This window comes from Pieris rapae, chromosome 3 (assembly GCF_905147795.1).
Source record: "Pieris rapae chromosome 3, ilPieRapa1.1, whole genome shotgun sequence".
Classification (NCBI taxonomy): Eukaryota; Metazoa; Arthropoda; class Insecta; order Lepidoptera; family Pieridae; genus Pieris; species Pieris rapae.
The window spans coordinates 4,951,804-5,023,892 of NC_059511.1; the positions used below are offsets into that span (position 1 = coordinate 4,951,804).

Here is a 72,089-nt window from a genome sequence, read left to right on the forward strand (position 1 = left end):
TAATAGGCAAGTAGGCCTCCTGTGCCTGACACACGTCGTCGACTTTTTGGGTCTAAGACATGTCGGATTCCTCACGATGTTTTCCTTCACCGTTCGAGCAAATGTTCAATGCGCACATAGATATAAAAGTCCATTGGTGCACAGCCAGAGATCGAACCTACGACCTCAGGTATGAGAGTCGCCCGCTGAAGCCACTAGGCCAACACAGCTCTGTGTCCTCAATACCTAAAAGTGTGCAAATGTGTATTATCTAGAAGGTATAAGAAAAAACATTATCAGCAAACATCGAGTATATTTTCCTTTTAACAAAATATCACTTAAACAGTATTTATCAAAACCGCTCGCGCTTTCATCAACCTGAAAATATATTAAATATTATTTTTCACGAATATGCCTTTATGGTTATAAAATCATTAAATCTGTTACAACTTAAAAAAAGAAACATTTTACACAGTAGCATTTATGTACTTATAGTTATTTTCTTTATTATTTTTGGGGGGGGGGGGCATAAAAGAAACAAAGGTAGAATATTTAAAAGGTGGGTCGAAAAAATCATGGTAGTGGCTGGAAAGACTATAACCTATATAAGATTGATATACAAAATGGAGAAATGGAGGACAAGTCTTTGGCCGTAGCCACACAGAATCGGTTATCATAGATTAAGAAAAACAATAATGTATACATTTTATATCCTCATATCTCTTTTCTATGAATAAATAAATAATTTAACCTCTTTGCACGGACTAGTAACGCAACGCTATATCGTGAGAATAAGGAATAAAAAAGTAACAACGACGAAAAAGAGAAATAATTTAAAAATCAAACAAATTTAAACCGATTAAAAAGAAAAGCGTCTTTAAAAACCGCTAACTGTGTTGGCAAAATAGTTGGGCTTCCTGAAACGTCGCATACTCTTGCCGTCATTTGTACGAACTTTTGGCAGGGCAACGTAGCTTGCTAGTGACGCCTAGTGACTCTACTACTAATATTTTTTTATTTTTGGTATAATTACATTAGTATGAATATGGTAGTGTAGGAATTCATACAATAGACGACATCATATTTGAACAAATTTCGGTAGTCAAGTAGTCCAGTATCACATTTTAATGAACTATTTTAAATGATGGTGACTGTCTAAATATAATAAATTGTTTCTATTTAGCTTAGCTTAGGTCTTGCTCACCTAACTTTTGTGAATTGAAACTATTGATGCTTCTTATCAATTATTATATAAAATCAATATGATACATCAAGAATATTTGAAGTTTGGATCTTTAATAAAATGTGTATACAGACGTCAAGAAATCCACCCACTTGACGGAATATCGTATATCAGAGGTTATTGGCCACTTTCAAAATGGGTCACCCGTACCCCAAAAACGTTTACAATCCAGAAATCAGCTCTTGACCGGTAACTGGGGTAAAGGGTTGAACAAGGCTTATCGTATAATTTTGTAGGATATTGTTTGAAGGATATTTACTTAGGCACATAGTTTTAGTTATACATTCTTTTCAACTGGGGCATTCAACCGAATTTAAGATATTTATTTCAATTTAATTATCTTGTAATACACTTATTTATTTTATTTTCCACATTGGTAAGTAAATTTGTAAGTTCAGACATACAGTATTTTAGTAGTATGCAATACTGAATAGTTTCCATAGTTATAAGGCGATAAAATATATCGTAAAACAATAAAATGTAACAGTGCATTAAATTTTGTAGAAACATTGTATATCTCACACTGCCAAAATATTAGTATGTATAACCAGAGTAGGTATTTGATATCTGTAGGTACTAGAGGTAATAGTGGTAAATTCCGCTATTTTATTGTATTATCATAATTTTACATTGGGATAGAATATAGCAATACACACATTTAATAATTAAAGTCGTTATTATTAAATTTTAAAGGATACTCGAGCCGTAAAAAATCCCGCCTAAATTTTCCTAAACCTTAAAGATCATATAAGTGTAACGACCTCAACAGACAGGTGATTAAAATTCCCTTCAACGAGGCCGCAAACATTACTTTTTCACGACAACATAAATTTTATCAAACGAAAATGTAATTAGAAATTTGATGTAGGCAATTAAAATGTACGCTGAAAAATCATTAGTAGATAATAGATATCACTGTCAATAAATAATAAGTAATCACACAAATTTATCAATTGTCACAATTGACATTTGTGTCAGTTGTCAAGATTTTAGCGGTAAACTTTTTGCCTTATTAGTTAATCGAAATATATTCATTTATTTACTTATGAACGTTGAAAGTTTTGAAATTTCCCCTAAGTTTACATATACTGTCAATTCACAAATCAACGAGATTAACGGGCATGAAACTTCGCCACTCCAATCGACCACCTACTTATTTAGGATAATGTAAGAAACTGCAAACAACCATTAAAACCTTACACATGACAAATGTTTATACATACTTTAGTTAAATTGAAATTATTTTTACGCTAAGTTCTCCCACTCTAACTGGACAAAGACAGAACCTATTATAAAATGCGACACCCAGAAGATTATCTTCGTATGCCTACACTTATGTATTGTCTATTGTATTTGAAACTTACGCAAAGATTATATTTAATCAGCCCATTTTATATTTAAATTAACAAATTCTGAATTGTTATTTTAACGATTAAATCTACAACAAAAAGAAAAAGTAGGTATTAATTGTAAAGGGATTTTATATTGTCTTTTTAACTAATGAAAACGTTACTGTTGACGCCTTAAATTTTAAAACTAAGTATGAAAACATATTTTTAACTAATTCAGGGTTTATATTATCTTTAGTAATGGTATCGGTAGAACAAGTGCTATCAGCGAAAAACCTGTGGATAAAAAAGAAATTTTCCCGATAATAAGTTACACCGTCGTAAAAATTTCACGTATAACAAGGTTCACTACGTTTCACGTTTTTTATGAACCTGTCTTGGAAAAGCCCGTTTAAAACTTAAGCGGTACGAATGCGACATTTTCATATTTTACCTAAATTTCTCGGGATGAGTAAATTCTTCTCAGAAATTGCGACATTTGAAACAACTACTGCTAGAGATCCGGAACGTTCAAAAATGCAAGAAATCAGCCTGCTTTAGTTTTGACATTGTTGAATTTTTCTTTTACTTCTAAAGTGCCTACTGTAGATATATAGAGAATAAAAATAGGTAAAAAAACTTTTTAAGTTATACAGTCGTAGGAATTATAAACATATGCATAGACTAGACTAATATAAAACCTTAAAAAGTTTTTTTACCTATTTTTCGTTTCTAGTTTTTAGTTTTTATTTCGCATTCTGTTTTATCCATTTAGTGCTTCATTATTGCAAGGTTTCTTGCCCGTTATTTATAGTATATTGTATTCTGCTTATTGAGCCCTTTCATTTGATACCCAATACCCATATTGATGGGATTAATAAAACAAATTATCCGCCATTTTGTAGCGGCGGCCATCTTGAATTTATAATGATAATGAATAAACATAACTGTATTGTCACCAAAATCCAAAGTGTATACAAAATTTCAGATTAATCAGTTGACAGGAAGAGGGTGAAATTTGAATTACTAAATTTGACCCAAGAAAAAAGAATAAAACAAACGGGGTGAGCTAAATAAAACCGTTTAAAAAAAGTGTGTGCGTACAAAGTACACATGTCAGAAGTGAAACTTCTTTGTAAAATAATTGTTACTAAGGTAAAAGTCACAATAGATATTCATATACCAGTATATGATCACTCCATGTATTTTTATATCTATATTCACTCTGTTTACACACTGTATACGTGCTAATGTCTCGATACGTGCTACTAACGAATACATCAACCAATTGCGAGTATTTATTCTCGATCTCCCATTTTCACTCTCTCAATCGCTCTCTCCCTTTCCTCGCCAAAAACGCTGCAAACCTTCGTGACGTTTCATGAGCAAAAATTTTACCCTCATTCGCCTAAACAAGTTTCACTACAAAAAAGTCGTACACGGTCGTGTCGCGGTCGTTTAGTAAAAAGATGACTGAAAAGTTCAATGAAGTCGGTTCAACAGGCATGCAGTGTCAACGCTTTAGTGAATTTCCATGTGTGACAGAATCGATGGGCTAGTGGAAAATTTTATCGTTCATCGTATTATTTAAATTAGTATGCATACGGTCATTAAGAACTTATATTGGGCAAATTGCGGAGCGATGGGGAATACGACAGATTAAGAATTTAGATAATCGTAATATCTTTCGACTGCAACAATTATTAACCAGACGATTAAGCATAGTCTAGTGTGTTTACTTTTAATAATAAGTAATGTCATGATACATGTATGAATAAAAAGTCGAAAAATCGATAACAGAAATTGAAGGTCGGTGCATTTTGCATGTATTATGTATACCTAAACCTTTAGAGTATAAGAATACCTACTCGTGACCAGCAAACTTTGAGAAATGTTATAGGATAAACCTAATTCCTTCATTATTTTCATGAATTGATTATAGGTATATATACTAGCTGCCCCCGCGAACTTCGTTTCTCCTTAATGCCTAGCCTACCCGTTTAGTTCATACCAACATGGAACATTTTGCAATTCCCTAGAGGGTTTCTGTGATTTTTCTCTATATAAAGCGTTCAAATTAGAAGTACTTAACTAACAAATAAAAATAAAGGGTTAACTGTAAAGAGAAGATGAAAATTAAGAATCGGTCGATCATTAGTCATGAAGTGCATGATGACAGGTGCTTAGAATTTTTTTACGATTTAAGAGTGACGGAGAGTTTTTTTCCAGTTCTTTTCGTCAGTTCCACGTTCTAGATTTGAGAACTGGCAGTAAATTTAGAACCATTATTTTATTTATTGACCGTCATAAGTAAGTGTACACCCTGGTGCAAGAACCTATATATAGGTTAATAATATAAAATATAGGTTCTTCACAGCACACAGATCCAAGGAGTAGATTTTAAGTTTATGACTAACAGACAGAAAGACGTTGCAAAGGACTATAATTTCGTGACGATTTAAAGTACTTGGAACTTCACAAATAAAGGACCAAGAAAATGATTGTTCCTTTTAAGTCTAGTCTTTGGCGTGTGCTGGTTTTATGCAGTGTTTTTAAAACTGAGAAGTAAAATTTGTAACTTGTGAATTTGAACATAAGTGCGGTTTTAAGAAAGATTATTTTGTATTTACGGAATCACATTAGGGCGAAATAATAAATCAACCATGAACATTACACTTTACTCTTAATTATCAAAATACATTTAAATACTAAAATAATAGTGTAAATAAATAATTTATACAAATAAAATACATTTCTGTTGATCGTACAAAACTATTGATCTATATCCATGTTGTAAAATTTTACGTTTTATATATGATAAATTAAATATTAAATGTCACATTACATGAAGCATAAGATGCCTAATCTCAATCTAATACGACAGTACCTAATTTACATGGAACAACAATACAATTTTTAATTTCGAGGTTTTCATTCGAGTAAATACTGTTACTCTAATCTCTATAGACTAACATAGCAATATCAATTAAGCAAAAGTAGCTTTATAATATTAATCAGTATTTCCATCTACACATTACTATGTTTTAGAAGGAAACAATGATTTCAGTTATATGGAATCAAATACGTGAAAAATTTAATAATCGATTGCCATGTCATAAAATAAGCCGACGATACAAAACTTCGCCAATTCAGAGGGTTTGAGTAGAGCTCAATTTTTATCTCTTAAATTTTTGTGCATAAAAGTAAATGTCATTTGACCGGTAACTGTCACGGTGACGTTTTAAAGACTTTCTAAATTCACAATGGCGGAAATATTTTAGTATTATATAGTCGGCTATTCTCGAATTCTACTTTTAGCTATGGTATTTAGTAAGCATGGTTTGCTACGAAAAGACCAGCCTCGGCGCCCACACCTGTGACGGATCCGGCGACGTATTTGCCCTGTGATGCTTGACCGTTAGCCTGAAAATTATAATTTTCTTAGGAAAACAGGATAAGGATTTATGTATCCTGCTTAAACAAAATAGTAGAACAACAAATTACTTTTTTGTTAGTTATTTAACTAGAAAAGAAATTCGAAAGTCTCATTAAAAGTTTCTTGGCGTGGACTAAGTATATTATTATAATTGGGATTATTACAGCCATATCGGTATAAACATTATTGAATTTAAAGTATAAACTTTATTTTAAATTCGAATGGCAACTAAAAATATAATCTGCGATGCGATCATTGACAATAGACTAGCTTTTCTGTTAGATTATATTATGTCACAAAATTCAAGGTAATGAATGAAACAGAGTTATAAGTTTGACATAATGAAACTTAAAATCCGGAACGAATACTGGATATGAACATAAGTACAGCAGTTTTTTTTCAGATCACGTCACAGACAAAAAAGGAAATATGCGAGCATTCTTTCGCATGTTTTACGACATACATAAACGTTTGGTTAATAAAATATACATCTAATCTAGTAAATATATACGATATTGAAATAATGTAAACTAGAATGTACGTCTCAGTGACGCAGGTCGACACGACAGAATTTCGTGATCAGTTTGGAAGTTTCCCAAAATTGTTTACTATCTAAAAATATTTTTATATTGTTATTTGTTAACGTACACAATATTCGGGATTTTTCAGTTGTAAATGAGTCAAAATACAGTAATTTCATTTAAACTTAATATACTTTTAATATATTAAGGTAGGTGGGTAAGTATTAGCAAAATACTACAGGCATATTTGTCAAATCTATGTGTACAAAAAATTAAATACAACTACATAACGGAATGAGGAAAAAAACAACAACATTCTTTTTATGTTTTTACTAACAACAAGCAGTACATAGTGGTTAGTGCAATAGACACAAATCTTACATAGTACAAGGGGCAGTTGAGTTAATAAAATCTTTATTCTCAAATACCTCTCATACAATGAAATAACCAAGTCATAAATAACATATTAGGTGTAAATGATTTTGTTTAAAAACTTAAATTATAACTTGGTTGATTATCATGCATACAACTAAGTTAAAACTGTAAGCTTAACATTAATAATAACATCTCATTACATGCAGTCAAAATAATAAATGCAATTAAGAAATATAAAATATTTGTGGCATAATTCGAGGACAATAAAAACTTCAAAAAAATAACAAGATAATATAAATATAAAGAATTAGTATGCGTGCGATTTAACAAAGTTAGATTTTGAGGCTGCTAGGGAAGGAATCGATCCGGCGACATATTGTCCTCTAACTGCAAGACCGTTGGCCTATTTTTATAGTAATGTTGGCAGTAAATGCATTTCCGGCGTGGCGTCGTCGATGCAATGTTGGAATGGGCGTGAGACAAAAAAGTTTTGTTAATAAACATCGAAAGCAAAGACAACACAATGGGTGCAATTCATGAAAAAATATATTTCGTTTTAGCTTGAAGGTAAAAATAATGAAATATATGAAAATACTGTAAAAAAAGAAATACTTTTTCATGAACAGGGAATTCATTAAATCGCTTACTTGAACAACATTCAAACGAATATATTATGAATTTGGTGGGAAACTGATTTCCATATTACGAATATTTTTCAAGTAAACAACCAAATATTATATTAATTCTACATACTACTCTAATGACATCTAGAGGTTAGGCACTACCATACTTACCTTATTTCTAATATTATAAGTTTATTGAGTGATATCCAAACTTTATCATATTTTTATACTTCATTAGATTTCAAATACGTAAGAACTATGATAAGTGACGTAAACACCATAATTATGTTATATAATTATTATCATAGATTACAATCTCCAAAGTGTGTAAGTAAAATATTAACCTACATATTATTTTATCCCTCTATCACTGAAATTACAGATCACATTTTTATTATTTGTGGCAAACTTTTTACCACCTCCAAACTGCACCTTCAATCAATCACACAAACGAGACATGGTCAAGTACAACTCTAACAACTTACTGTAACCCTGGTACATTACCTTAGCTCTCTTCAACAATTCCTGTTGTCCGGCTACTAGGTTCTCAGGCTTGCCCGCCCATGCGCGGAGCACTGAAGCCTGGAGGGCACGACCGTAGCTGAAGGTTAACGCCCATGGACGTTTCAGATCGACGGTGTTGATAGCGTTCAAGTTCACGGACGCCTCTTCTTCAGACTGGCCACCAGAGAGGAATGTGATTCCTGAAATTTTTCTCTACTATAAAATAAACTGCATAAATAAAAGTAGTTTCTTCAATGGCAATTTTATCAATCAATGTCCATTTGTTGTACAATGATACCTAAACAAGACCTATTTCTAGCAACTAACTCGAACTTAATTTTATGAAAGGTGTAAAAAATAATTTTAAAATTATTAGACTTTTGAAATTAATATGTTTTTTAAATGCAAGTGAATTTTTTAATTGTATTAGATTCTATAAAGTTTATATCCACCGGGAACAGCAGCAGGCACAGTTCTGAGTAGAGCAGTGACAGTGGCACGGCCAATGTCCATCGGAGTGTACTGCTTCTTGCAGCTCTGTCCAGCTGTCACCTAGAAAGAGAATAGTAATTTATAGGCAATTTAAAAAGATGCTGTTAAATAATTTGTAGGGATCAATAAAAATATATTTTTATATAACCTTGTTTGAATAATTGTATTCTTACCATGTTAGGCTTAAGGAGTGTTCCCTCAAGGAAGACATGGTGGTCGCTAAGAGCCTTGTACACAGCAGCCAACACCACCTCTGTTACCTTCTGGGCGCGGTCCAAGTCATGTTCGCCTTGTGAAATTTTTAACATTAACTCAAAATAAAAACGAGAGAAATCATAATCTTTCAGAACCTACACCTTTCATCTTTTTTAAACGCAAGGCGAGAAATCGAAAAGAAAACCTTGGAGTTGTATTTCAAACACTTTACTTGGTGCAAAGAAACTGATTTAATCTATTAAATGTAAAGTAATAAATCGTCTACTAGACCTACCATCGGGTAACACCTCTGGCTCCACAATAGGAACGATACGCTGGCTCTGACAGATGGAGGCATAACGTGCGAGGACATTCGCATTCTCCATGATTGCCTGGTAGGATGGTGAGTTACGCGCGATCTTCAGGACGCAACGCCACTTGGCAAAGTGGCATCCGTCCTTCTTGTATTGAGCGCAACGTTGGGCTAAGTCATCCAAACCTGGAAAAGGATGTAACATATTAATTAACGTTAATTGGTAATGTTAGTACAGATAAAACAATGAATTATAATATCAACATATAAATAATGAAGGATATAAAGTTATATTATATACAAGTATAAGTAGGTTGGGTTGTCAGAAAAATAAAAGGCACTATGTACTGTATTTCACTATAAGTGGTTTGCACTTAATACACAATCATTTAGCTAATTAAATACATACTACTTTATTTAAACAACATTTTAGTTTATACAATAAATGTTATTAATAAAAATATCTGTAATATTTTATCTCGTGTTTATTAATTGCTATCGTGGCGAGCCCCTTGCATCAAAATAACCTTTGATAAGATTTAATTTTAATAACACAACAAGTTCCACGTATTTTTCCTAAAGGTATGATGCAATATTAAACTGGTATAAATTCAGTAATACACGTCCGTTACATATTTTTTGTACTTAAACGCAATAACACTAACAACTTTCTACTACCAATAATTACCGAATACAACTCATACATAAATGTAAAGAAACAGATGAAACATACTTAGAAGAGAGTTCTAGAGATTTTGTATGTTTATTATTATATATTATCAATGACGGCTCAAGAGACTTTTTCAAGTAGAAAAAGGTCAAAATACGATACAATATGTGATATAGCGCTCTTTTATATTAAAACCATTAGAAAATACGAATTCAAGTCAAAGTACACAATGACATTTAAATGTTTCTCACCTTGGGTGGTGCACTCATCTTCAGATCCGAAAAGTGGCACGACACCTTTGTCGACCTTGATTCCGGGGATGATTCCCCGCTTTTCCAGCAGTTGGACCAAGGGTGTGCCATCATCGGCCTTCTGGTAGAGAGTCTCGTGAAAGAGGATCACTCCAGAGATGTTCTCAGAGAGGGCCTAAAAAATACATGTCAATACTTTACAATAAAGTTGAGGTTTGTTTGACACAACAAGGAATGGTTCTACCTACCTGCGCCTGTTTACCAGGAATAATATATAAAATATAATAAAATAGTCCTTTGGAAAAAATACTATGTAGGCGCGGTCTTAGGGAACACAGATAATCGTTATCATAAATAACTGCAACCAATAGCCACCTCCAAATATCGTATAAGGATCAAATTAGCGTACGTGATGTAAGTCATGTATTGAGTTAAAAGGGAAAGCTTATTCAATTTCCTGCTAATATGAGCAGTCAGGTGAAATCTATATTATCACCTATATGGTCCACTTTTTACTTATTTTACTTATTTATCATAATGTGTGTGAATAAGTATCTTTGATTGGAATTCACAGAAGGCTTGTTAAGAAAATTATTAGAATAATCGACAGAGAAATATTTGTGTACCATAGGACAACACAATATTTAATATCGTATTATATCGTTATTGATATTATATCGTATGACCCAGTTTCTTTCATAGACATATTTTAGATTTTGTATTTTAAAATTTGGTTACTCGATCCGAAATATATACACGTAAGTAAGATTCTTATGTGAATAAGTAAACATACCTTTATTATGTAGGTGTATTGAAATACAGATCCGCTTTTCAAATCAAAACAACTACTTTTTTAGCTCTATTTTTATCTTTTATTTTTATTAAAATAAAAACAAGGCGCACAAGCGAGAACCAGGTAGTAATATTATGCGCAGTTATTCAATATTACTATTACGATATAGAATTCCTTGGCACTAGATCTAGAAGCGATCACGTCAAATAGAATTCACATGTTTTACTAGTTGTTGGTGCCAATAGTTCAAAAAAACACGAGGGTAAATTTATTGGAGGATAAATTAACAATAAAATACAAATATAAAACAATAATAATCAATAAAATTGGTTATGATAACATGGTAGCTTCAAAGTCGCTGGTAAGCCAGATTGTAAAACAATTGTAACTAAATTGATAATGCTATATTATACAGCACATTTTGCAGATTATAGGTTTAAAAAGTTTTTTTTTTTACTCACTGGGTCAGTGCTGAAGAGCAGCTGACGGTATTTACGACGGTTCTCTTCAGTGTTTTCCACTCCAATGTCTTGGAGACGCTTGCCCATGGTTCCTACAAGACAAGGTCATCATGAATAATGAGATTTAATTTCTTCCTTTATAATCTAATAAATTAATTTTCAGTCATGATAAGATTAGTGAGGCGCTATATAATTATAATTAAACTAAGTCTTAAAAAAGAACTAAATGTTATATCAGCAGTATCATAATTATATAAGTGTAAATCCTATTTTTCTTCACAGTTAGTTAATAAAAGTGTGATTATTTACTAATAAGTACTATATCTCTAGATAAACCGAGGTAGAATAAAGTTACAGCAAAATTACCAGTAGATTCATCAGCAGCAAGAATACCCTTGCCAGGAGCCACAATAGCCTGTGCTATCTTCTTCAGCTCCTCCTGGATTTCAGGGGTTGGGTATTGGAAGTAGGTACTCATTGTGGCTGAAACAAATATAAACATAGATCAGCAAAGACGAAACAGATGATTCTATATATAGGTTTGCTTCATACTTCATACTTTAATTATTGTGAAGAACATGCAGGTGTATTGAGATGGTTTAAAACATTTTTGACAAAATGCATGTTACTTACATTATATATATATTCTCACAATTGTAATCATTTTTTTTTTATTTTAAAATTGTAAAATAAAAAACTTAAGATGTAAGTTTACGAAACAGTAGTTTATGAAACAGTCAATTATAAACATATATTATCAGTATTTGAATATCCAAGCAGCAAATTGTTTACAATTTTAATACATATTTAAATTAGACACACCTCCAGTATTACTAGTTATGAGACTGGTTTTGGACTTTGAGCTTTGCTAAAAATGGAATTAATGGAAATTCATAAATAGTAAAAGTAATTGATTTAATTGCCTAGAATCAAGTAAAACCAAAATTGATTATAAGTACAATAAAATACTAGTACATACTGTATGTCAAAGAAGCCATAAGATTAATCTTTGGAGAACTAATATAAACATATTTTTACAACCTTGGTATAGTTACTATTAAGCATTAGCTTTATTTATTGAATAAAAAAAATACATAGAAAAACATTTTGTTTCATTTTCTAATAAGAATGAGGCCCAGTAGCAATAGATATATATTGTAAATCGGCATACCTTTGGTACCAAAACCAGGCATCCATCCTGATTCTGGTGGTCCCTTTTTGCCTTTTTTACCTTTAGGTGGCATTTTGTTAAATATATATAAAAAATTAAATAAAAAAGGAAAGCTACTCGACTTTACATTATTAACTCACCAAAATAAACTAATCTTGAAGTTTATCTTGTCAGTTTACTTAAACTAGTAGTGTTTTCCAATTTCAAAAAATATCAAACAGGATATGGAAATATATGAAATACAATACATTACATACTTATTAGTAAAAACATTTCCTTTTGAAAAGAGTTTCAATACCACTGTACCAAAATTATGTCATTTGAAATGTATTATTTTAACATAATATAGCATTATGATAATTTGTATACATTACAGACACACAGCATGTAGAATTTAAGATACTTAAAGACAATACAAATTACAAATCTACATCAATTGAAAGTATGCAAGAGACAAGTGATAGGGTGACCCTGACCTTGAAAGGTCATTGAAAGTAAAACATCTTATTTCATCTTAGGTATGTGATAGCTTATAAATGTAATATATAAGCTATCACATACCATATAACGTTTATGAGTCTTAATTCAAAATTTTTGGGAAAATTTGACTATTAAAAAATATCATTGCATTAACAATTACTGGACAATTTCAACTGTAAATTAAAGAAAATGTGCCCGATGTAAAATGTAAATTTGTAAAATAAATAACATTATTAACTTGAAATATTATTAAGTATATCAATTGTATATGTTTCACTCTTTATAACTATGAGGAATAAATTGCCACAATATATTAATACAGTGAAAAATGTAATAAATTAAAATAATTATATAGGAGCTTAATAATATGAAAAGTTAAAATATGCAATTTATGATGACATGAATTTATAAAAAAAGAACCATTTCATTAAAATTACATCATAGTTATGTACCTACGTGATTGTTAATCATTTTTTTTACACTAACCCGAAACATATAAACTTTTATCATATGTAACATAAACAATTGAATTATTAATCTAGTATGTAAATTGGTATTTACTCACTTTTTGTTAATTTTTCTTGACCCTAGACTATATTACACTGTTCAACTGCCGCTGCACAACTGTCAAAATTTAGAATAGTGCGTTGAACACGAATAAAGGTCATTTGAAGGATATCAGTATTGACAGTATGAATTACAGCACCATCTATGAGTAATTATACGTACTACGAATTTAATATATTACTGTCATTCCGACCGTAGACAAGCCATAGTGATTACAAGATTTTTTTCAATTATAAACTTTATATCATAGTTTTATATACAGTAAGTATTTACAATATTCTTAACCCATGTTGTAATAATTAAAGATGTAATAATAGTATAAAGATGTAATAATGTAATAATTAGGCATGTAAAACGTGAGACGGGGCATGTACACAAGTAGCATTCCAAAACTGAGGTCGTCCCATCCTCCAAGGGGACTTGGACAAGGGGCTTGTCATCGTTTCTAGCGTGACTGTTGGCTTAAATATTGACGGAGGCAAGAATGCAGCGTTTGATGTCGATGAGTGCGGCGTACAGGAAAACGTCTTGCACTCTTTTGGCAATGGAGCCCAAAGTATTACTTTAATGCCAAAGTAATCATCTGAAATCTCAACATCTAGTATCCTCCTAGAGTATGGTACTCTAGGAGGTAGCGCATATGTATAAATATACCAGACATTATATTTTGATTTTAAATATTTTCTACATAAATTTATAGCGAGACTGAAATACTCGACCGAAGCGGGTCTAGAGATAACACCCACCTTCTGAAGAAACTTCATAACTTTTGATGTAATATTTATCGCTGTAAGTAAAAGATAATATATCTGGAAACGTTTCAGAAGCCTTTGTCAATAAGGTGTTTTAGGGTGGTCCAAGTACCAACACGCAATGCTTCACATCACGCAAAAAAATTTAAGCGTTAGTTAGCTTCTTATAGATTTCACATGAAAACCACTTCGACGTTACATGGGACTCTATTAAGTAAGGAATTTTATTTTTTTAGTATTGAAAAAACGACACAAGATGACGCTGCTTTGAAAAGCGTTTAACGTCCAAAATGTACACCGTCGTTATTTATAAACTGCTAATTAAAATCAATGGTTGGTTTAGTTAACGCTTATTAAAAAATAAGCGTTAGCGTTAGCTTAACTAGATTTTAGCTAATTTAGATTGCACACGAATTTTTATAACCGTTAACAATATGTATTGTGATTTTTGTATGACAAAATGTTCGTTCTTTAGTGTATGACTGGGCCTGTACACAAAACTTTAGAAACTTCTTGTAAAAATTGAATAGTTTTCTCTACGACGTTTCGCTGATCAAGTACAATTAAAAAATATTGCGCGCACTTCGCCGTATCTTTTAAAATAATTAAATAAGTTGCGCCTGATGATAAACTTGTACAATGAAGCAACACACAAGCACTTACGCGGTTTAGCTTATATAAATTGATTTTTTGCGATTGATTAAAAGGTAAAGTATTCTAGTAAACACGATGTCAGCTTGGTTTCCTTCTTTACATTAGATTTGTGTTTTTATTACCTAAACCAGTTATTACAAATGGTTATATACACTATTCAGCTTATGTGTATTTAATAAAGAGAAATATGAAAAAAAAAATCTTACATGATATTTCTTTCATATTTATTATTTATATCAAACGTTATATGCACTGCTTTGTGTTATTATGTTATATATCAGATAAGATCTCTATCTAAGAAGAAGAATCCAGTAATGACTACATAGTGAAAAAAATTACAACACTGTTATATAGAAAACTATTTATTAAAAATACACAGCAAAGACTTATACAATATACATGATAGTTTTCTCACGACTTTCAAACTTTTGGCAAAAAACAAATTGTGCTAATGATTGCAACAGTAAAGCAGAAGATATCTTAAAGTATGTAGTTTAAATAAATGTATGTAAAACGATAGGACAATGTAGTGGGCGCAGCCCTGCAGTCTTGTGGCTTATTGTATTTTGTACACTCTGGTGCAGGTGACATCCTTGGCAGTCATAACCTGAAGACAAATTAGGTATTTTTTAAATATATGTATTTGTAATATATACTAATATTTAGGTTATCTTGTGCTAAATTATTCAATAAATATATGGATTACAAAAAATCACTATCAGGATTGTGTTAGTAAACATAGTTGGTTATTCATATACCTATGCTAATTAGAAACACTTTGTGATAGCGTTCGTAGACTACACGATTTTAATATACACATTAAGTAACCTTTCCAAGGAGGTCAACTAAATCATACAGTTGTAAGCCAACTTACAGCTTTCATTTCTTCGGGCCCGAATTCCCTAAGGTAGGTGATCTCCACGCCATCTGCCGACTTTTGCACCTGTTTCAGGGTGTTGCCTTCGAAAGTACACGTTGTCTTAACCTGTAGTAAAGGTAAAAAGATTTAAATAATGCCAATAAGATATAATGCGCCATCTTGTGGATACGTACAGAATTAGTTTAATTTAAAAAACGCATAAAAAGATGACGTTGATGCGTCTTCTATAATCAAACTTTTGCATTCAGATACAGGATTAGTAGCTGTAAGACTACAGGATAATATACAAAATCTATCTTAATAAGTAATATAATATAAAATAAATATATATCTTAATAAGATATTATCAAGGGTTTTCCTTATAAATCGAAACAATGTGTGTTCCCTAAGATTTGAATTCAATAATGCTATCATAGCTTATTTAGGTTTAACTTAAGCGGCGTATCCCAAGTACTTTTTAAGTTATTCTGAAAACTGATAACAATAGCGTATTTCGTAGTATTTACATATACATGGTACGATTAACTGCTACCAAGAATAGTTCGCGTCAGCCTGTTACGTTATATGAATTAGCGAAATTGTATGAACGACGTGCTCATATTATATACTTTATATTTTTCCTTAAAATAAAGATTTACGTTTAACGACTGAATAAAACACGTCTACACATTTGTCTTGTTAAATCAGTCTCAATTCGTACACCACAGTTCAAACACTTAACAAAGCTAAAAAATAATGAAAAAAACCTTTTAGTATGGAATATCAAAAATCAAATAATTAAACACAGAGTAAATGACGGCAAATAAAACATTAAAACACATCGACAATAAGTACCTACATGAAGATAAACATATCTTTACAGCTCATCTATCATAAAGGCAACAAATAAATGTCATTGAAATATTGCACTTGCATATTTCAATAATAAAAAAGTTCAATTATGTCAATGTAACTAAATTATTCTAGGTAATAAAAAACGGCGTATTTTAAACGTTTTTTATAAAGTAGCCTAAAGGTAGTAACTACGTTCTTCTGTTTGTATATTGATTAAGTTTATATGGGAGATATGATGGTACGCATGCGTCGCACCTAGGTGTCCACAGGCATTGCCCGTTATCAAGTATTATCTTAGGTTTAATCTAAATACCCACTTCAAATGACTTTGAAGTAATGCTTTCTAGCCACTATTACGGCGGTATTTTTTTTATTAATACAAGTTTACTCATTGCTCGTTGTACTACAAATACAGCGAAGTGTTAAATCATTACACCTTCAGTTTTAGCATTAGAAAATGGTCGTCTGTACGGGTTGCATATTTGAATATGGAATTATTAACCCTTGTGCTGTAATAATGCTTTAACTGTATTTAAATAATATGAATAGAAAACGGATGCCATGACTCACAAGTCACTTACCTATTGCAGTGATTCTCAACCTTTTTTTTTGTTACGGCACATATTAAACGATTTAAAATTTGGCGGCACACAAAGAAAAAGATAAAAACTATTTACTTACTACAACACACTCCATAAATAGTGTATGACAAAAGTTTTTAATATACAGAATAAACTAATATTTGATTCAATAATAATAATAATTAAAAGTTTATTACGGGATGATTAAAAGCCAATATTTTTTTAAATTGATATAATTTAATAATACATATTAACATAATTATATCTTCGCAAAATTTGGCGGCACACTTTTGAAGTCTGGCGGCACCCAAAAGTGCCGCGGAACATAGGTTGAGAATCACTGACCTATTGTACCTTGCATTATTATAAAATTTAAATTGTCGTGGGAATTTAGCTTTTTTAATACGCTGAATTTTATTTCAGAAAATCTTTAGCGCTGTTATACATATTGCTGTAGTCTCGTTTTTAAAATCGCTCGACAATTAAATGATTTTCACCAGACCCTGTTACTTCCTTATAATAGCGATAGAGATCTCTTTAACATTTGAAGGGTACAGAGAAAAAGGATTAACAAAGAGGAGGAAGGAGGAAACTATGGCCGGTACAGAAATATCACTCGAGTCTTTCAATACTGTAAAAATGCTTTATATCATCTGTCATTGTGTTTTTATCGCAATAAGCAACATTTAACTACCTTAGCACCATCAGCGCGCTCCTCATCGAATTCTTCTCCAGGCTTGAACTTCATCTCCGTGGTCTTAAATGTGGATGAGGTCACCAGGACAAAGTTGTCACCATCCTTCTTTAATTCCACTGTTGGGGTGACAGCGTTCGCCGCTTTACGGGTGATCAAACCAACACCTGTAACAAAGAATTGAGTAAAACTTATAATCAAAGTAATGAACTATTGAAATCAACATCTATGTATAATAATTATAAGATAGTGTACTACTGCAATAGTCGTTATAAAAAAATAGAATAGTTTTTCTCAACCTGACTTATTAAATAATACATAATCCAGTTGCGCTACAAACCTATTTGGCCTCCCCCCCCCCCCCCCCAAAAAACTCGAAAATCGATGGCCCATATTGGAAAGTTTAACGAAATACACTTAACTGTTTGTAAATTAGCCCTGGAGATGATACTTTTATTATGTATATTATTTTCCGTGTAAATCAACTAGAATATACTTAGATATTGTTAACTTTTTTTTTCAAAGTAAGAAAATTTACGCACCAAGCCTTTTCATAAACTCGTCAAAGTTCTCAGATGAGATAAGTTTATATTTCTTGCCCAAAGTTACTGTTAAATTTTTGTTTCCGTCTAACGAAAGCATTTTAACGGGTTCAGTAAAGTAAGTTAAGATACAATGTGCATCGGGATAATGATTTGAGTTCTAAATAGCTTTCCGACGTATTATGTCATATTAGGCAATGTTCCTGACAGCAATTTTCGACAAGGCAGAAAAAAGTATGAAATGAGTTTTTATACACATTTTACTATCTGAGTAATATTATATTTTCTCTAGAAAATAAAGGATTTAAGTATTATTTACAATTTTTTATTATTATTTATAAAGTCAGTAGTTAGGTTAGTAGGTAGTATTATGACAGCAAGGTATAACGCCGACTAATTAATTCATTAAATTAGAAAATATAACTTTAATGAGGCACCAAAACTAAATATATACCTTTTATCTTAAATAAAATGTCCTCTATTTTACCTTTAAGTTGGGGCCGTCAGTGCAAGATATAAAAATACACAAGATATTTTTATCTATAAAAAACAAAATTTACAAGAATTTATAAAATGTCTACATGTAAAAACACATTCTTGTGAAGAATTTCCCGGATATTTTTAGGTTCCAATATCAGAGTGACATGATTGTTATGGTTTAATATACGAGAAGAAAAACCAAGTTTGTTCAGGCGTCTGCATTCAGGGAAGAAACAATAAAATTTTCTAACGAATTAGAATCTATTTGAAGTCTTAAAACTATTTCATGAAGTTTTTGTAATTTCACTATGCTATTATTTCAAAGTAATATCCCTCCTACATACTATGTACTCATACTTATATTGTGAAGTTCCGTTGGGACTAACTGCCGCATTCCTTAGGATGCAGTCTATACGTAGCACTATGACGTCCCAAGAGAGAATTGAATTAAGCATTTGTGGTGAATGCCTGAATGCGAATTGCTATACCGGTTCAAAAACCGGTAGTCTAAAGTCCTGAGGGACCAAGTGATGTGGAAATAATATTGCGGTGAGCGATTAAATTTTTTGCAGAGTTGAGATTGTTAGTCTTTATATTTCAGTTCAATAGAAATCTTGTTAATCGTTTATAGTAGTGGGTAATAACCTTAAATAGATCTAAAATATTTAACATACGTTTATTAAATAAGTTTATCGTTATACGTAGACTGTTTTTTCTTTAAATCTATGTTTTGCGATTTTCATTAGTGATTTTTTTTTAGTTTTATTACGGAAACGCTTTTTAGAAGCTTAACGAAAATATAGCAATATGCCGAATCATTTCACATATTATATTTCATAAAAATACAATAAGTCAAATTATTATGAAAAATTGTGCAAATGAACTAGGCAACTGAAGCTGGGAACAACTAAACATTCCGTGACGCAGTTTGTACAGCCTCACTGATGTGTCCCATGCCAGATGAATCAATATAAAAACGCAGCATCTGATTGGCTGAAATGTGGGCGCGGCGCGTTCCTATTGGCCAGACAAACGTGGTGCCACTTCAAGGTCAATAACCTATAAATTGGTATAATTTTTCAATTGAAAGTCCATTACTATTGAAGTTTTGTTATATAATAAATCTGCCTTTGAATATCTTGATATGACAGTTTCATAAAACACGCTTTTAATAAATTGAATAATAGCGGTTATTAGGGGTTTTATTACGATTGACTTGATGCGTATGCGGGATATGTGAATTGAACTTTATCAATGCATTGTAACAATTGCATGTTTTATAAATATTTAGTCGATATTCACAAGGCCAGAGAAAAATGTATAATACGTGTATTGATCATACATGTATCGACGTTAAGTTATGGCGTGATTGTATTAAAAGCTAGTAAGTATTGGGTTCATTCTAAACCCCTTAATGAGCAATGTTGGTCTAGTGACTAATCCCCTAGGTTCAAACCCTGTGCACCAATGGATTTCTGAGTGCACATTGAACACTCGTATGGTGAATGAAAATCGTTAAGAAAACGCCATGCAACGCAACGCAACTTAGCCTTAGGCCTAAAATGTCGATGGGCTACTTTCCTCGAAAAAAAAAAATTTTCCTCGAAACATACAGAATTCAGGCCAAACTAAAGGTTGAAGTGCTACGCATTTTTTGTAAACCTTTCTATTACCAACGGATGACAGCTTCATTTTGAGTTGTAATATTTCTTAAATTAATTTTTAATATATTCTTTCTACGCAGGCGGCTTGACATAATTTGTCCTAATATTAGTAACTAGCTTTTTTGGGTGATTTAATAAAAAACTATAATTAACGGATAAACTATAAACAAGTTGCAATTAGCAACAAAGTGTTATCTATAAATACATATTGGCCACGGTCGACTGTGACACTGAATTGTGGACATTGATCTTCGATGAAATAAACATGAATATTGAATTTAATTTAAATATAGACATCGAAAAATATATTACTTTTGCTGAGAGACCGGCGTTTCGATCGTTCTTTCTACAAGATTTTTTAAAATACAACCGCCAATTAATATCAAAATTCGAAAAAGAATCGATTTCATATCTTTCAAACAATTCTTATTCTTATTTTAGGTAACATTTGAGACAGAAAAAGAAATTTCTATTTGGAATGGAAATTAAATCTTTGAATTCCTATATCAACCTTTGCACTTGCATTGTGAGTCAGAGTCGTAGGCAGACCGGACACACATACATCCTACATTCTCAACAAACCGTCTTATTGACTGAATTGATGCTGATTGGCGTCCATTTGCGGACAATTGTGAAGGGAACCAATGGGGCACCAGTGCGTCGGGATATTCTCATGCTATTCTAATTAAATGGTGCGGGTTCTTCGAGCTTTTGATTCCACCCGCTTGTCAAGTGATGACTGATGAATTGACCGTTTAATATGAAGAATATTGTATGGTACAAGTGAATATAAAATCGATAATTACGTGTTAAATTTGTCTTAAAAAGTAGTGCCTTTACAATCATTGCTCAATTATACTTGTATAGAAATAACTTAAACACTGACACTTCCCAAAGAAAATGTTATTCATAGAACAACTACCCACAAACAATTACTAGGGCAAGTTCTGATAGTGACACTTTTGACTGAAACTTCGTATATTCAAGTAATATAATAAAAAGTTTAACCTAATAAAATAAGTTTTATATTAGTTCACGATTCGTTTGTTAAAATATCATTATAATACTTGTTTGTATCATGCGTTTTTGTTTGTTATATAAAGATTAGCTTCAACGACTATGTGATAAAGACGCCAACAGGTTACAAAGATTTGATGCACATGTGAGAATTCTTAAGTTTCAATCGTAAATCAACACGATATTGATATCAAGCGATTGGCTGATAATAAAATCTTGGCTGAACATTGCCTTTTGGACTGAAGTCCAAATTCCGAATGTTCCAAATCAGATCACAAATTTTTGATAGATGCATTTTTTTATTAGCAAACCGTGAATTTGTTTTAATATATTTAGAAATAACAATTCCAAGTTCTAATTTTTTGTCGCCTAAAAAGGTTTTTTCTCATTAAAACGTCTAAGGATGTCCGTTCGTTTTTTAGGGTCCGTTTATCACATGGGTTCTAAGAAATTAATTTATAATTTGCATACCTGTTTGAGACAGGTATGCAATTTATTTCTGCTTTGTTCGTTTTTGAGTGTACGATAAAATAAAGAAAAGCCGCTAAAGCCGCAGCGACTTTTCTTTATTCTTCTTCTTCTTCTTATCCTTCACGATTACGACTGACTTCAAGCGCATTTGACAGAAATATTGTCTGTCTTTGCGTATATATTAAGCCATTTATAAAAGAGTTTTGATTGATATTCTGGTCCCCCCCAAACGGCAGGCATCTACCTGAATGTGCCGACTAATACTTACCTTTATTTCATTTATATATTTTTTCAAACTTAAATTTCTTGCTTTAATATTTCATTAAAGATTTTTTTTGCTATTGTGATTAAACGGCCTATTAAATAACACGTTCAAGGTTTATAGTATGTATAAAAAATTACGTAAGAAATATTTTTAATTATTACGAATAAAATTGAGGCCGAAATATTCAAGCTATTGCCAAACGCCCTATTATATTTAAATTTTATTCAAGTAAATGGGTGGAAATCGCTGCTGCCGTATTTGTTGTTTACTAAAGTAGTCGCTCTCTATTTATCGCAGTGTAAACATATTTCAACAAAAAGAAACAAAATAGTACCTCACACTAGTATATTTTTTTATCAATTAGGGGTGTAGATAATAGGACTAAACTACAAATTGAATTTGTATCAAAATTTGCCCTCTCACGAATCACAGTCAAAAACAATCTCAATGTTGCATTTATAATGAAGAACTAATATAAAACGATATAGGTATCTTGTGGTACATTCAAAGCGATCTTTTAGAAATACAACAGCATCGAATTTCCTAGACAGATCACATTTTGTTTCCATCAGAGTTGTTTTGCATCTACTGAGTCATCTCCCGCGAGGTATTTAGCTCTTATCAAGGTTAACGTAAGGTTAGGTTAATCTAGTTATATATCATTTAAATTATAAGAATCAAGAGCTTTATAATTAATGTTTAGGGCGTATAAGCCGGTGGTTATGGAAAACCAGCAAAATAATATTTTAAATACTTTTACACAAATACATGCCAAACGTCGGGCTATGCCATATAACGAACATACATACTAAAATTTAGGATCAACACAAATTTATTATCTCGGAATTGAGAACATGTGAAAATATAATGTTTATTTGTTGATATGATTAGAAATAATTTCTGGGTGAGCAATATCAAAGCTGATAAGACTTGCAATTCACAGAAATGCCATCATCATGAAGAAATAAAAGATTCTTTCAGCTGCTATCGACATTAAAACAATGACGCAATACAAGTTTTTATCGTGTTCTTATGAATGCACATTATTTACCATCATAAGTGCGTAAGACGGTTATAAGATAACGATTTCATACTTTTTATAATCCTGTCCAGCTAAAGTTCATTAACTGTTCAAAGATATACGATCTAGTTTTCTACCTAGATCGTAGTCTGCGAATTTTGTACCTGGGAGGTAATCTAAAATGACTAATATATATAGAATAAGGTATAGTACCGTGTTTCGTGACGATTTTACAATTTATACCTTCATCTAAATTTTGCTTTTTACTTTCGGGATACGTTTTAAATCATAATTTCGAGTGAACATTAAAATATAAGCACTTACCTACCTTATCTATATTTGTGTAGTTTGTATGAATCATTAAAAAAAAGGATTTTTATGATTGCACATTCTAGATCGCTTAGGATTTGGATAGACTGAGTTAAAAAGTTAAAAATGTAACAGGTTAAAAAGTCCTATTTTTATTTATGTGTATATTGCAACGTTTTTGACTTTCAGTAATTTTATATCATTTTCCTTAACATTAATTGACTGCTGACATAACTATACCTACGAGGTTTAATCTTTTAAAAAATTAGTTCGAAAATAGACGCATATCAACTTTACAAAATCTTTATTCGATGTGTCAATTTGTTAATCATTAATAAATTAGAATTTACCTGGCATTCGAATTTACCCATTTTTACATCTAATCTTTACAATATACCTATTTGAATTATTCCTGTTAGACATTACAAATTAGAATAAACTACCGTAAATTTACAGTTGGATTGAATTTCTTAATTTCACTGTAACTACCTATGTACCAACGGGTTAGTAATTATGTATATATTTTTTACGAATATAAAGACCATAGGTATACTACCATCATAAATTACACCCACTTCATTAAATCTTATAAGAAGACAAAAATAAATATTAGTGTATTTTTTGCTTTCTATGAAACTAAAAGTAAATTTATCGTTTATTATTAGGAAAAACCTAAGTACCCCCACTTTCACTTCGAAACACGTTGCCATTCTGTAGTAGACGTGATAAAGACTTCCTATTTTAAATTTGATATTATTTTTTTACAAAATAAGCAAAGATTGCTACTTTACACATACAGTTGACACTACTTCCGAAAAAAACCCAAAAAAACATCGCGTGTAATAACGGGTAAAAGCCGGCCGGCGTCTATTTATGATCAATTATTACAAAATATACGTTAAAAAGGTGTCTAAATTACTCACCAATCGTCTTTAGAAAATCATCGAAGTTCTCTGAAGAGACCATTTTGTATTTCTTGTCTACAAACTCCATTTTAGATTTAAGTTAAAACTGTAGCTTCGACTATTGAACGACCTATACCAACGCTCGTTGAAACGAGAATGAAGAATATCTGCGAGACGCGATGAAATAAATTGCTGGAGACCGGAGTTACGATTGAGGGAATGAATTAGAATAAATCATGAACGAACGAATGAATTCTTTCTCTTGAACGAATATCATTTCATTCCGACAGAGTGGTTCAAAATTGCTTTAAAAAAAATCTGGAAAAAAATATAGCCTTCGCCAGTCAGCTGATAGCAAAAATTAAACGGTATTCACGAAGAAAAGGAAGCCAACGTAATGATCAAAAGACTCAAGCTGGTCAGTGTTCATCTAAATAGCAAAATCACGATTTTTATGTGTCCCAGGCTAACTTCAATTGTACTCAATGGTTTATAAAAAAATAATACTTTTTACTAATAAGTTACATTTTTTATATCCTGACCTCGTTAGGGACTTGAGAAAAAACACTTTTCGACAGGCGCGACCCACTAACGCCAGACAAATATATTATGTATGAAAATAGTCATGTGACAAAGGGTAACTTTATCGTTCTCATGTTTAGTTAACTTTTAGATCACAGCTTACTGCCTAAGCTTTAATTGATAACTCTAATCTGAGAATGACAGTGACAGATGCAAAGTGGAAATTGGCGGAAATTTGTAGTTATTTATTTATTTTGTAATAATAAAAATTGTATGTAAAAAATACGTAGAAAAATCGTTATTAATAGAAAATAAAGAAATATTGTACCAAATAATAACTTCGATATGAAATTTAATAATAACAACCAATATTTTTTTCTAAATACTTTTACGATATTATAAGTCATGCCATTGCTCAAGAACCATGAGATTTATTGAATTTTTTCTAGGTAGGAGTGCGGTGACGATTACACAACAAAATTTTAAGTGAAATATGTGTTGCATTAAATGTGTACAACAGTAAAAAGATGAATGGCAGTGATATTGATGAATATTTGCCATCGCTTCTAAATCCCCGTTCTATAAAGAAATCTAGTAATTTAAATCTTACTCAGGTTTGTTTACCAAAATACTTTCAATAATTGCCTAAGTGTTGTTGGTTGTAGAGATACATACCTAGTAATAACATTTTAATTTTACATACTATTGGCATGTATAGCACTGTAACTACATAAACATACTTACACATTTTTTAAAATAATAAATGTTTTATCCAGAAATAATGTATTTCAGGATTCTTTACTTAGTCGCTCTTCATTATCATTGAAAAAATGTAATATTGGAACCAAGCGTATAAAAAACTGTAACAAGGTAATGCCTATAATATATATTTTATTTAGTGTCTTTCCTATTGAAGTTATGTCTGATATGTTTTCTTATAGGGCTTCTGTGACTTATAACAAAACAAAGCTGTCACAAATAATTTAGTCTAATACTGAGCCTACTGTACAGTACTTTCTTAATAATATCTATTTTGGTTTATATTGTAGCTTGTTAAGATGTAATAACACTTATTTCAGTTTTTCGTGTTTTGCAGGACGAAGAAAATGTGATACTTAATTGCAATATAACAACTCAAAGTATCAGAAATAAACAAAATCTCAGTTTTTCTATTATAGAAGATTTAAACTGTACTAAAGATTCAACTATATTATCTAACTTAGTAATAAGTAAAACTGACTTTAAATATTCAATTTTTTCACACTCTTCAGCAACAGAATTAAGTTGCAATGACACATTATATGACATAACAAATAATTTACACACAACTGCTTTTAGTAAAGTTAAGAATATCAATAATAATTATTCTAAAATGACTACAAAAGATATCAAAGTTTTTAAATGTGAAAAAGAGATGGCCATAGACAAATCAAAACAATTAAAAAGGCCAGCAGTTTCTATCAACATAGAAAAGAAAAAAGCAAGGTTGTCACCTCAAGCCATAGGAGAAAATAAAATTCTTATTTTGAACACAAGTGATAGAAAAAAACTGTCAGATGTCATAGTTCAGCCAACAAATTATAAATTGATTAAAGAGAAAATCAAAGAGAGAAATAAACTTGTAGCTGCTACGAGGAACTCTCTTAAATCTTATGGACGAAGGAATGGGAATAATCTAAAACAACAGTGTATTAATTCATATTTTAGTTGTCGGTCAAAAGTCTCGGATGTGGTGTCTGATCAAAAGAATGGTACAAATTTAACAAGGCAGAAAATTGCACATAATGCGTCGCATGACATGAGTAAGAATTTGTGTATCACTGCGACGAGACAAGATGTTGCCCAGCCGACTAAAAAGAAGAATGAAATTGTCAAGACACCGAGGAAACTTTCACATAGGTCCATGTCTCCTCGAATGGAGACAAGAGAAGATCTCCAACCTCCTAAATTAAAGAATGAGAGAGTTGGGTCCTATTCACCGAGAAAAGTTGTTGAGTCCATACAGTTCAATTTACCAACAAAGTCAAGATCAAATAAAACATCAACAGTCACCAAAGTTATACCACACTATAAAATTGTAGCAGGTGAAATATTTTTGTTGATAGATATCATTCCATTTAAATGAGTTCAATTCCCGGTGGAACAATTATTTCCAATTGTTGGAAACACAAGATGTTTGGATTGTTAAGGGGCTTATTAAACTACCCTCTTACGATTTTTTGCCTCGGCTCAGTCTTTGCTCTGTATACTATATCTGACGTTAGTCTTGAGGACTCGCTATATATAGAATACTTTATATTTATATAGACGCCCAAGAATATTATACTCGTTTAATTAAAAAAAAATACAAAAAAAATACTGCTATATTGTATAATAAAACGTCACAAAATGACTGGTTTTAGCGCAATAGATATAAAATAATAGGATATATTATGACCATATTTTTAATAATTTTGCAGGAACACATTTTGCAGTCGACGCGTTTTGTTATGGCGAGATCGCAAATGTGAAACATTATTTTTTAACTCATTTTCATTCTGATCACTATTCGGGGTTAAAGAAAAGCTTCAACAAAATGCTGTTTTGTTCGAAAATTACAGGTAATATTTTTTAATAATATTCGTACGGTATTGAAAAAATATCTTTTTGTATTGAAAACTTAGCGCTATGCTCAAAGCTGGACCAATTCGTGTTTTTTTTTTATTTGTTCCTTGAACTCTGAGGAAAGTTTATTGGAGAGAAATATTGTGCGGGAATCCTTACAAAGCCAGTTTTCTTTGTCGTAGGCTAAGTGAAAAAATTGAGGCGAAACGAAGTACGCAAAAAAGACCATAATTTTGAAGGTTATGGCCTCAACTTAATAATATTATCCTAATTATAAGAAAAAAAACCTTTAAATGTGTGTTCAATTTATATATTGAAGGATATTATATATTTTTTTTATTGAATATAATAAGCTTCCGTCTGCGGTACTCGCGTGTCTATATTTAATATTACTATTAGTAGAAAATTAAATTACTCAATTACTTTTGTCAATATCCTACTTATAACGAATACTAACATTACGTATATGTAATATGTACTAACATTTAAAAAAATATATTTTGAATTTAAATAAAACTTGTGTAGTACAGGTTTGATTATTGTGAACTGTAAAATTTTAAGTATTAATTAAGTCCACCCAATCAATTATCGCGGGAAAAGTAGCCTATACCCGCCAATCTATAAGAAAATTCATCGTAATCCATTCAGCTACTTATCCATTTTGAATATATTAAAAGTAAATAATAAATGGATGTTTTTCCAGCATTCGACCTTAAATAATATTAATTAATAGAATTAATGAAATGAATAATTAAATTCTAGCGGATTTATGCATATCACGATTAGGAGTTTCCGTGAAATGTATTCATATAATGAACCTTGATGAACCAATTAAAATTGATGGGGTCGAAGTCACAGCCATTGATGCTAACCAGTGAGTTATTATTCAATACTTATATTTCGATTCCACATTTGACATTAGCTACTGTCATTTTGTAAAATAATGATACCACATATTATAATAGTGTAGTGATGTACACAAAAATTTATAAGCAATCGCCATTTATGTTTATTCAATATTGGTGTGCCAATAAAATACTAAATTATTGATTTTTATTTAAATAAATACATAATTATTCACAATAATTATTTATTTATATTTATTAATTAGTAATCGCTGCTTTATTTTTTAAAAGTTAATATTTTTGTTTTTGATTACTAAAAAAGTAATGAAATTAAAAAAGTAATCGTCATAACTAAATTATCCGTTTAGAAATATTTAATTTCCTGATATACTTAGTATCTATTAAAGTAGTAGTTGTTTAAATATATCTATAAACCAGAGGAATCGGTCCGGAAATATTCCATTTCCGTATCCAATAATTCCGCAACGTCACTATTTTTTACTTTTCATAACGTTGCAACACTGAAATTGTCAAATCTTGAATGGAATTAAAAGTTTTAGTATTGCATAGCTATTTGGTACTTTATCCATACATTGTGAAACAGGCCCTTAGTCTGATAGTATGGCTAAATTTTTTTACAATAAACATTATTTTTAATCATTTGGAGTTTGTTGATTATAAATTTGCAGCGCGATTTGTCGTTGATTTATGGGACACATAACAGTATACCATTCAAATTCATAAAGATTTCATGAAAAAAAATCTATTAGACGAGGATTATCACCAATTTCTTCTTTTTTCACACTTAATGCAATATATACTACATTTGCTGACGTAATTTATTTTTAATTTTAAAAGCGAACAACGCAAATGAATCCGCATTTGCACCATTGTATGTTTTATTTAAATGTATATAAATTACTATAACTAGTAACTATTTATCTTATATTCATTACTTCTTAATGTTTTAAAACTATTAGGATAATAATAAATTAATCAATTTTTTATAAAGTGCACTAACATAGTTAAAAAACGCTATTGATGGGAATTAAAAAATATGAGTTCTTGATAACTACGTAATAAAAGTACGAGATGTCTTTAATATTGCATTACTTTTCAGTTGCCCTGGTGCAGTAATGTTAATCTTCACACTGCCTAATGGCAAAAGCATGCTACACACTGGTGACTTTAGGGCTTCACCGATAATGGAGTCCTATCCCGTTTTCTGGAATAAAGATATCCATACTGTATATCTGGATACAACGTAAGTTTACGTATACTTATTAAAAATAAAGATGTGTATGTTTGTCTATACTAATATTATAAAGAGGAAAGGTTTGATTTTTTGTTTGTTTGTATGAATTGAATAGGCTCCGAAACTACTTGGCAGATTTGAAAAATTCTTTCACTGTTGGAAAGCTACATCATTCCTGAGTGACATAGGCTATATTTCATTTTCAAAAAAAATAGGCATCCTTACTAAAATTACGATAACATTAACATTTGTTTATTATTTGAAACAATTCTAACAGATGGCGCTGAGTTAAAGGTTTAGTTTAGGTCCGTGTCGTGGTACCAACATTTCATATAAGTTCTCCTACGGTTTCCCTTGATTAATTTACTACTATGTAATATAACAAAAACCTTAGCCACAGCAACGCTTGGCCGAGTCTGCTAGTGTGGAATAAACTTAAAAACTACATGATCAATATAAAATTTTCTGTCATTATTCGGGTCGGGCAATCGTATAAAAGAACAATCCCGTTTCTAACTCTTGAAATATTTTATTGATTTTTTATTAAATCTTAAAGTAAATTACAAATTAATTAAAATATAAGATATTTTAAAATATTTGTATTTTTCCCATGGAACATTATATTTGCAATGAGAATCAGCTGCATATAATAATATAAGTTCCTATCTATTTCATAAGTCAACAGGACAATATTAATAAAATTGTAAGGTGGAATTTATAAAGACCATTTACCAACGGATACAAACAAGAGTTAGGCTAATAAAATCGAACTGCCAACGATAATACAGCCTCGTATCAGTTAGACTTTGAACTCTTTTTTGGTTAAATTTAAATATAATTGTTAGAAAAATACGATTTCTTGCTCAGAAATGCGTAATACATTTAGTAATAACACTTTGCAATATCTGAATTTTTTATCTTCCACACCACCTAAATACAACTAAAATGGGTTATTGCAGATACTGCAACCCTAGATATGATTTCCCTACACAAGATGAAAGTTTGGAAATGGCGTTATATCATCTTCGACAGAAGAAGGCTGCCCTAGAAACAGCCAAGAAGAAGTTCTCGTCTGTCCTGATCGTTTGCGGCACTTATACGATTGGTAAGTTTCATCTACTACCCCATTAGGTTTACTTTCCAGAATGTTCCAAATGTTGAAATCGATAATTACTCAAATTTACAAATTATTTATCATTTGTCCTGTATGTTATCTCTTTAACAAATTCCATAAAAGCTATCAGTGTATTTACGGAATTTATATAGAATTGAAGGATTCTCAACTGATAAAAATTGTTTTTGACAACAGCTTCATTTAGAACGCGAAAAAATTTGCGCCAATATGATTCATATAATCTCATAGTAGGTATATTTACCTTAACTGTGATCATTTTTATTTCATTAGACTAAATCTTGGTTTTTAAAAACAACCACATGCAACCAACTAACTCCTTTATTAAAAATTACAATTAAAAAAATTCTTTTCTGTATGAAAAATGACATATTTAAAAGCGTTCTAGACGACATTATGATTCGAAGTACGATATATGGTCCGGATGTCCTCTTTATCCTTAGTACTTTTTTGTCTTTTTCTGTCATAGTGTGTATACACTGTGACGAAAAGAGATACATGAGTAACAACGGTGCAAAGATTTTTTATGTATATGCAGGTAAGGAGAAATTCTTTCTGGGAATGGCGCGTCGTGTGGGCTGTACCGTCTGGGCTTGTCCAGAGAAGGACCGAGTTCTCCAAGCAGTGGAGGGGCGGAGCTTTAGCCACGCTCCACCGCAATCGTGCCAACTTCATGTGGTGCCCATGAGAGACCTTACGCATGAGGTATAATTTTTCATGATTATTTTATTATCTATTATATACATAATCTCTGCTCTCAATATACTAGACCAGGGTAGATGCCTTTAATAAATAATAAAAAGTGAAAAAAATAATAGTAGAATTAAACCCATTAGAAAACCCTAATTTTCAATAGAAAATACACCCGTCAAAATATCTGTTTTTATCAAAAAGTTGGTATGTTTTCTGTTCGTTGAAATCTCTACTTTTCGATGGTAAAAAAAATATTTGTTACTATTGTAAATCTTCTCAGAAAATTCGATTTGTTTTATTATTATAAATAATTTTTAGCTATTTTTTTAAATTTATACTTTAATTACTCTGAAAACGTTCGATTACATGTGGACAATGATAACAAAAAAAAATGCAAATAAAAATATGCTACTAGAATTAACAAACAAATAATCAGTATGTGACTCAGTCTACATATATTTACAACAGAATAAAGGCTATAGTTCAATTTCATCCAAGAGTTTTGTATGAGTGTAAGAAAGTTATAACAGATTGGCTAAAAACTTTAACATATGAGGAAACTGAGCACATTTTAGTACGAATTCCCTTGTTTGAGACATACATACATAGTATACTTAACAACACGCACACACTCACTCGCACACAACACACAGCACACACTATTATTTATTTATTATTTAGTTCTAATATAATGTAAAGCAAGTCTGATATTGACGCCTATTTTTTATTGTTTTTTTTTCTGAGCCACCTTAAAGCTAAACAGATCAATCCACGATATATAAGCTAGTTATATACAATTAATCCCAGATACATTTTCAGAAGCTACGAAGCTATTTGGACAGCTTGCAAGGGGCGTTTACAGAAGTAGTCGCGTTTAAGCCAAGCGGTTGGGAGAATGGAAGGAACTCGTGCGTCGAAAAGGACTCTGTTACGATACATGGTAATTCTAATTAATTCTAGGATTGTGAACAAACAAACCTTGTGCTTTTATTTGGTTTAAAAATAATATTTTTGAAGTGAAACTTCTTTAGGCGCATGAGGGTATTTTTTTTACGGATGAAACGTCACGTAGATGCAGCGATTTTGTCGAAAAATGGGACAAAATGGGACTTTTTGTGGGAGAAAGCGATAGAGACCGATTAAAGTGAGAAATCGAGAAAAAATATACGCTATTGGTTGCTGTATTTATTTATATTGTCATTAATACGTGTACAGTATGTAAACAGTGTGAATATAGATATACATGGAGTGATTTTATACTGGTACATCTATTGGGACTTTTACATTAGTAAAAATTAATTTACAAAGAAGTTTCACTTCTGACTTGTGTACTTTGTACGTTTATTTATTTATTATAATTTGTAGTTAAATTATGGTAATGATTTGGACTCATCATACATATATGTGACTAAGTTTGAGCGTAAATATCACCCCGCTAATCCCTTTAGCGCATACATTAGGTACCTCAGTAGGTAGGCTGCAGTCAGCGCCGGTTGGGTTTAACTGTGAATTTTCTATGACTGCATAGCTCATGTTATTTGACCAAAATCAGAGCAAAACATATGTACACATAATGCCTAATCTTAATATATATAAATCTCGTGTCACAATGTTTGTCCTCAATGGACTCCTAAACCACTTAACCGATTATAATAAAATTCGCACACCATGTGCAGTTCGATCCAACTTGATAGGTAAGATCTTTGATTATAGTCGCAATTTTATTTTATTTGCAAATTATTTGTTTATTATTTGATACAATTCTAACAGATGGCGCTGAGTTAAAGGTAGTTTAGTTTAGGTCCGTGTCGTGGTACCAACGTTTCATATAAGTTCTCCTACCGTTTCCCTTGAATAGTTTACTATTATGTAATATAACAAAAACCTTAGCCACACCAACGCTTGGCCGAGTCTGCTAGTAATATAAAAAAAAGTACAGCATCTAAGTGCCTTGCATTATCTCAATTTTGCAATTATTGGTTGTGAACTTGCGTTGTGCCTCACATTCAACTTCGTTAAGGGTTGTACATGGGTGTAGTTTTAATGAAATATATGGCTAAATCATTCAGAAAAACATTTTAATGCAGCTGAAAAATGTTAATCTCGGCAATGTATATGGCCCATTATTTTGTCTTTACACGGTCTACAAACATGACCGGGCTATATTTGGCTGCATAATCGAATCCACATTTTTCTTACCGTATGTCTTTATTTTTCAGGTATACCATACAGTGAACATTCAAGTTTTTCCGAAATGATTCGCTTTGTTAAGTTTTTGAAACCAAAGCAAGTGATTCCAACCGTCGACATTACTGGCGGCATCAAGGCTGTGCAGGTAATTTAAATAACATTGTGGAGTATAAGATGGTCCTAAAGTTAGAAGAAATTGAGTTTAATATCAATATATTTCAATAACCAGACAGTAATGGCTTTGATGACGTCATTTCAGAAATACTTTCCTTGTCCTCTGATATACAAGGAAGATTTGCAGAATCAAAGCAAACTGACGGACTACATTAGCATACAGTGTCGACACCAGCCCGCCGTAACCTGAATATTTATTTAACAGGTAGCCTTAACATTTTAACAATTTAACTCTAAACACTAAAACTAAAGTTTTCCTGTCCCTGTAGATCGAGTCGGGATTGAAACGATATATTTTTTAAGTAAATTCGGTTCGATAAATTGTAAGAATATTTGTTCTTTAATTTAAGGTAAATTTGGTGTAATAATAATAATAAAAGCCCTTTATTCGCTGAACTTTTTAACTGACATGCTATTTATTAAACAGTAGTATTCTTAAATCTAATTTAGCGAAAATAATAATTTATTATGAACCACTTTGGTCAGGTTGTCTATCGACATAGGCCTCGCCCAATTGTTTCCACGTCTTTCTATCCTTGGCAGACCTCCTCCATCCTTTTGGTAGATCGTCCTATTCCTTGGAAGTTAATTGTTTTATCTTTTAAACATTTTCTGACTAGAAATTCCATTCCATATATCCCTTTTTCTTTGCATTGGAAACTTTGGTCCATAGTCCATACATATATTTATGTATTAATTATTTATTTTTCTTATTTCCTGTTTAACTAAATCATAATTTAACGATAACAAGTAGAAACATAAAACCTAAACCTATTTATAACTTATTATAAATAATGCAATTCTTGTGAGTTCCGCCGATATATTATATCGTGCGGCATTGTTTTTACATTATCACCTAATGGTGAGACTATATTGAAACTCGCAAGAGAAAACTTTGCGTTTATCTGTAATTGCCTAAATGTCACAAAATATATACACGTTTTGAAATAGATTTTTTAATACAGTTGCTCAAAAAGTGGCATATTGCAGGGAGGTATAGCGTTCGGAAAGTGGGCTATTACACACTCGTGCTTTTTCTTTGCCATTCCCGCACTCGTGCGTTTTCTTTGCCAACTGTCAAAACAATGTGTATTAAAAAGAAAAAACCAACCACGAAGGTTTTATTAAAAAGATTCATAGAAGTTTTTATGATATATGATTTCTAAATATTATAATAATTGGATTCAATAAGTTCGGTTAGGTTTCTTTTCATTTCATATCAATTAAAAAAATATTAAAAAGAATTTTATAATATATGCAAATACGTATTTTTAAAAAGTTTACTAATAATTGGATTCAATAAGTTAGGTTAGGTTTATTTTATTTCATATCAATAAAAAAAATATTAAAAAGAAAAAACTAACCATGAAGTTTTTACTAAAAAAAATCACAGAAGTTTTTATGATTCATGCAAATATTTTAAAAAGAAGCTTCTATTTGTTTCAATATCAGATTTAATGATTGGACTCAATGAGTTAGATTTGGTTTTCTTTCAATAAAAATAGTCTACTGAAGAATTGGCTATAAGGGCCAAGTTCCCTTTGCCTACCCAGAATGGGTGAAGAAAAGAAAAAAAAGCTTTGCTCATATTCTTGACGGTTGGCGCCATTTTTCAAAAATGTTCTTGCGAGTTCAGTTATTTGTTGCACAAAATGAGTAATTTCGACGATATTTTATTTGAATGAATACCACCCGAACTCAGTATAATTGCACAAAATGCTTCGGAGAACAATTTACCGGAAACATATACATAAGTCGCTACATATCTGCGTGCAACGAATTCGTTCCGTAGAGAAAAGAGAAAAAAAGCAAATAGTTTAATGAAATTGCTTAATTTTTTCGCAACTGTATTAAAAATAGTCGTTCAGTACACGTGCGGAACCGTGATTGCAACTTGTCCCGACTGTCAACCCTCACCTTCGGCTGCGCCTCGGCTCGGGTAGACATTCGTCGGAACTCGTTGCAATGACAGGCTTTCCGCACTTGTAATGAAATATACTATATTCGTTCAATCATTAAATAATAGACCGCCATCTAGGCAATTGAAGCTAGCTTCTATAAATCTGCAAAAAAAATCATACCGTAATTTTGTTTCAGATTCAAAATTCAAATGTGGAATGAAAAACTGTCGTGACATGGACTGTCATTTTTTATATTGTTTAGCGTTTTAATATTTATAAATATATTGTATTTGTGAATATTTTTGAAATAAACTTGTATATTTCGTAATATAATTTATTTTTTTCCTAAATCCTTTTAATCTAAATGCTAGTTAAGACGAAGCGAGATAGATAAATGTTTATGAATCACAAAGGAGCACGCGCACGTATCGCCAGGGGCCCCATCGATCTGCGGCCACTGAGATCGAACTACATAATCACCAGCGTACGCGCACTAGTCGTGTCGGCCTTCAAACAAAGATTTGTTTATCCGCGACTAAAGTGATTCTAGGATCTTTTACGTAAATTGGATCGTTATAGCAAATTACTCCAACGGTTCTGTTTCATAATTGGACGACACCGTTACAGAAAATCGGTTGCTGTAAAACCAAATAAAAAAGTACCATACCTTAATGTAATCATAACTTAAATATATACAAAATATAGTAGGGGATAAAATAAAGATTACATTAGAACTTGACATTTTGCTTAAGGTCGGTGAATTATGAAAATATAATCCCTTTGTAAATCTTTCACATAGCAAGGTATGAACCCATTGATTTCCATTTTGTTTTTTACGCTTGGTTGAGTTTTCAAGCGCACTGTATTTGCACTGACCATTGTAGCTGTGTTTTTGGCCGATATTGCCCTAAGTGATGTAAAAGTATTACAAGGGTGCATCGGAGTTCGATTACCCGAGGAACAGAGACTTAAAAAGCAATTTTTACAAGATTAAGGGTCTGTTTCACAATGTCCGGATAAGTTCCAAATAAGCTACTATTACTTATTGGTAGGATAAACTAGTGTTTGTTGCGTTTCCCGACTATTAGATAGCGCTATTCGTCTTGAATCGTGAAGTTTCTTATTCTTAACTTTTATCTTCCAAATAATTTATGTGTTGCATAGCTATTTGGTACTTTATCCATACATTGTGAAACAGACCGTAAATAGTATTATACTTACCAATAGAATATCAATATTACTAATATCAAAGAGGTTAATTAAAAAACGATAATTTTTTATTAATTTTTATTTCTACAACTAAATCTACACGAGTACATCAAAGGTGAGAGAAAATTCATTTTACATTTTGAATATGGGCAACATCGTAATTGCAATAATAACATTATATTTTTTTATACATTACAAATTGTTTATGGTATGTAGCTGTATGATGTGTATTGTGTTAAGTGAAGATACAACAACAAGAATATATTAGATTATTTCGAGGAGGTCTAAAGACTTTTAAAAGTTATGAAAAAGTCTTTCTAAAATGTCGATTGTAAACTAAGTTAAAATATTGAGAAAAGTTTGGGATTTTCTAGAGGGTTATCGCAATTATCTGCGCCTTTACATGTTAGCATCTGTGTAAGGGTGAGTTTGTACCAATGGCGAATAGAGGGCAGCACATCGTCGATGATGTTTTTAAGTTCGTAGGGATCCGTATTTAGGTTATACATTTCTTTGAAATTCTGGAAATAAAACGCATGAATTAATACAACAATAAAATATATTATTTATTTTATTACATAAGTAATAAACTGTACAATATACGACTATTTGTATTTTTATATAAATTGTACAAATGTAGTAACAAAATTATTATTATTATTATTTACCTGGTCATCGGCAAATGCACAGTACTTCATATTGATTCGCTTTGAGATATGTCGTAGACAGGCATACGTGTTGTTTCTCGAGTCTTGACACTTGCAATCATACAGAGGGTAACATTGCTGAAATAATATTTTTTATTATTCTTATGTTATCAGACATTTTAATGCGTCTAACGCCCGAACCCAATAATTAATCCACACCAATCCGACCTACAATGGATAAGTTGTATCAACAGATAACTATTACAATCCGTTACAATTGGTTTTTGGCACACTTTTATCACTATTTAGATTAAGATCTATCTCAGCTGGTCAAAAATGGATTGATATAATTTATTGGGTTTGGGCGTAAGACAACAAGCTAATAAGTCTCCTGTGTTTACCATTCTGAAAATGGAAGACATCTTCTGCATTATAGATACACTTATTTTATTTAGACAAACAGTCATAAGATAATAAACGTTGACAAAAAACCAACTTAACAACCCAATCTTTCGACATAATTAAAAACTACCAAGCAGTCTGAAAACTTAATCAACTGGAACCTTGAAACCCTGATTCGGAAACATGTTCAATCACTTACAGCCAAATGATCTTTATCATACGCCCATGGACAGTCTGGATCAACAGTTCCATCCCTCCCTTCTCCATAATACTCCACAAGCATGTTTCTTTCTCGATCTTTTGGCGTATTAAACTGTATTGCTTTCCCATCCATAGATTTAGGAGGGGTGAGACCCGCCAACTCTATAATCGTTGGAGCCAAATCTATGTTAAGTATGGGTTGTTTGTCTGTGAAATTTTTAGCTATTGTCGGACCACGTATTATGAGAGGCACTTTGATGTCAGATTCGTATGGCTGACGTTTGTCGTATACCTGTGAGAATTGACCTGTAATGGATAATTAATTATTAATCTTATGTATTATTGAAAAACTATTTTAAATCAATTAATATAAGAACTATCCCTACGTGTAAGCGGCACGTAAGATTTATAGTAGCTATGGTGCCACAGATAAGGCTACATAAATATTTAGCTAGTTTAGTAACAATTTGAACTTAAAATAGAATATTATCCATTAAGTTGTCCAGGCTAATAGCGAGTCTTACCAATATGATATCCATTATCAGACGTATAAATAAGATATGTGTTATCTAACAAATTCTGGTTGTCCAGTGTTTCCACAATATCAGCGACCATCTCGTCCACAGACAATAAACTCTCCCAACGGGAACGATATACTCGGTCCAATTCTGGGAATATTGTTTCTGGTAGAGGAGATGGTGGCATTGACAAAAGCCAATGTTTATCCTAAAACAACACAATTTATGTATGTTAATATATATTGCCAGATAGATATATGTTACAGTTGACTACTTTAATTATCACAATTAACAGTTTAATTATAACTATTAAACACAATTTGATAATTTATTTTAAAATTATAAAACTGTTTTGACTTGGACAATCAGTGTGATCATCAGACACAGTTTAACACAGTATCTTAAAGTTTCTTTTAAAATAAAATTGAGCCAGTCAGTAAATTAAAAGTTTTAAAAACAGACAGAATATATGTAAAGATTTACAAACAGATATATACATATAATACGCACCTCTGCCCGGATATTAAAGTTAGGATGTCTAACAACAGTGACATTGTTATAAATGTCTTTGTGTCGAGGCGCAGGTGTAAACGGTTGGTGTGGCGCCGGCGGGGCTAGCACCATCAGGAATGGTTGAGATTCAGTTTGGTTCTCTATGTAGCTGACGCCTAAATCACGCTAAAAATAAACAATCTATTAATATTAAACTTAGGTTATTATATAGTACAATATTACATTATTGTAAAGGAAGGAAAATATGTTAAGTTAATCCTCTGCATTTTTTCATTATGCATTCTCTTTCACTTCCATTTTTCAGAAAAAGAAACCTTTGATTTCCTCATGACAGATAAAAATTGTATGACCTCATATCCTGATTAGAATATCCTTATTTAGAATGGTTTAATGGTCGTAGTTGCTTACAAGAAATTATGATATAATTAATTACATTTTAAACTCCTGGAATAGGCCAAGACCTATTGAGAGTCTAAGTGCGGAAACTGAGTCCGCAAACCCATAATAGGGCAAGTAGTTTTATAAAAGATAATCTTGATTTAATATTTTTTTAAAACATACTTACAATAACATCAGTAAGGTAGAGGTCGGTGGAATATGTGGGCACACCATTATTAGAGATTGTATAGTTATAGTACACAGAGTTACCAACTAGTCCATGCCAGTCACTCCAGCCAGGTGGTACATTTTCAATCCCACCTGCTTCTTTGGTACCATACTAAAATACATAAATTTTACACATTAATAGTATTTTGGATTCTAAATTGAACTTATACAGATGTAGAGTTTTTGAACAAAACTTCAGATTGTAATTCTTTATTTATAATTTGAATTTTATATGTGAGGAGAAGGTGCCAATTATAATAGTAAATGTTTATCATATATGTATCTCAGAGTTCGAGTTTAATATTTTTATCTGTGAAGAATAAAAGTATGTATTCTATAAGTCTCATTCAACTATGGACTCTTAAATCAATTGTAAAAATTCTACTTTTATAGAAAATTAAAAGATACTTACAGCATTTAAATACTTCCCAGCATAAAAAGTATTATAGCCAGCACCTTTCAAGGAAGTGGCAAATGTTCTTGCTTCTAACCTTCTCCAATATCTTCCATTGCAGCCACCATGAAGGCTGTTGTTCCAAGTAAGATGGTTATGTACATGTAGACCAGAAAGCAAACTAGCACGACTTGGACAACAAATTGGTGATGTTACATACTGCAATTGAATGATTGATTGTTTATTAGTACCATTCTAAACTTTTTGAATATCTGACTTATGTTTTATTCACATTCATAGAAACAACAAAACCAAATTAGTATTTCAGATACCATTTCATATTATTGAAATGGTATCTGAATGAAGAATGTTGTGTTTAATTAATAATATACATAATAAATATATAAAGATAATTATTAACTTCTCACCTCTATAATTAGTTACATTTTTTACAACTTTAAGTAAACTATAGTATATTTATAAAATATAAATCTTCTATACTTACAGAGTTTGCAAAAGAAGTGCCTTCATTTGCTATGAATCTCTGCACATTTTTCATTGGTGTCTGAAAATCAAATAAAACAACAATTCAATTTGCTAATTCATTTATTCAAATTATTAAAGTACAATTCATTTACTAACCATTCCTCCCAAAGTGACATCTTGATCATCTGTAAGAACTATAACAAAGTTTGGTTTTCTATCCTCACACAGTGAGGTGTGAAGGAGTAATAAAAAAATAAAACTTAACATTTTACTATAATTTATATGGTTTAATTTATTGTGGCACTGCTGGCATTACTTCTAGGCCCGTGCACTCTTTAGCTATAACTATGCCAATTGCGAAAAAACCAACACTTTTTACAACAGACCTGAAAGATAAGAAAAAATTGCGGTAATGATAAAGGGGGGTGATTGTACGCAGATATAGGTTAAAAGATAAGTTTGAACTGGAATCCGTAAGTAGTGATGATAATATATACTATACATTGAGAGGTTATGAAAAACGAACTAACCATTTGAATGGATCATAATAAAAGTCCTGGACAAATCCAATAACACCTTTTCTTCCCATTATACTTCAACAACAAAATTTTAACTCTTTTGCAAAAGTAATAAACGTTTAATTTTTAATCAAATACGGGAGTCGGAAGGAACTTTATGGAACGATTTCTGGTATCTACTATCTAGTATGATAGTATCTATTATATATTTCTGTTATCTGGAATTCTAAAAGAAAAAAGAATATTTATGACAAATGCAATGTATATTTTGACAGTTGACACTTGACCTTATGACTAAATATATATTGCTATATTATCTGTACTTATTGCTCACAGACAAAGAAAATTTAACGAAAGGGAATATACTTTAGTTGATACTACTAAGTACTAATGGCATTTTTAAGATTTTATGAGCTACTTAAATTCAAAACCTCTCAAAAGTTTAAATACATATTACAATTGTATGTAACGAGTAAGGTCAGAGACTGTTGGCGAAGAAAATACAAAAGCAACGACTGGAGATAATAATTTATTAATAAAAACAACAATTTGACCACAGTCTGGCTCCTCAAGACTAATTTGTTTTTATTAAGAATTTTCTTCTGTGTGAAAATAATTAAAATATATATCAATAAAAATTGCGCAAAATAAAATCTCTACAGAACATGCCGCACACAGCTTAAAGCAGTAAAATCATATAAAATAATATGTTCAGCTCAAGTTTTAAGTGTGTAACATTCTTGGGTAACATTATTTATATCCTTATAATGCCTTTAGTATAAGAAAAATCAAGAACCACGATTGAACCATTGTTGCTAGCACTTGACAATTTGTTCACATAAGCATTTACACTATATTTCGACCTATTTTATTATTTAATAAATTATAAAATAAATAATTACAGTCATAAAATTAGTTTTATAATCATTTGTGTCGTCTTATAGCATTTACAATCCAATCAACATAATAAGATACTTTTGTGTACACTCCAGGGTAAAAACGATTACCGCATGTATATCCAAAGGACACCAAGCCTGCAACGACACCTTTATAAAATATTGGTCCACCAGAATCTCCGAAACAACCATCTATTCCATCAATATCGATACGACCCGCACATATCATAGAATCTGATATAACAGAGCCAATAGTTTTATAACGAAGGCTGCATTCCATTTGATCCACTGTGAACAGTGTTGCTAATTGAAGTTGATCTGCTTGTTGGCCTCCAACCTAAAAAAATATACATATATGTATTGATGCTTATAAGCAAGGAGTTTGCTTATTATATTGTAAGTTACATTATATAGATCTGTATGTATGTAAAAGTAATTTAGACGGTTTTAATTTATCTTACGTAGAAAAAACTAACAAATACATACGCTGTTTTATGGGGTTAAGCAACAATGTTTAATAATTCATAAAGTGACATGACCGTTGTCTATTGTCCATGGACAACGGCTACCACTGCAACCTGCAACTCAAATGCGTTGCGAACCGTTATGTGGTTTATAGGAAGAAAAGCGAGATCACTTTTTTTATGGGTTAAATAAACGCGATGCTGAACTGGGTAAAAAAATGAGAAGCTAGTAACGAGAGATATATAATACTATTATAACATTCACACATACCTTTGTGACTCCCCATCCCACCAAGGTACATAAGGAATTTACCATAAGCTCTGTTCCTTTGTTAGCAATCGTGGCCTGCTTGATCGTGTCGCCAAAATAAAACTTTTTAGCGATCACCAGAACGGCTATATCGTTAGTAAAATAATATCTATCAAATTCTTGATGAGTAACCACAGTTTTGACCTTGTGGAGAAAGCCACCTCGGCTGCGAAAAGATGACCCTACACGTACACGCCAGAATTGGGGATCACTGTAGCTGAAACATATTTTTTTTATTACTCTCAATATAATATACTGCAAATTGTTAGTACGTTTCATCTACATATGGTGCTAGAAAAAAGCTGGGAACCCTAACACATGGTCCCCAAATCTAACAAAAATTAATTCATGTATGTACTAATAAATAATAAAAACACTTTTATACTTGAGAAAAGCCGATATTCAAAACAGTCTGCATGTTTTATGCTACCCCTAATTGTATAAAGGGGCCTCTACACGGGCGACACTATTAAATAAATATGGCTACATCATTGCCGACTATATCCCGAAAATACAAAAAACATTTTAATGCAGCACATGGCTAATAAATGTTATCTCGGCAATATTTCTGCAACAGGCTAATTATTTTGTCTTTACACGGTCTACATAGGTACGGGCTTGACTAGCACTTATAACTAAAATAAACGGAAACAAACACAAACAAACATAGCGCTACTCGAACGAATCGTGACAAACTACACGTAGCAGCAAGCAAAAAGAAACCCATGTACGAGTAGGCAACAAAGCTAGTCAGAAATAATATTGCCGAGTGTTGCAGTCTATCCATAGCTGGCTGATGCTACCAGCGACACCCTTGCAGCTATACATTTTGGCGAAAAAATTGCCCGTCTAGGAGCCTAATGTAAAGATTAATATCCTTATAATAAAAATATTGATCAAAATCTGAGTTAATCGTGATTGTTATGTTTTCATTATGTAAAGTGTCCCATTAAATTTTGTTTTAAGTATTTTTTTGCTTTTTGATACAAAAGCAAAAATGGTATATGATACAATATATAATAATAAAAAAATATAATATAAATTTCCGTTAAGTAGGAACAGTTGAATTTGGCAAATTTCACGAGTTTGTTTTCCTGACTATTGACCTAAAGAAATTATATTTACCTTCCTAATTGCATAAAATAGAATGGTCTAAGGTTTATTTAGTCAAAGGTAGAATCGTTAAAAATAACTTACTTATATCCAGTTTCACTGCTGTATTGAAAACAATGGGCGGTGGATAAAACGTGACGAGAGGTGATTATGACTCCTGCGCAATGTTGGGAATACTGTCCTTTATCCCATGGGTCTAATAAGAGTTGTGCAACTACAGGAAATTGTTGTATCGTAGTCGGTGACCCTCCCAATACTCGAATGCTTTGGGCGTTGACTGGAGACCAAACACTTAGTATAATAATAATAAACTTGTATACAGAATTCGTAGGAATTTACATAAAAAAATACATAATTTTATCACAGATCTTCTAATTACACCACGTTTTCCATGCATCAGAGGTAGTCTTCTAGAATTGCCATGGAAAAGCAAAACGTTTTAAACATTGTATCAGCGTTATATCTCTCACCAATACCAACGAAGAAGAAATATACAATCATTTTTTTTAAAATAAGTAGTACCTAAATTTTATCCATGAAACAAACTCAATTTTTCTGCTAGTTTTTCAAACTATCATAATTAACTAAGTTCCGAATAATTTTAAAATTGATGGAAAAAATAAGTACGAATTAATTTAAATATTGTTTCCGAAGGAGGTTACTTACCGTTATATTTATAAAACCACGTAAAAACAAGTAGCTTTATGAATTGACAGTCCAAAATCATTTTTAGTTTTGAAGTAGGTACAGAGTATTAGAATTTATGGTACTTTTCCTGAGAAAGCTTTCTTTAAACTGATGAATCGCAACTCATACGGTACTTTCTTAAAGATTTATTGCGGTGGTGTAATAATAGGTATATAATATCTAAGTAGCTTAGTACACATTGATGAAGAGATTATGATGCTTTCAATCTGAATGCTGAATTAAATCTCACAATGTTAATTTAGTATAAATTTATTTATTTATTTATTACTAAGCGCTAGTTAATTGGGATATGGATGGATATATACATAATGGATGCACTATGTTATTTTTCCTATGCCTAAATAGTATAATTGAGAATGAAATTAGCGAACTAGGTATACTTACTGTAAAGTTGTCTGCATTAGTGAGTTGCCGCAACGAAGTGCAATAATTTTTATTATTTACATCAAGTATCAAAATGGTTTCATATACTATAAAATGCTATTGTTATTCACATCAAACTTCATGTTTTTTTGTTTGCGAGATTTTTATGAAAGGTAGTAAACTTTGTGAATAGGAGACATCAAGACGATGTATATATTTTTCAGGATTTTAATTACCGTATCACACAAGCCATAAAACTCATCGACTCCGCGTCGAGGTTGTCGTTTTACCAATATTTTCGTGCCCTGATGGTAAAATTGATGTTTTAATTAAATGAAGGTAGAGGAAGATGACAACATGTAAAAAAAGACCATTAAAAAAATTTTTAGGTGCCTTGGGGATTTAAAAGATTGACGGAGAGTTTATTAAACGTTCTACTCGTCCGTTCTACGCTCTTAATTTAAGAACTGACAGTAAATCTAGATTTTGAACCCACACGCATAAATGATATTCTGTTGATTGATATAAGGCGCATGTGATACCGCGTGCATTAGCTTGTTTAGGATAAAGCATAAAATGGATACTTAGCGTGTTGAAGAAAATTACCGACATCAATCATGTTGGAAAGAGGCTGTGCGTAATTTAGAAATTTGACCATGTACCTTAAACTTCTCGTTTTGAAGAGATAATATGTTTATAATTGATGAGTGGTACCGGTTCAAAATGTTACTTACTTTCTTAAGTAATAGCATGCACTAACAAAATTTAAAAAAAACAATATTATTTGCTAGAACGACTTGAATCTAAAATTACATTTAGGTACAAAAATATTCACCAGAATGGCTATTGATACCCAGGGGATGTTTATTTTTGCCTCGGAAAATTGTTCAAAGCAACGCATCAGCCATCAGGTACCTAATACTTCACATTTAGACAGCCTCATAAACTTTATCAAGAGAAAATACAATATGTGAACTAATTTTGGGTAAACTTTAATTATTCAATACCTCGATTTTGAGGTTTGGGGGAGGGGAGAGGGGATGGAGGGTATAGTTATCACCCCCAACCAATTTCAAGTACCACAAACAGTTATTTCAATAAAAAAAAAACCAAAACTATTACATTAACCGGGCCCATCGTACTCAAGTCATCCACATAAGCCGATCGTTTACATAGTTCACCAAGTTTCAAAAAAAAATAACGTACATTCACGAAAAAACAAAAGAAATGTAAAAAGTAACGCCTTTTAACGAATAATCCGCACTGTAACACTTACTCATTGTTCTGGCAAAATCCAAATTGGAAATGGCCGATTGCGTTTATAAAATTAATAGCGATGTGAAAAAATAATAGTTATTTTAAAAGTGAAAGTCGAATTTTGAGCGCGATTTAAACATTCGATGAAAATATTCCACCTTCCGACATCTGATATTCTTCGAATTCCGATGCTTTGAAGAGGTTTTAAAGTAATTTAAAATAAAATATTAATATACTGACGTAACCTAACCGAACTAGATGATAATTCGTTTTTTGGACAGCTCCGGCGCTACGGAAAACGAAGCCCCTCCATCCTGGCGTACCAAAAGTTTTCTTTGCTTATAAATATAAACATACATAAGGTTTTAATATTTATGATTGTCTTTATGTGTAAAAGAATACTATTTAGAATCAATAAAAAAAAATAACATTCATATGTATAATAACAAAGCTGTAAGTATTAAGCTATTTACAATAATATTGTTTTTTTGCACAATGCAAAACATGTAATATTCATCTTATAATTCCTTTAGTCCGTATAGAGTTTTGAATTTGATTGTATATGCTAGAATAATATTTCATCTGTCCCAATAATTTCATAACTTTTTTCATGTCTCCATCAAAGAATGCAGTTGACAACTTCTTTTGAAGATCTTGAATGATCGATTTTATTTCTTTATTAAGTTTCATAATTTCAGCTTCTGTTTCTGCATTTTCAACTTCTTCATTTTTTTCCATTATTTCCATTAAGAAGGCAGGATCTGTCTCCAAATTTTCATCAATTTGTTTTCCTTTTAGCTTTAACATATAAATACCTTAAAAAAATAATAAATATTTTTTTCAAATATAAGTATGTATATATATTATGTATGGGTATGTCTTTTATAATTTCATTATAATGACAGTGATCAATTGTTATTTACCTCTAGGTAAGGGTTCCAAAAGAGTTTTATAGGCCTCATTGACTAAAGAGGAATATTTTGCTGATATTTCTTGCTCCATATTATTTCTGCAAAAAAAAAATGTTTTATTTCACAATATATTGATCTAGCAAACAGAATAATTACTGTTTTTATAATATATTTTCTTCTCTGTTTTTGTTCTTAACTCAGTGGACTTTATTAATATGTTACAAGATATGTGGTGAAGGAGTTTAACATAAACATTATAAATTAGTTTAGCTATAACTTAAACCAATTTAAAAAATAATACCTGTTTGCATATTTGTCTGGATGTAAATATCTTTGAAGTTGTTTATATTTCTTAGATAGGTCCTCCTCATCTAGGTCATAGGATTCATCAATTCCCATCAACTTAAAGTAATTGTCCACATTATCTGGCTTTTGAAGGGATTTGCAATTTGAACAAAATAAGTTCGAAACTAAAGTTGTATCTTTGCCACATGACCAACAGTTTATGTTCCGAGCTTGTAATAAAACTAAATTTCTTGTTGAGAAACTTGTAAATAATTTTATGAAATACATTTTAAAGTTTTCTACTTCTAAGATAATAGAAATATATTACGAAATTGCGATGGTTATGAATGCAATGGTCATGTACCTATATTAGTTCCTTGGACATTATTTTTATATTTGGTTAAATTTGATACTAATTAGCAGATATCAAATTGCCACAGTTACACTAGACATTTAAATTATCTTTAATAAAATACAAATAATATATTTGCCTTATGTCCAAACTAAGGTATATTGAGAATTGAGATTCAGATTTCAGATTGCGCAAATATAAAGGTTTGACAATCAGCTGATTGCACAGACCAACGTTAGTCATAGTCACAGATTAAGTAGTAGAAAATAAATTTGAAGTTTGCTGAATAATTAATTTATTGTCTATTTAGATAATTACATAGTCAGTGTTTTAAGGCTCTGTGGTAAGGTTTTAAGTACTAAGTATAGATTTTAGATAGCAGCAATACAGTGCTCCCAACTCTACCAACTTTTTGTTTATAATTTTTATTCTATTTTTATATTGTTTAATTTTCTTTTATGCACACAAAAAGCACATCAGACAATAAGAAACCTCGGCTTATTTATTGCGAGTTTCGACTAATGACTAACTTCAAGACTCTCATGATCATTAATATACTATGTATTTTGAAGTGCAGCGTTAAATGTTATTGAATAAAGTATTTTAGTGCTATTAGTCTATCTAAACATTATAAAATAAAATGATTAGTAATGAAAGTGAAAATGATGAAAATTCTATTCCACGAAAATTGAGAATAATTCATTATGATCAAAAATATTCAAAATTCTGGGAAAAAGAACCGGAATATGTAGGTTGGATTAAACCTAGTACTAAAGGAAACAAATTATTTCAATGCACAGCATGTAATTGTGATTTACCACCACACTTGGTGGAGGAAAACATACTATTAATAAACATGCAAGAAGTGCAAAACATATAAATATGATCATTATAGATTATATTATCAAAATATGTATTCTTTTAAAGAATAGAGTATTATAAAACGTATAATTTATGTTTAAACATAAGATGAAAAAAAATAGTTTACCGTTATGTATAACAAAATTTAAACTACTTTTTTTAAAATAAAAAACAATTTTTAACAGAAAAGTGCATTTCAGTTTCCGGCCCTCATTTTCAAGAACATTATGTTATATTGATCTCTTCAATCTATAATATGCTTTGATTTTTTTATGAATATTGTCCATTTTTTAATAAACATTCATTTTTTTACGAAAAAAAATAAATTAAAGGTATCATATCTTGGGGTAGGGTTTTATATAAAACTCGAAATTATAGTTGGTAGATCTACCTACTTTTCGAATTGAAGATGGTTGGAAACTACCAACTTTTGAAATTATATCTACCTACTCGATTAAATTCGAGTTGGTAACACTGTAGCAACATACTACTCTTGTCAATTGTCATTTGTCTGATGTGTGGACAAATGAAGTTAACATTAAACAAGAGTTAAGCTACTAAGTACTAACTGAAATAAATAAAAAAGTGGTACAAACTTAAGTATCTAAAATATATACTTTGTAATTTGTATATACAAAATCGAGTTTCTACGATGGTGTCTTACTTTACTTTAGATGCCACAGGTGAAGTAACAAATTTTCAGAAGGAAATTTCAAATATGATGCACGGTTGTGGTGACAATCCAAATCCAAATGCTGCTACAGTGGTTCTCGTAGAGAGTATTGTTTTACAACAATTGCGTTCCATGCTCCAAGAAGCATTAAATCATTCCATTATGCGAGGAGCTAAATCTATATCAAACTTTGATATAATATACTTAATGAGGAAGAATCCTGTGAAGTTAAAAAGGTTGCATGATTATCAAATAAAGTTAGATTATATAGAGAGAAATAGTCAAACCCAAGCTACCGTTAGCTTGTCAACAGCACCTATTTTAGCAAGTGTAGAAGACGATAAAGATATAACTTCTAAAAAGAAACGCACACATATTGAATTTATCAAGGAACTTGATGAAGCAGATGAAGTCAGTCAAATAAAGTTTGATGTTATAGATTATTTACGTAAAGTAAGAGCATCAAAGCTTACAGAATCCATGTCATTTGAAAAATATGAGGCTTACCATAAAGCACGGTGTAGTTCCTTCCGTGGTGGTTATGGGACAAATAAAGGATTTATAAAACTTGAAAAATGGGTTAACCCCAATAAAGAATTAAAAATAACCCTTCTTGCATTGGAAATACTTTGCTTCTTAGCTTATGAGACAGTAGCTGAAATAGTAGATGCTGTTTTTCTAATTAGGCAAGATAGTAAAAAGAAATCAGGGGATCCATTTAGTAAGTTTGAAGGTGGTTATTTCTGTAATCCTCTCAGTCTTAATAATTCAGTATACATTAAGTCAGGCTACGAAGGAGTCCAAGCAATTACAGTTGCAGAAGTTAGAGAAGTTTTAAGGAGGTACTTCACACCGAAAATTGGAATGAATGGATTGTTTTATAGAAATATGAGCAATGATTTGCCAGTAAGATATATTGCTATTTAAGTTTTTATCAATAAAAATGAGCCTACAGTGTTTTAGTTCCCCAAGACTTTGGAATGAATGGTTAACTATTATCACAATATTGTTTTCATTTGTCAGCATTAAATTTAAGTTTATAATAAAATTGACCCTTTGTTTTACTCAGTTTTATTATACACAAAAATTTTTCATGAATGTTTTGAGAGATGGCTGTGTTTCAAATAAAATTGTTTTGTTACTGACACTTTTTTAAGTTACAAACAGTTACTGTATAAATGATGATTTTTAAGCATGCACCAAACTTCATTTAGGTGACGGTGAACATTTTAACAATATTAAAAACATATGTGCTCAATGTGATACGCCATGCTCTTTTCATTCTCAGCAAACTTAATTATTTTTCTTGGTTAACTTTGGTGTGCATATGCTTTGGTGCTTGTCCTTGTCGGTTTTTTAGAGTTTGTGAATTAAATTGTTCATTTATATATATTTTAAATTATCTCATTATTAATATAATAATGAGATAATTTAAAATATATATATTATAAATTTAAAATATATATATAATATTAAATTATCTCATTATTATATTATTAATATAATAATGAGATAATTTAAAATATATATAAAGTAGTAATAAATTTTCGTGTAGTTAAATTTGTGAATTCGTTTTAAAAGATGCAATGGAAACGATAACTACATATTATAACAAAGTTCTAGATATAGCTCGTGGTGGACCTTAACTATTAATGTTTCTAACAAAGTTTGCAACTTAGAGTGCTTCATAGAAGTTACTCCAACTCAGACAAAGCATGGTAACGGTGGAAAATTCAAGTAAGCGGGTCAGAGTAGTTAAAAAAATGACATTAATCAAACGGAAGTTATTAAAAGATTAAAACGCAATACTTATTTTATCACAAAGGTAACATTTTGCCTTGACTTTATATCTAGCTGTTGTACGCTTCCCGCGAGAAATTATTTGTATATTAAAAGTATTTTCTATAGCGTAGCACTAAGTGGAAATCATTTACCTATATTAATATTTATATTTATATATATTATATTTTTAGCAACCAGAAGTGATAATTAAATAAAAAAAAAACAATTCGAAATAACCTATGAAGTGATTTACTCTTGATGACTAAGAAAACACGGTATTCTCAAAATTATCTTAAAACTGACTTATACAATCAAAACAACACGACTTTAGATATTCTAAAAACACAACCGAATAAAAATAACATGGAACGAACTCACAGTACGCGGCTTCGAAACCAACCACCACTCTAGTCAACGTCCGTCCAACGTTTTGAAAGGAATCTCGCTGTTGGCCTTAAGGGCCTTTACAGCTCAGCACGGGCTGTTTGGCGAGCTTAGCTCAGCCGGAACCCGCGTGCCACACTGAGGCCTTTCTTTTATAGTAAGCGGGTGGGGATCGAAACCACCTACTGCCCTCTGTTCAGTTTCTGCTTATAATATATATATATATATTATTACGCAGTCCAATTCTAATTCTTACCATAGTATAAAAAATAATAATATATCAGGATATACACTACAATTAGAGACTATAATATTTGAAATGCACTCAAAAATAATGTAACCTAAAAATATATAAATGATATAGGAATCAAAAACCACGTACGAAATAACGTACGTGAGTACACAGACTTCATCTACGTATTTTCCTTCGTGACTACCGGTTAAATACAATATCTAACGTGCGGTAGCTACAAGTGGGTTGACTCAAGAGCACGAGTGTACTTGAACTACACTCTAGATCCTACCATTTGGGCTCAACTCGATCTTTACGATTAATTGAGAGGGCAAAAAGAGAACGTAAATTGGCTTTCGACCAGGGACTTTGAACACACCTGTGTAATATTAAATGAGTAAACATTTTCAAATAGTGGTCAGTTTTTGATAATTTTAGTTGTTCTGTGGTATTTTTTTTTAATACAAAACGAATTATGGGTCTCAACATCCTTAATGGCCTGAGACAAGCATAGCAAGCAACCATATTTGTATTTAGAAACGTCTTAATTCAGTTGAGTTTCTTTTTCATAACTTTTATAATTATACTAGCGGATCCGACAGACGTTGTCCTGTCTACACGTCTTTAATTTCAAAATTTCAATTTTTAATAAGCCATTTTGATGAAAATTATTATTCAAATGTTATGACAATATCTAACGATCCAGCACATGGTCACACACGATATAACACAATGATAACAAAACTTTTTTTAAATTTCGGACAGACTAAAATTAAAATTCGAATATTATTTAAAATTTGACACTGCGATGGTAGCGCCGTCTGTCGGATCCAATGTAAAACATTCCAAAATCAACAACAACTAATAAATTGAAAATTAATTAAAAAAACATTGTCCAGCGGACAAAATTGTGAATCTAAACCATTCCCAGATCCGCTTGAACACACACAAAAAATTTCGTCTAAATCGGTCCAGTCGTTTAGGAGGAGTTCAGTCCTATACACACGCACACAAGAAATATATATATTAAGATTTTTCAAACAGTTATTTTTATTGAAACTAATACAATATCAGAAGTTAACTTAAACTAAAGCTAATTTTAATGCCCACAACTTTTAGAATATCAAATAAACTACGTTTAAATCGATATTTCGGGCGTTACAAAGAATCCTATTTAACCTCCATTTTCATGGAAAAGGTTGAACACACCGTTCTGCAAGTCATAATTCGTTCTTTAATATATTTATAGGGGATGCCCGTGCCGCAATCTGTTTCCGAAATTGGAATATTTTTTATTTTATTCTAATATTTTAGCTAAAGGTAAGCGTTTGAAATATTGAAGCGTTAACGGAACTCAGTCGAAGATACAAGATTTATTTATAAGTTAAAACCGTGTTGTCATGTAATATTATAATAAAACTGCGTGATTAGCAGGCCTAAATTGTGGTAAAGATCACACGATCACAACCCAAAAATACTTTTATCGTAACTAATGATTTTGTATAAGATATTTTAGATAAGATAAAAATCTTTTCTAAGGCTTTCAATCATAAAGCTCTAGATAAAGCGATAAGTATACAAAGTCGTGCTTAGCGTCGGTTAAAAAGGCCACCGGCTAAAAATCAGATTTTAAGATAGATTTATTTTCATTTCCGTTTGAAATATCGACACGCTCTGATATCAAAAGATTTAGGGCTGACGTTTGAAGATTAAATCGGCTTTCCTATAGCACTCGTAGCCGCCAAGTGTTGATTGACATCTGAGAACGCTAAGGAAAAATCATACATTTAGGGATCTAAGACCCGTCAATTGCGAGGAAAATACGTTTAATGTAAGAATTTATTAAGGGAAATATCCCTTATATATGAGGAGACTGGAGTTTTTATTCTGTGGTAGGTAACAAACCTAATTTGTGACTGATAATGGCCTATATATTTATATCTAGTGACACTACAACCCTTTGGGATTCTATGACTCAGACTTTTGTAATTATTTCTTTGATTAGTAGTGAGGAAACTGAATCAATCGGTTGTTTAATAATTTTAGTTATAAAAGATCGTATACCTCTACCGTACGCTTATTTAGCTGCTTAAGCTATTCTTAAATAGTGATAACTTCTGGTATCTCATGTGGGTTGCCCCGAGAGGTCAAAGATGTTGTGGGCAATGTTTATTGGACACAAAGGAAGAAAAAACAGACGTAGCTTAAACGCATTACCTCAGTAGCACGCCAACTAGGAGGCTATTACATACTTGCAATCGATATACTTAAACATATTATTACGGACCACAGTAGTTATCTAATGTAACATTTCATGATTTATTATAAAACTAGGTATGTAATAAAGTGTTTTATTGTTGTTACAAAAATCTATATATTTAAGGTCTAATTTCCTATTTTACCAACCTAACGTGTAATTTAACCTTAAAAAAATAAATATGTTTTATTAATGTTTATTTTAATTGTAATTATTGTAGATACTACTTTAAAAATGACTTCAAGTTTTAAATATTCATATGAATAAAATATACTGTTTTATCAAGAGCACCTGTTACTATTCAGAACGAAGATTAATCTATTCTTTGTGCTGAAGCTTAGTATTTTGAGCACGCACCAGACATTCTTCATGCGTGTTCTCGGTTCCATTAAAATATAATACACTACACATTCGCGTACATTAGCAGTGTACTAATACCCAACGCAATATTCTTGAACGCATTTCACTGTGGTAATCGTCTTTTAAATATTATTGTTAGTAATTTAGCATACGAAGGTATGAGTGAGACGGCTTTAGCTTTCGGAAGGCTTCGTTTTCGTACAGCCTTCAGTTTACCCTTCGTTGTAGGGCGATGCGAACGTGTGTTTCAGGAGTATTGGTTTCAGCTCGCTGTGACGTGCTTGGTTTGTGGAATAACTTGCAAATTAGTGAAGTGTACGCTTAAGTGTTTCGGATCTTATTAGAATTAACTGCACTTTAAGTGTTGAGTGACTGGAAGAAGGTTTTTGGACCGTTTTGGCAGCATAAGTATGTTTTTTTTATATTTATTAGGATGATTTCATTTTAAATTTACGCAAGTAATAGCTAGTCTTACTCACGTATTCTCATAAATAAAATAATTTATAGTAAGCATTCAATTTATATATTTTTATAATAAAGTTGAGACAGTATTCCCACTGAGTTCTACAGAAAACGGCTACGGTGCTACGAGCTACGGAGCTCCTAATCACCTACGTAGTAAGTTAATTTATAATAATACGATACTCAAAAGCGCCTTCTTAACCTTGGGTAAAATGGTAATGGTTAAACAAACGAGGCCTTTTTTCATTTCAATGTTTTTTAGACATTGCAAATAAACGGTAAGCTACAAAAAGTTCAATATTACTAATCTTTTAATATTTAACAAATATTTTAAATGAGACAAATATGTAATATAAAGTATCAATTTATATGGAAGTTTTTTGTTAATTTTCTTTGATATAAAACTTACTTCTGAAGCGTCGTATGAAGGAAAAAGTGTACTTTAAAAGAAATGATTGAAGGAAAAACGTTGGAAATTGTTTTTAATGAAAGTTTTGTAAGACACGTTGCAAATTAACGATTAACCAATTACAAATACTTTTAATGAGACAAATATTTGATATAAAGTTTCAATGTGTATGAAAGCGATTTTCTTTGAAATAGAAAACTTACTTTTTAAGCCTTGCATAAACAAAAAGTGTACTTAAAAAGAAATAATTAAAATAAAAACGTTGGAAATTGTTTGTAAGAAAAATTTTGTAAGCAATATAAAATTGACAGCTTAAAAAATCCCCGTGAATGGATATTATCAATTAAATTTCATAATATAAGTTTGTATATACAAAGTACTACATTTTGTCTGTGTTTTTCATATGTATTTTAATAACTCATAATTAAAATCTTATATTAATTAATAATTATAATTATTTAATACAATGTCCATAAACCAAAAGTTAGAACAGTAGATGATACAGTATAGCCTCCTGCCCGTTTGCACCATGTTCTACAAAAAAAATTTAAAATGGTTCGTGTTAACTTTAGATTGCAATACAGATATGACAGCATTAATCAATTTTGTTTTAAACTATGTTCTAAAACATGTTATATTTAAGGTAAGATGTAGGAGGAATGATAGAAGCAAATTTAATAAGAGCAAAATAAGGGTGAGAGTATGAAATAATAAGACGAAGTTTCTCGCATTACTGCCTAATGTTACCGACCGACCGCGCCCGGTATAGCCAAGTTTAACTTAGTTACTTCAGGCAGCTTTTATTCTTGTAATATTCTTGTTAATGTACTTGCTAACTTGCATTATAATATAGACAAATTTTTGTCTGAGAATACGTTTTGAACAGTGTCAGAAATAATTTCTTGGTTGTCATCCAAAATGAGGATTTCAATCTACGTATAATAAATAAAATATTGCATTAGTGCATATTTTATTTATTGAATAAGTTACATAGCACTACATATTTACACAGATATCTATACATATATCTATCTATCAGTGATAAAACATCCAAAATATACAACAATAAAAATTATTATACATATTATATACGAAATATTATATTATATGTTCCGACATGCAAACAAATGGGTTTATTTAAGCATTGAAAAACAGAAATAGATACATTTTATTACAGGAGATGTTTCATTAATCAATAAATGTGTTTATTAAAGACGTTAAATTAAACTGTGTGTACAATATAGTTATATATTTTCTCTTTAAACACGGTATCACAACATTAGACGTCTCATAATTCATTAGTCTGCTATCTAACAAACTTCGGTAAGCGATGTGCGACAAATTTCCACTGCTTGTTGACTTTGCCAGTCGGCGAAGCCTATTGTGTTTATTCGCTGGCTAAGTGGAAACTTATACGTGCTCCAATTGTAACGGATTTCATCTATTGATACATTTCTAGCTAGTATCTATTAATGCTTTTCGTAGGCGCCTCGACACTTTTGTGTGACGTAATGTGTCTATTACTATTATCAAGACATGGAAATATATATAAATACTTTTCCTGCGCACAATACAACGCAACATACATACAAAGAATACTCATAATTGTGAAATATGTACTAAGAAATAATAAAAAACAAGTAATACTAACTTAGAATGTAAGAAAGGTGATATTACGTATTGCTGGTGCGTATGTGACAAGTGGTGTCAAACCAATAATTTTCTGTAGCTACTATCACATAGTGTTCAATTTATAAAACAACTTGGTCTTGGCAAATTTAATTGACGTTGACCGTACACGAGAAATTACTTTACGTGTATCGGAAGCCAAAACAGTAATTGCGTCTTGCCGATTCTGTTGTCAGTCGTTTGTCCTGGTAGGTTATACCTTTTTATATACCTACTTTTTTTACAAAAAAAAAGATAAACCTATTATAATTTAAAAAAATACACGAATGTTTTATCTGTATTAGTAGAGAGAATAATATCAAATTTGTTTGCAAGAGCCCACTGATAAACCTTATCTTAGGATCTCTAGGTATCTCTCTTGGTCTCAGTGAAAACTCATCAAGATCAAACTTGCTACATGCTTTGCCATCTGCATTTAACATTTCGAGCATAGTGTAGGGCATCGGTGCTTTAGTATTGCTTCTTATCCTTGTGTAAGTCACACAACATTTCATTATTTTTTTAATTTCGATCTTCTTTTCTAAAGAACTGGGGCAAAGGGGCAGGAGGCTCACCTGATATTAAGTGATAGAGCCGCCCATGGACACTCTCAATGCCAAAGGGCTCGCGAGTGCGTTGCCGGCCTTTTAAGAATTGGCACGCTCTCTTCTTGAAGGACCCTAAGTCGAATTGGTTCGGAAATACTTCAGCGGCTGGTTCCACAAAGTGGTGGTACGCGGCATAAACTGCCTTGAAAAACGCGCTGCTTTCTCCGTTAATTGCCAAGTGCTGATTTTTTGTAACGTAGCTGTGTCTGACCTTATTATACTCAAGTTTAATTTTGTCAAAAGATTTAACATGAACAAAGTTTTATTTATAGTCTTAACAGATAACCGATAGTGCTAATTAACGTCGGAGCTAGTTTAAATTTACACAGTTACCCGGTCATGTGAAGGTCCCTTTACCGAACGTGCTTCATTTATAACATGGAATGAAATGTCATCGCCGATCTGAAGTATATGAGATGGGAATTGTAATTTGTGATAACAAAATAAATCTTAAGAGAAATATCATTGTAATACGTGATTATCCATAATGCAGAAATGAATTTTTATGTTCCTAAGTCACTGTTTATGTGAAAGGAGGTTATGAAGAAACTGTGTGTGTATGTTTGGACTTTGTATGGCATCAAAGCTGTTAATTTGATTTTGATTTTCTATATTTAAAAAAAAGTAACTTAAACAATTTTCATAACTCTGAGAGAATGTTAATTGAATTTCTATAGATTTTAATTAATTTATTAAAAGTAAAACGTCGTCTAAAATCTGAATAGAACACTCATTCGTACTACGAAGATAGTAAAAAGCATATTAAGGGGCGAAATTTATGATAAAGAGACTGTAAAGAATGGCAAGTATTTAAGACATAAAAGGATTTTCTGTTATTTTCATAGTATACAGTTTGATAAAAATATGTGATACATTAAGTTTTATATAAAATTCAATGGAGCCGTGACAAAATGCTCATTTTATAGGCATTGAAAAATGCATGTAATTAACTTTGTGGCTACCCAAACCACATCTGTCTATATGAGCCTCGGAAATCAATAAATTATTTTACTACTATAAAATAATTACTTACTACCAATGTCCAGAGTTACGATATAATTATGTTCATTTATTTAACTCAAGGTATCATGATTTGGCCGTCAATAATTTATGTTATGATACTAATATATTAAGTATTATTCTCGGTATGTCAAGAACGTATTGGATTTGACTGCTACTGCAAAGTCTCGACTAGAAACCAGAAACAACGACGCTCTATTTAATACATATCAGGTACAAAACAGTATGTATGTTAAAAATATAATTCAAAACAGAAGAAACTAAAACTGAAATATAATTAAATGTTTTGGTGATATTAAACGAATTGCTTTAATGTGTACAGATATCTTAATCCTCAAGGGATTTGACCTTACGTGAAATGAAATATCTAGTCTGCGACACCAAAAAGAGTGGAAATAATAGAATAAAAATTGGAAAGACAATTCGAAAAAACTATTTTCATATCGAGCTACGTTTTAAAATTCTGTTACGATTTGGGTTGGAAATTAAAAAATAATATCTCACCGTCACCGGAAGAGGGGAACAAAAGAAATCATTCATATTCAATAGACTTATACCACGGCTTATTTCTGAACGAACCATCGTTGAAAGATAGTCATTTATATGACCTAGGGCTGTCGTTTCTCGGGGTAGAAATAACACAAATGAAAACAGAAAATGAGTGTTTATGAAAACAACTTTTATATAAAATAACATATTTGTAACGAAAGTGGTTAGATAAGAACAGTATACCTTATTCATGTTATGATTTTAAGACGTGTAAGTATACTTTCGCTATTTTATCCTTGAATGCGGGAAATACATTTCTGGATTATTTTACTTATTCTTTAAATGCAAGTTTGTATGTCAAGTAAATTACTTTAAAAATTTTACCATTACTCATCTCACAAATTTTTTAAATGTAAACACGATTGAAAAATAAAGATACAGTCCTGTCCGACGTTTATGAAGAAACGTACTCATGTCACAAACAGACAGACAGACATAACATTTATTACAAACAAAATACTTCATAATTAAAAAACTGTCGGAATGTAAAAACTCGAAATTTCTTTTCTCATTCGGCCCGTTTCAAATGTGCCATGCCTGTGTGCTGTGGCTGTAATTGTCCCTGGTTCAGCATTATGCTGAGGAGCACAATGCTCCAAAGCGCTGGTCATTCTGCCAGAGACCAGAGCAGCTAGTTTGCGCCTTAGTCACAAAGAAAAGAAATAAAAGGAATGTAATAAATACCAAATAGAAAAAAAAAACAAAAAAAATAATAAAAGTTACCAGTGTACGTAATGCAGTCTTGTGTAAAGGCGTATAGTTAATTAATAAAAATGTAAATAAAATTAAATTAAAAGTAAAAAATAACAATAATTGTTAGTTATTAAAAACTAGACTTAGTGGGATTTTGTTCATTTAATAGTTGAAACATATAGTTGCGACTAAAATTAGACTTTAATTTAAGACTCTTCAGCGGAAGTGGGATATCGTTCCAACACTTCGTTGCGCTATATTTAAAACTCCCACGAAATGAAGCCGTCCGTTGCTGGGAAATGGCGAGCTCCTGAGTACAACCCCTAATGTATCAAATAAATCAAATTTTGCGAGAACCCATTCTAAAATTTGCTGTCTAAACCAAAAAAAAAATGTTTAGAAATAAGCACTATTTAGAACTATATTAGAACAACGGAAGATAACAATCTATCTAACATAATGGATTAGGTTTATCCATAGCAAAGTAATTTTCATATTTTTTACAATTTGCCAATAAACAGTTGGTGTTTAACTATTGGAGGTTAACATTATCCCTCTAGTTTTAAGTAGATATATAAATCGCAGTTTATTAAAATCATTGGCAGCCCTATTTATAGTCTACACAGGTGTGTTTGCCAGAACTGTCGTTCGTCCTGAGATAGGATTTTTCAAAACGTGATTGAGGCGTGAAAACTGGGAACTATCTACTTCTTTGTTCCCCTGCTCTATTTTGCGGGGCTGTTTTCCTTTTGGGTAAAAATTGGCTTTTCGTTTTGTTAGAAAATGACAGGCTATCTCTTTGATAGATAGAGGTGGGAATGAGGTTGTGGTTTTTTACCTTCACGAAAGTGTCGGCGAGTATTTTAGTAGTTAAAACGTGAGAATCTCAGTTTTTGGGCATTTTTCTTACATTCTTTAATTTCTTTGTTTACCATAGCATATAATTTATCATAGCGAAGCTACAACAAATGGTTCGTAGAACGGAGAAGTATATTCATATGTAATATCCGTATTCACAATGCAATTATTTTTTATTATTGAGTATCACCGACAGAGAGCACTGTGTGAATAAAAGCGAAAGGAAGAACTAGCAAAAGAAGATAAGTAAGAAGTAGCCTTGAAGAGAAATAAAAACAAAAAACTAAATATCCATTAGAGTCATTTTATAATGTAAGAGGATTTCCTTCAACTTTGATTGACTCTTAGACCGTGGGATACTTGAACCCCATAGGCGCTGTGGTGATACCTTTGACCTCAGAACTACAGCTTTTCTCTCATAACACATAAGTTTCGACATACACTGAGAAATTTCTGGTTAAAGGTACACTGCCACAGGGAAATCTTTTAAATATATTTTAGTTTTCTATTTATCTATTTTTATTAACTTGATTTTTATGTAGGTTAATAAAATTGTAAATACTCTATATTGAGTTATCTTTTTCGAAATATTTAACGTTATCTTTACAAAACTTCGATTCCAAACTCAGGAACCCACCTACAGTTTTTTTCAACATAAACTAAGCAATATTTTTCAATTTTCCTGTGTAATATTTTCCCGAAGCGATTTTAAAATCGTTTTCAAATCCAACTCTCCGTTTCATGATTGATGAAAAATTCTTCAATTCATTTCAAGAACAATAGTACTTATATAAATTAAGTGAAGCATTGTTGGATATAACAATAAGCGAAAGAAGACATTAAAGTAAGAATGGATCGCTGAATCCTAATATTGTAAATGTAAATAGTTTATTTAGACTTTTAATATTGGTAAGGTCTTAACAAAAATATATTTAATTTAAAAATAAATTAACTAGACCTACCATATTATTGGAAACTGCAGTGGTTTCGTTGATAGATATTTATTTATGTGTTTACTTTATTGCATTATTTAATGTATGATTAATCTGTGGCATATCGCTATTTAAAATGCATTTAACGTACTATATATATATATATCTATAGAAGTATTATGTAGACATATAAACAAATATTTTACAACATTTAAAAATAATTCAGATAATTTATTAGTGACTACACCTATACAAAATGTTATTTTTAATTCTGATTAATAGTAGCTTTAAAATAAAATGGAAGGGTCACATGGTCAATTTTGAGAACCCGCTTTCTATTTATTTATTTATTTATTTATTGGGAAACTAAGCAAGATGGCGTCGCACGTGTCGCTATATCATACCATGTCTACACATAAACAGTTGTTTTACATAATAATAAGTATTACTATATTAATCGAATATACAGATAATAGATTAGATAGGCGAAAATATATTACTTGCAATTTGATTCGACTGAAATGACAGTTTTGTGTCCCGTGACCGACGTATGAAAATCTATATTTATAAGTATGGATGTTTGCCAGTTGATAATTATATGCATGCATTATTTTAAACAGATTACTATCAATAACACATTATTTTCCGTACTGTCAAATACAGTACTATTTTCTTCACTTTAAAATTAATAACCCAACTTACTGTTGAGTATCGTTGTCATCTGCTTTACAAATATTCATGAACCAGTGATTATTTTGCCGCTGTGCTAATACTTAAAAAGTGACGCGTATATAATAAAATAGACTATAAATCAATGTACAATCATGTTACTTTGTGATTAAAACTACCTCAAACTTTGTTATCGGTTTTAAATAGCCTTCTTGCATTCATCGTATTATGTCATTGAATGCAGATGGTGCAAAGTTTGTGCCCCAACAGGCGGTATTGGAAACCTCAAGCACCTTGTGTTGCTTATCGATGCACTTTTACACGAATACTAGTTCCTATATTTGTACAAACGTTTAGAACGCTGTAATTCTTAAACCCTTGCAATTTTGATTGTATACATTTAGATTTAATGTTGTTTAGATTAAAGTTCTTTCTCCAATTTCGACAGCTGTCAAGACTGAAAAGTATACTTTAATAATAGTAGTTTATACATATTTTTTTATTATTTTATGGTTAGGGCAGCAAACAAATTTAATAACTCAACGGTGGACATTGATATGTTCGCTTGGAGTGTGGAGGCAGCAAGGAGAGCTCTGGTACAAAATTATTTTAACCAGGATGAATGAAATGTATTGACTTCATTTTCATTTTCATTGTCAACAAATTAAATTCTGTTTTTCTGTTTATTGTTATTGTTTTGTTTAACACTAAAATTTTTTGTAATGTTTAGGTACCTTCTTGTTATATATATTTATATAAAATGAACTATTTGTGAAGATTTATAATTGGCCCATGTTGTTATGTATATATACATCTATTTTTGTATTGTGCTGTGAATCTTCTTATGAATAAATAAATAAATAAATATTAGTTTAATTTGGTGAATTAGGAAGCTTGTGTGTAAATAGTACCTAATATATGGGTATAAAGTTATATTATTAATTTGTTTCGGTTTAATTTTTGATTCCATATGATCAACATCGAGTATTTATTCATTTCGTTCGCGTAGCGTCATGGTGTGATTGTAATAAAGGTTATAAGAGTAGGCTATGTATGGAAAATGCTTTATATAAATCCCATTAGTATTTTAATAATATGTGATTTAATTGGATTCAAAATATCGTTAACTTTTTTGTAACCATGTAAATACATTCAATGCTTATCTATTTTATATTTTGTTTTTCAGCGACCGGCAACTCACTTTGACAATGTAAATGCCACTTACATTGTCAAAGTGCGTTGCCGGCCTTTTAAGCATTGGTACATATTTCTTGAAGGACCCTTAGTTGAAATGGTTCGGTAGTAGTTCAGTAGGCAGCTGGCTTCACATAGTGTAGGCAATAACTGCCTTCAAAACGTTCTGTTGTGGAACAACGTCATGGTGATGCGAATGAATTTTCGTATTCTGTCTTGTCTTCTGTCTGTCCGATGATGGGACTCTTTATTCAAAATGTTTTGGAAAAGTTAATACAATTTTTACACAGTCATTTAAGTTAGTTGCAACTAGGAAGTTAATTAAGATCTATGACGTTTTAAAACATTAAACCAGATTACGTATTGCTTGTACGTCAAAAAAGGCTAAGTTACGCTACACTGGTAAGGATTAGTGGAATCAGAAAGTCCTGATTTGGTGTTGGGCGCGAGAAAAGCGGCTTACCGCCCCACGAAGTTATAATACTGTAAACGACGTACCTTTTACGTACAATTAGGAAAGGTGTTTTTCCAACTGGCTTTTACCGATCTGTGGATACAAATACCTAACTATAAGAGGTATAGGTAGAACATATACTTTATGCGAAGATATTCTTCTCCTTATTTTATAGTTATTTAGTAAATATATTTAATAATTGCCTTATCAAATTATTTAATTGCTTCTTGCTTCTTCAAAGAACAAACCGGCCCTTTTTCCTGCATTTATAATTTTTCTTTATAGTGAAAAGCAGCACAAATTTATCCACGGAAGTGATGAGTAAGCACAAATCAATACGGGTTCAATAATACTGCTTGGACAATACTCATGCTGGCAAAGACAAGTTTTTGGTTTACTTCAGAGAAAGTGATAATGTATGTTTTACATACAACATGATTCGTCAGTAATATCTTCTCATTACTCCAACGAAACCAACGTAGAACGTAGAAATTCAGACAGAAATAGTCAACTTTTCTTTTGCCATACATGAAAAACAACTGGGTACTTAGTCATTACTCTAATGGCACGTCACACGTAGGGAATGAGGTAAAAGGACGCACTCAGCCTTAGAGGTTGTGAGGTAAAAAGGACTTGGTTCGTGAGGATAAGCCCCTGGGTGCGATAGGATCGCCGTCTAAGATAAGGACAATAAATTACTATGGCCCACCCGCAATTACTATTTGCACCAGAACAGAATAAGAAATAGTTTCTTTGATTGAATTCAACTAAGTGACAAGTGAACTTCTGTTGATTGAATTTAGACTAGTACGTACGTAGTACTTTTAAAATAGTAGTACGTAAAGGTTTAGTATGAAAAATTATGTTTGAAGTTCCATAACCACTTTTTCGCAAAATTATAACGTCCAAGATTTTCAATTTAAACGCTTTGTGCGTTGCGCTGTATAAACTTTACCACCAAGTTTCGAACTCTGTCATAAAAATGTTCAACATTTCGTTTTGGACAGCCAAAAATTATGTTTGCTCTAGTGGTTTCATATTACCCTCATTAGTGAGAACTTTTTGTTTAACGGACGAAAGGAAACTGACATCATTTAACCCATATGATTTACTTTGAAATAGCCGTAACCGTCAACACGAATGAACTCGAAAATAATATAACTTCTCGCATTATTCACAGGCAGTTTGTTTTTGAGGAAATGTAATTTTGATCCTAAAATAAAACAGCCCTTTCGTGTAATGCTGGCCTTAAAACAATTTCGAGATTGTATCACGACAAAGATCTGACGGAAGACGTGTAATCATTCTCACTTGTCAACTTTTTGACAGTGACACATACTAACACAATTATGTATCCGTTTAAATGATACTCGTGTAACTAAACACGAAGATTAATTATGAATAGATTTATATTACTTATTTATGGTTAATGGTATTTGCTGTAATTGTCTACATTTTCACTAAACAAGCTCCATTTTATACTTATGTATTTATATACGAGTATATTTTGATATCTTCATTGGAGATTACGCTAACTAAAAGCTTAAATTTGTTTGTTGTCAAAATTGATTTGATTTTATGACAATATTGAAAAACAAAAACATTTATTATTTTTGTAGTAAAAGTAAATTACATTTTCTTTTAATTTGAAATCAATATCCACCTATGCAGTAGTAGCTATTTTAATATTTACAGATCTAAAAATATCTGTAGCAACACAATGTACAAACTGGTAAAGTAATCACACATTTGTTTGAACGAAAACAATGCGAGAGAATTTTTACTGAGATTTATAAAAAGTTACACACGGGGTTTTTTGAAGTCGGTTTAAAGACGTCTAAAACTAATCACTAAAACATTAAAACCACTGTAAGTATGTCGGGATTATTCGGAATGCGTGACGAGATGGTTTTTTTTACGGAAAACAAAGAGTGAGCGATGAATGAGTCCCTTTGTATGCGAAGTAATAACTGGTCTCTAGAGTAAGTGTATTCTTCTTGTTATTATGAGTCCTTTGTTGTAATTCATGATCTAAAAATTTGTATCAAAATGTTATTTTGCGAAATTTATTATAATTATTATTAAACTAGAGCTTCCATCTATAGTAGGTTTATAATCCCTTAGAAATCCAAGCATAATTGCTAGCCTGGTCTAGTCCAATGGGAATCCGAAGGCAAGGCAGCGGACAATGCGGGGACAAGTTTTATAAAGAATCTCGCGTTTGTTGTAACATGAATTTATACATTTTTGATTAGTTTTTGAAGTGAAACTTCTTTAGGCGCGTGAGGGTAAAATGTTTACGGATGAAACGCAATAATAATAATTCTAGCGTCACGAAGATGTGCAGCGTTTTTGTCGAAGGAAAGGGAGAGCGCAATTGAGACCGATTAAAAGAGAAAGTAAAAAAGTATGAAGAAATGGTGAATATAGATTTTCGCACAAGGTGTTTTATGAAATATTATCAATAAAACGCCCTTAAACCGATTTAGTCAAAGTTAAAAGGAAGCATAGCCGTTAACAAGATAAGAGGGACCCGATAATGGGCTTTTTGTCGCCAACCATACTCAAGATTAAATTGCCGAAACACAAATTCGATTATAACTCGCATTTTGCGGGGCACTTACTAAAACCAGTGTGTAACCTCACACCAAAATAGAGTCTACGCCTCGCAGTTTAGCCCGAAAATTGCATGCATCTTTTATTCAACGGCATATCTCTATGGTCAAATATCATGTTGGACATCGCTGCCACAAAATAACGGGCCTCACGGGTGTCTGATATGTGAAATGAGACTCGAAACTGCCTCATTACGTTAGGGTAAGTATATTTGGGATTTTTCAAATTCGTCGCAATATACGAGGAAAATAGCGTGCTTCTATCGAATTTTCGAAGCCTTTGTGGGGTGCGTGCAGTCAGTTATCGGTTTAGAACGAGCCTTCCATCATTTTTGTGGATGTATGTAGATTGTCGGCCTTTTTATCTTTGAATTTTTAAATAAAAGGAATTTCTGGCTGAATGTCGCGGTTATTAAATAAAGCTCATGGTTTGGACAGCAAGCATTTAAAATGCCTTTATTAATGGATTGTGGGCGGAATTCAGAGTGTGGTTTGTAATTACGAAAAGATAAAAAGTTATTCAACATTCTTTAATAATTAAATAGTAATTACTAATTAAATATATACTAAAAATAATTATTATTGTCATGTTATGTAAGTGTAATTAAACATGTTAACAATGTCCATACATTAGACTTTAATACATTAATTTTAGTTTAGTTACTTTTTAAACCACTAATCCACAACATATTTTAAAACAAACCATGTCCATTTTTACAAAAAAAAATTTTGCTAATAATTTTTTTGGAATACATAGTGTTAAAAAGTCAAGCCGCTTGGGAGTTTTCACCGACGCTTTGAGATTATTTTTTGTGAATAAGCAAAACAATTTATGCAGACGACTACACAAGACAGAACCGCAAGGCATACTAATAAGCCTTGCGGTTAGTACAAAGCATATTGTATTTTTATTTATGATTTTAATTAGGAATAAACATGGCACCAAACGCGTAAAATATTAGAAATCTTCGAATATTGTAACACAACGACACAGTTTATTTAATTTATGTGTACGAATAAATGTTTATTAATAAATATACCTTATGTTTTTGTTTTTAAAAATACACCAAACGTTAAACGTACTTGTACTTCTAAGCTAGATAAAGTAAAACAATGTTTAAACAATCTATTTGGGGATAACATAAAACAATTCGTTAATACCAAATAACTTGATGTATGAACCACAATAAATTCATGTTATGTTAAAATCAGTGGCAACGCATGTTACATCATTTTGCCGAATTAATAGCAAAAATAAATGAATTTATCGGGAATTTCGGTAATGAATTGAAACGGACTCATAATACACAAATTGAAAACATCATAAGTTCGATTATACTTTATGGATTATGTGCAATAATAGTATACTTTATTGCTGTTATTATGGTTTCTGAGTCCAGTAAAACGTTACTAATGTTACATAAAATATAAATATTACAGATAAAGAGTCTTTGAATGCATAAAAATATTCAAATTTTTAATTTGAAAAACAATTTGATGATACTCTGGCACAGGGAAAATTTAAATATATACATACTAGTTATTCATTGTTGTTATTACTATGTAGGTAAATAAATGTAAATACTCTAAATTTGAATTTGAAGCTTTGGAGATATATAATGCAAATAAACTTATACAAAAAGTTTCCCTGCTTTAAGCAATGTATTATCGTACAACATGAATTTTAAAGTCTAAATTCACATCAATAGATAATCGCCGACGACCAATCCATTTCCGAGCGGCTTGATCTTTTGGCGTTGCGTAGAGATGTGGGGTCACTCTGCACTTCTACCGCATTTACTATGGAGAGTGTTCAGAGGAGTTATTCGGATTCATAACTGCATCCGACGTCGAGGCAGAATACGAAGTTCCACCCGTATCACCTCGACGTCCACCGTTCCACAACTAAGCGATTGTTAAGGCAATTATTGCCGCGCACCACCACTTTGTGGAACCAGTTACCCACTGAAGTATTTCCAAGCAATTCGACTTAGGGTCCTTCAAGAGAAGACTAGCAAACGCACTCGCCCGCCCTCTGGCAACAAGAGTGTCCATGGGCGGCGGTGTCACTTAGCATCAAGTGAGCCTCCTGCCCGTATGCCCCCTGTTCTATAAAAAATTAATTACGATATAATATTCACCTCATAATCTAAAGGTTCTCTTTCTTCTTATCTAATGTATACCTATGGATTGACACACCGAAAAGCCTTTATTATATTGTTATAAATAACAATATAATAAAGGCTTCAAAATAGTTTCTTTGTAAACAAAGAAAATTGCAAACAGTATTTTTCTTTCCAATTCTATAGTTAGTGTTCAGATATAGTCCACCTCTACGTTTGCCCATTTTGTTATATTCCGGACTAGTCTGCTCGATCTCTTCGGTAGACTTAAGATCTCGTCTTCCTTTTGAATTCACTACTGTCTACAATTCATTGATAAACTATTTTATTATTTTTTATCTTTTCGGGCCAAGTTTGACACCAATAATTTAGATAACTAGATGTTTTGTTTTTGAATATTTCTTTAAGTGATCAGAAAGGTTAACAAGCATTACTTATTCCTACATCTTCTTTTAAATCCTTTTTAGGTATGATTTGCCCTAAATCTACATATTCAATTCAGTCTTTGGTCACCTGATATATGAATTAGATTTTTTGTAAATATTTTTACAATATCGAATAATTACAGTGGATTATTAATCCCTGTATTTAAACAAATAATCGGACTAAGGTAATTTAATTTCATGTAATCGCTTTCAACTGATAGTAAAACAATTTCATTGTGAATAACCTAATTGTGTTTTTCCTATTGACTGAATAAATTTAAAATACATTTAACGGGTGAGATAAATATCATAAGGCACAAGTGTGATCAAAATTGTTAAACCTTTTGGAAAATTACATTATACTCCAATACTTTCATATTGTATTTGTCTTTGAATAATATTTTAACTTACTTCAAAAAACATATATATTCTAGACACTACAAAAGCTTGGTATCAGCCAATTGATATATCGTACTACAACAATACTTCGTGTGTTGAAGACCAGAAAAGATCGGAGCAGCCGCGTGCTATTAGAACTACAAAGGCTCTATTGCTGTTAAAGCCGGAATTCGTCGTAACCCCATTAGGAAGCAAACAATCTTATCGCGAGACGAATCCCGCTAGGACTCTGTCTCGTATTTTAAAATAAGACCTGAAGCTTGGTGCTTATCATCGATATATAGGAGCTGCCCTTCTTTATCTTTACAATTGAAGAGATCGATCAAACACCTTCTGTCGCGATAAGCGCGAAAAGCACAGAAATATCCTCTTTACGGATGAAAAAAATTCCACGATTGTAAAACACTACAATAAGCAATTTATGACGCAGGTAAAAAAGGTGAAATATGCTTAATAAAAAGTTTTATATGTAGATATACATTCCCATCTGCTATGTTGTGAGGTTTTTGAGTGTAAAGTCCCGGTAGAAGTGACAGCGGCCTCTATAACGCTGCTTTGTAGGAACTTCTCCCACTTGTTCAGCCAGACTCTGAATAGCAGAGATTTTGGTGTGGGGATGCGCAAATCCATTTCCACCTCGGATATTAAAATAAAATGTAACCTTATAATAATATTACATTACTTTATTAAAAATAATATGGCTGGACTAGGTTAAAAGTCGTATTATAATATCGAAATAGTGCATAGTAATCCTAAATTCTCCCCAACTTAGAGATGGCTATAATATGTGTAGTGTACAGGGGACAATATCTACCGGTAGTCGAAGGCTGTATAGCTGATAGTATCAGAATCAGTGTGTTGGCGTGGAAAATGAGCTTGTTTAATAATCTGAACTAGCTCCAAGCGAAATAGGTTAGCTGGAAAATTGCACTAAAATGATGTAGAGATACGAACTATCTAGGTTTTATGTACTACTTTCTGAAGTGGTGGCTCTTATGTAAATATTAAATTGTTTATTACTACTATTATATTACTATTATTATATTACTATTAGTTATGTTACAGCTTTGATAATTACAATAAATCTGTATGTACAGAACGATCATATTTCTAATTGGGATGCTGACCAAGGAAACGGTTAAAATAATTCAAACCTGAAAATTCAATTATCAACAGGACGTCTTACGATCGAGAAAAAGCTCTACTTCTAAATGTAAAGCTTTTGTTGAAAACTATCACCATTTGAAAAATTCAGGAACAAATGTATCGAGGTAACATTCTTCCTGAAGTCACGTGTCTTCAATAGACTGCTACCTTCAATGTCGCATTGTCGGGGGACGTGAATAGACTTCCTACCCTCCGGTAGATAGGCCATAAATTTCGATCCCTCAGGATACTTGACATTACGAGCATTGATTTTACACTAACGAGCTACGATTGCTTCCGAGTACATCCTAATGTCTCTCACTGATTGACTTGTCACCGAAAACATAGAACATGAATTTAAAACACTACTACAGGCTCTATAAGTTTTGGTCTTGGAATTGGATTGTGTGTGTGTCTTTATTGGTATAGATGATTAGGCTTCCAAGTTTGAATTTTGGTCTTACATGGCTTGACATGGCTTCAGTATGAACAGTATGAATGTACATTACAATATGCTCTTGACTGGATAAATATTTGCTAGAAATGCAGAGTTATCATGTTTACTGTGTTGGTAACAACACTCATGTAGATTAAACTAAAGTTATACACATAACTTTAGATATACAATGCACATAGAAAGCTGCATTTCATCTAGCTTCACAATCAACTTTTAATTTGTTAGCGAACTCCTAGCCGCAATAAAATATGCGTTTATGAGGACAAAGCGGCAAATGTGGTTTCTCTGAATTTACAGTCGCCCTATGTTTTGTCCACAATTTGTGTGGAAGTTAGGTCAAACTACCGTGTTATTCTGTCAGTAGTTTTCAACATCAATCTTTTGATAAAAACTATTTGCGAAATGTGGGTTAACATTTTTGGATAATAAATACAAATGAAAATGTGGTTCTATTGTCGCTGTCTCTGTACTGTCAACATTTTCTCAAGAATAAGAAATTTTATTTTAATAGCATTGAAGGGAGGAGGCCCAAATGAAAATGGATTTCCATTATTATAAGATGTATTAATAACCCACGACGAGATTTAATTTCCTTAGATGTAATCTTGACTTATTGAACTAGATGGATGATACTTTTTTAATGACAGTTTTCAGGACGGCTTTTGACTCATATGTCTGAAATTGCTTTATCGTGCATACGCTTTCATTTCCGCTTTATGTATAGAACACTTAACGACAGAGTTTTATGTCTTATCAACGTACATTTTAGCAAACTCACAACAGAATATTATATAAAATGTTTGTATGAATTGATAGTATTGAAGACCTCGCTAGTCTCACGAGTTACTAAATTTCTAAGAAAAACTATGTAAACAAAGAAAATATAAGGGTTTTATTTCATCTGACAGGACCTGTCCTA

The 72,089-nt window shown here is 31.4% G+C and overlaps 7 protein-coding genes across 11 annotated transcripts; 2 read left to right on the forward strand and 5 right to left on the reverse strand.

Moving 5' to 3' along the window:
- Positions 1 to 5,214: 5,214 nt before the first annotated feature.
- On the reverse strand, positions 5,215 to 13,540 carry LOC110993173 (fructose-bisphosphate aldolase). Of its 3 annotated transcripts, XM_022259320.2 has the most exons (10): positions 13,401 to 13,540; positions 11,551 to 11,667; positions 11,185 to 11,276; positions 9,931 to 10,105; positions 8,992 to 9,195; positions 8,675 to 8,790; positions 8,462 to 8,561; positions 8,010 to 8,209; positions 7,211 to 7,285; positions 5,215 to 5,973 (listed from the first exon to the last, which is right to left on the reverse strand). In XM_022259320.2, exons 2-10 carry the CDS (start codon positions 11,660 to 11,662, stop codon positions 5,878 to 5,880), a joined length of 1,170 nt encoding a protein of 389 aa, XP_022115012.2. In that variant the 5' UTR covers positions 11,663 to 11,667; positions 13,401 to 13,540; the 3' UTR covers positions 5,215 to 5,877. The 3 variants fall into 3 exon arrangements, with proteins under 3 accessions (XP_022115012.2, XP_022115009.2, XP_022115011.2); XM_022259317.2 differs by lacking the exon at positions 7,211 to 7,285; XM_022259319.2 differs by lacking the exon at positions 5,215 to 5,973 and having other exon boundaries at positions 6,827 to 7,285.
- A 1,614-nt stretch (positions 13,541 to 15,154) lies between these two features.
- Positions 15,155 to 24,645, reverse strand: LOC110993278 (sodium/calcium exchanger regulatory protein 1). The gene is made up of 4 exons (XM_022259474.2): positions 24,490 to 24,645; positions 17,798 to 17,964; positions 15,683 to 15,793; positions 15,155 to 15,415 (listed from the first exon to the last, which is right to left on the reverse strand). The coding sequence occupies exons 1-4, from the start codon at positions 24,557 to 24,559 to the stop codon at positions 15,365 to 15,367; spliced, it is 399 nt and encodes a 132-aa protein (XP_022115166.1). The 5' UTR covers positions 24,560 to 24,645; the 3' UTR covers positions 15,155 to 15,364.
- A 537-nt stretch (positions 24,646 to 25,182) lies between these two features.
- LOC110993315 (DNA cross-link repair 1A protein) lies at positions 25,183 to 36,120 on the forward strand. 3 transcript variants are annotated; one of them, XM_045634514.1, is made up of 13 exons: positions 25,183 to 25,264; positions 25,443 to 25,607; positions 25,786 to 25,863; positions 26,090 to 27,077; positions 27,453 to 27,593; positions 28,360 to 28,471; positions 29,563 to 29,706; positions 30,657 to 30,802; positions 31,368 to 31,534; positions 32,342 to 32,462; positions 33,742 to 33,857; positions 33,972 to 34,091; positions 35,984 to 36,120. In XM_045634514.1, the coding sequence occupies exons 2-12, from the start codon at positions 25,521 to 25,523 to the stop codon at positions 34,074 to 34,076; spliced, it is 2,205 nt and encodes a 734-aa protein (XP_045490470.1). In that variant the 5' UTR covers positions 25,183 to 25,264; positions 25,443 to 25,520; the 3' UTR covers positions 34,077 to 34,091; positions 35,984 to 36,120. The 3 variants fall into 3 exon arrangements, with proteins under 3 accessions (XP_045490470.1, XP_045490471.1, XP_045490469.1); XM_045634515.1 differs by having other exon boundaries at positions 25,205 to 25,230; XM_045634513.1 differs by lacking the exon at positions 25,183 to 25,264 and having other exon boundaries at positions 25,305 to 25,607.
- A 937-nt stretch (positions 36,121 to 37,057) lies between these two features.
- LOC110993226 (N-acetylglucosamine-6-sulfatase) lies at positions 37,058 to 41,506 on the reverse strand. The gene is made up of 10 exons (XM_022259395.2): positions 41,294 to 41,506; positions 40,920 to 41,149; positions 40,783 to 40,842; positions 40,296 to 40,496; positions 39,843 to 39,995; positions 39,275 to 39,442; positions 38,771 to 38,972; positions 38,245 to 38,552; positions 37,665 to 37,781; positions 37,058 to 37,517 (listed from the first exon to the last, which is right to left on the reverse strand). The coding sequence occupies exons 2-10, from the start codon at positions 41,028 to 41,030 to the stop codon at positions 37,338 to 37,340; spliced, it is 1,500 nt and encodes a 499-aa protein (XP_022115087.1). The 5' UTR covers positions 41,031 to 41,149; positions 41,294 to 41,506; the 3' UTR covers positions 37,058 to 37,337.
- Positions 41,507 to 42,188: 682 nt separating this feature from the next.
- On the reverse strand, positions 42,189 to 44,847 carry LOC110993198 (trypsin, alkaline C-like). Its single transcript, XM_045634581.1, has 4 exons — positions 44,731 to 44,847; positions 44,149 to 44,341; positions 42,913 to 43,168; positions 42,189 to 42,514 (listed from the first exon to the last, which is right to left on the reverse strand). Exons 1-4 carry the CDS (start codon positions 44,789 to 44,791, stop codon positions 42,206 to 42,208), a joined length of 819 nt encoding a protein of 272 aa, XP_045490537.1. The 5' UTR covers positions 44,792 to 44,847; the 3' UTR covers positions 42,189 to 42,205.
- A 1,970-nt stretch (positions 44,848 to 46,817) lies between these two features.
- On the reverse strand, positions 46,818 to 48,152 carry LOC110993217 (iron-sulfur cluster co-chaperone protein HscB). Its single transcript, XM_022259376.2, has 3 exons — positions 47,605 to 48,152; positions 47,316 to 47,401; positions 46,818 to 47,207 (listed from the first exon to the last, which is right to left on the reverse strand). Exons 1-3 carry the CDS (start codon positions 47,874 to 47,876, stop codon positions 46,906 to 46,908), a joined length of 660 nt encoding a protein of 219 aa, XP_022115068.1. The 5' UTR covers positions 47,877 to 48,152; the 3' UTR covers positions 46,818 to 46,905.
- A 1,148-nt stretch (positions 48,153 to 49,300) lies between these two features.
- Positions 49,301 to 50,599, forward strand: LOC110993323 (transcription initiation protein SPT3 homolog). The gene has a single exon (XM_022259534.2). The coding sequence runs from the start codon at positions 49,454 to 49,456 to the stop codon at positions 50,399 to 50,401; it is 948 nt and encodes a 315-aa protein (XP_022115226.2). The 5' UTR covers positions 49,301 to 49,453; the 3' UTR covers positions 50,402 to 50,599.
- Positions 50,600 to 72,089: the final 21,490 nt, after the last annotated feature.

Coding starts and splice junctions, on each gene's coding strand:
- LOC110993217 (XM_022259376.2), bottom strand. CDS start 47,876: ATGTATTTCATAAAATTATTTACAAGTTTCTCAACAAGAAATTTAGTT. Junction 47,402..47,604: donor CCAGACAAATATGCAAACAG/GTATTATTTTTT, acceptor TTTTTTTTGCAG/AAATAATATGGAGCAAGAAA. Junction 47,208..47,315: donor TTTGGAACCCTTACCTAGAG/GTAAATAACAAT, acceptor TATTTTTTTAAG/GTATTTATATGTTAAAGCTA.
- LOC110993278 (XM_022259474.2), bottom strand. CDS start 24,559: ATGGAGTTTGTAGACAAGAAATACAAAATGGTCTCTTCAGAGAACTTC. Junction 17,965..24,489: donor TGATTTTCTAAAGACGATTG/GTGAGTAATTTA, acceptor TCTTTGTTACAG/GTGTTGGTTTGATCACCCGT. Junction 15,416..15,682: donor GGCCCGAAGAAATGAAAGCT/GTAAGTTGGCTT, acceptor ATTTGTCTTCAG/GTTATGACTGCCAAGGATGT.
- LOC110993198 (XM_045634581.1), bottom strand. CDS start 44,791: ATGATTTTGGACTGTCAATTCATAAAGCTACTTGTTTTTACGTGGTTT. Junction 43,169..44,148: donor AGCAGTGAAACTGGATATAA/GTAAGTTATTTT, acceptor AATATGTTTCAG/CTACAGTGATCCCCAATTCT. Junction 42,515..42,912: donor TGGGATGGGGAGTCACAAAG/GTATGTGTGAAT, acceptor ATATTTTTTTAG/GTTGGAGGCCAACAAGCAGA.
- LOC110993323 (XM_022259534.2), top strand. CDS start 49,454: ATGGTGTCTTACTTTACTTTAGATGCCACAGGTGAAGTAACAAATTTT.
- LOC110993226 (XM_022259395.2), bottom strand. CDS start 41,030: ATGTTAAGTTTTATTTTTTTATTACTCCTTCACACCTCACTGTGTGAG. Junction 38,973..39,274: donor ACTTTAATATCCGGGCAGAG/GTGCGTATTATA, acceptor GTGTTGTTTTAG/GATAAACATTGGCTTTTGTC. Junction 37,518..37,664: donor GTGCATTTGCCGATGACCAG/GTAAATAATAAT, acceptor TTTTATTTCCAG/AATTTCAAAGAAATGTATAA.
- LOC110993173 (XM_022259320.2), bottom strand. CDS start 11,662: ATGAGTACCTACTTCCAATACCCAACCCCTGAAATCCAGGAGGAGCTG. Junction 11,277..11,550: donor TGCTGCTGATGAATCTACTG/GTAATTTTGCTG, acceptor CTTGTCTTGTAG/GAACCATGGGCAAGCGTCTC. Junction 10,106..11,184: donor TGCTCTTCAGCACTGACCCA/GTGAGTAAAAAA, acceptor TGTATTTTTTAG/GCCCTCTCTGAGAACATCTC.
- LOC110993315 (XM_045634514.1), top strand. CDS start 25,521: ATGAATGGCAGTGATATTGATGAATATTTGCCATCGCTTCTAAATCCC. Junction 30,803..31,367: donor TTGCGGCACTTATACGATTG/GTAAGTTTCATC, acceptor ATGTATATGCAG/GTAAGGAGAAATTCTTTCTG. Junction 33,858..33,971: donor GCGGCATCAAGGCTGTGCAG/GTAATTTAAATA, acceptor ACGTCATTTCAG/AAATACTTTCCTTGTCCTCT.